We start from the raw sequence: 72,089 nt of genomic DNA, 5'->3' as shown, positions 1-72,089 counted from the left end.
GCCATTTATACCAGCAGAGTGAGACCTATACCAGCCATTTATACCAGCAGAGTGAGACCTATACCAGCCATCAATACCAGCAGAGTGAGTCCTATACCAGCCATCAATACCAGCAGAGTGAGACCTATACCAGCCATTTATACCAGCAGAGTGAGACCTATACCATCCATCAATACCAGCAGAGTGAGACCTATACCAGCCATCAATACCAGCAGAGTGAGACCTATACCATCCATCAATACCAGCAGAGTGTGATACCTATACCATCCATCAATACCAGCAGAGTGTGAGACCTATACCATCCATCAATACAAGCAGAGTGAGACATATACCATCCATCAATACCAGCAGAGTGTGAGACCTATACCATCCATCAATACCATCAGAGTGAAACCTATACCAGCCATCAATACCAGCAGAGTGTGAGACCTATACCATCCATCAATACCAGCAGAGTGAGACCTATACCAGCCATCAATACCATCAGAGTGAAACCTATACCATCCATCAATACCAGCAGAGTGAGACCTATACCAGCAGAGTGAGACCTATCCATCCATCAATACCAGCCATACCATCCATCAATACCAGCAGAGTGAGACCTATACCACCATACCAGCAGCCTATCCAGCCATACCAGCAGAGTGAGACCTATACCAGCCATCAATACCAACAGAGTGAGACCTATACCAGCCATCAATACCAGCAGAGTGAGACCTATACCAGCCATCAATACCAGCAGAGTGTGAGACGTGTACCATCCGTCAATACCAGCAGAGTGTGAGACCTATACCAAACATCAATACCAGCAGAGTGAGACCTATACCAGCCATCAATACCAGCAGAGTGTGACCTATACCATCCATCAATACCAGCAGAGTGAGACCTATACCAGCCATCAATACCAGCAGAGTGAGACCTATACCAGCCAATTATACAAGCAGAGTGAAACCTATACCAGCCATTTATACCAGCAGAGTGAGACCAATACCATCCATCAATACCAGCAGAGTGTGAGACCAATACCAGCCATAAATACCAGCAGAGTGAGACCTATACCATCCACCAATACCAGCAGAGTGTGAGACCTATACCTTCCATCAATACCAGCAGAGTGTGAGACCTATACCAGCCATCAATACCAGCAGAGTGTGAGACCTATACCATCCATCAATAGCAGCAGAGTGTGAGACCTATACCATCCATCAATACCAGCAGAGTGAGACCTATACCATCCATCAATACCAGCAGAGTGAGACCTATACCATCCATCAATACCAGCAGAGTGAGACCTATACCAGCCATCAATACCAGCAGAGTGAGACCTATACCAGCCATTTATACCAGCAGAGTGAGACCTATACCAGCCATCAATACCAGCAGAGTGAGACCTATACCAGCCATCAATACCAGCAGAGTGAGACCTATACCAGCCATCAATACCAGCAGAGTGAGACCTATACCAGCCATCAATACCAGCAGAGTGTGAGACCTACCATCCGTCACCTATACCAAAATCAATACCAGCAGAGTGAGACCTATACCATCCATCAATACCAGCAGAGTGAGACCTATACCAGCCATTTATACCAGCAGAGTGAGACCTATACCAGCCATCAATACCAGCAGAGTGAGACCTATACCAGCCATCAATACCAGCAGAGTGAGACCTATACCAGCCAATTATACCAGCAGAGTGAAACCTATACCAGCCATTTATACCAGCAGAGTGAGACCTATACCATCCATCAATACCAGCAGAGTGTGAGACCAATACCAGCCATAAATACCAGCAGAGTGAGACCTATACCATCCACCAATACCAGCAGAGTGTGAGACCTATACCTTCCATCAATACCAGCAGAGTGTGAGACCTATACCAGCCATCAATACCAGCAGAGTGTGAGACCTATACCAGCCATCAATACCAGCAGAGTGTGAGACCTCAATACCAGCAGAGTGAGACCTACCAGCCATCAATACCAGCAGAGTGAGACCTATACCAGCCATCAATACCAGCAGAGTGAGACCTATACCACCATCCAGCCATCAATACCAGCAGAGTGTGAGACCTACCAGCAGAGTGACCTACCAGCCATCCATCAATACCAGCAGAGTGTGAGACCTATACCAGCCATCAATACCAGCAGAGTGTGAGACCTAGCAGACCAGCAGAGTGAGACCTATACCATCCATCAATACCAGCAGAGTGAGACCTATACCAGCCATCAATACCAGCAGAGTGAGACCTATACCAGCCATCAATACCAGCAGAGTGAGACCTATACCATCCATCAATACCAGCAGAGTGTGAGACCAGCCATCAATACCAGCAGAGTGTGAGACCTATACCAGCCATCAATACCAGCAGAGTGAGACCTATACCAGCCATCAATACCAGCAGAGTGAGACCTATACCAGCCATCAATACCAGCAGAGTGAGACCTACACCAGCCATAGCTGGGAGGACCAGATGTGACAACAACAGTTTTGACGAGTGACTATTTTTTTATGTTGTTGTGTTTATTTTTTCATTGTTTTAGTTGTTGCCTTTTAACAAAAATACAATAGTGAGTTAGAAAATGTTTTTAAGCTCGAGGAATATGGTTACATAGCTCTTGATATATTTTTAGTTTGTAATTGTAGTTGTGAAAGTTCCTTGTCTTCCATTTGTAAGTGTATTGATATGTGTTAATGAAGCTGTATAAATATTGATTCAGATTAAGTAGATTTTATTTAATTGTTCTTTGTCTCCCCTTAAAGTCTCTGATTACAAGGTCATGGTTTTTGGTTTGACAAATGATCCAGCAAACCTTTCAGATGTATTTGAGGGTGTGGCTTAGATGTGAAGGGGTGTGGCTTAACTGCAAAGAGGGTGTGGCTTTAGAGGATGATCGAGATGCATAACCAGAGGTTGAAGGTTAAGGGGTGTGGTTTATAAGCTAAGTGTTATGTCTTCAAATCAAATCAAATCAAATGTTATTTGTCACATACACATGGTTAGCAGATGTTAATGCGAGTGTAACGAAATGCTTGTGCTTCTAGTTCCGACAATGCAGTAATAACGAACAAGTAATCTAACTAACAATTCCAAAAAAAACTACTGTCTTATACACAGTGTAAGGGGATAAAGAATATGTACATAAGGATATATGAATGAATGATGGTACAGAGCAGCATAGGCAAGATACAGTAGATGATATCGAGTACAGTACATACATATGAGATGAGTATGTAAACCAAGTGGCATAGTTAAAGTGGCTAGTGATACATGTATTACATAAGGATGCAGTCGATGATATAGAGTACAGTATATACGTATGCATATGAGATGAATAATGTAGGGTAGGTAACATTATATAAGGTAGCATTGTTTAAAGTGGCTAGTGATATATTTACATCATTTCCCATCAATTCCCATTATTAAAGTGGCTGGAGTTGAGTCAGTGTCATTGACAGTGTGTTGGCAGCAGCCACTCAATGTTAGTGGTGGCTGTTTAACAGTCTGATGGCCTTGAGATAGAAGCTGTTTTTCAGTCTCTCGGTCCCAGCTTTGATGCACCTGTACTGACCTCGCCTTCTGGATGACAGCGGGGTGAACAGGCAGTGGCTCGGGTGGTTGATGTCCTTGATGATCTTTATGGCCTTCCTGTAGCATCGGGTGGTGTAGGTGTCCTGGAGGGCAGGTAGTTTGCCCCGGTGATGCGTTGTGCAGACCTCACTACCCTCTGGAGAGCCTTACGGTTGAGGGCGGTGCAGTTGCCATACCAGGCGGTGATACAGCCCGCCAGGATGCTCTCGATTGTGCATCTGTAGAAGTTTGTGAGTGCTTTTGGTGACAAGCCGAATTTCTTCAGCCTCCTGAGGTTGAAGAGGCGCTGCTGCGCCTTCTTCACGATGCTGTCTGTGTGAGTGGACCAATTCAGTTTGTCTGTGATGTGTATGCCGAGGAACTTAAAACTTGCTACCCTCTCCACTACTGTTCCATCGATGTGGATGGGGGTGTTCCCTCTGCTGTTTTCTGAAGTCCACAATCATCTCCTTAGTTTTGTTGACGTTGAGTGTGAGGTTATTTTCCTGACACCACACTCCGAGGGCCCTCACCTCCTCCCTGTAGGCCGTCTCGTCGTTGTTGGTAATCAAGCCTACCACTGTTGTGTCGTCCGCAAACTTGATGATTGAGTTGGAGGCGTGCGTGGCCACGCAGTCGTGGGTGAACAGGGAGTACAGGAGAGGGCTCAGAACGCACCCTTGTGGGGCCCCAGTGTTGAGGATCAGCGGGGAGGAGATGTTGTTGCCTACCCTCACCACCTGGGGGCGGCCCGTCAGGAAGTCCAGTACCCAGTTGCACAGGGCGGGGTCGAGACCCAGGGTCTCGAGCTTGATGACGAGCTTGGAGGGTACTATGGTGTTGAATGCCGAGCTGTAGTCGATGAACAGCATTCTCACATAGGTATTCCTCTTGTCCAGATGGGTTAGGGCAGTGTGCAGTGTGGTTGAGATTGCATTGTCTGTGGACCTATTTGGGCGGTAAGCAAATTGGAGTGGGTCTAGGGTGTCAGGTAGGGTGGAGGTGATATGGTCCTTGACTAGTCTCTCAAAGCACTTCATGATGACGGATGTGAGTGCTACGGGGCGGTAGTCGTTTAGCTCAGTTACCTTAGCTTTCTTGGGAACAGGAACAATGGTGGCCTTCTTGAAGCATGTGGGAACAGCAGACTGGTATAGGGATTGATTGAATATGTCCGTAAACACACCGGCCAGCTGGTCTGCGCATGCTCTGAGGGCGCGGCTGGGGATGCCGTCTGGGCCTGCAGCCTTGCGAGGGTTAACACGTTTAAATGTCTTACTCACCTCGGCTGCAGTGAAGGAGAGACCGCATGTTTTCGTTGCAGGCCGTGTCAGTGGCACTGTATTGTCCTCAAAGCGGGCAAAAAAGTTATTTAGTCTGCCTGGGAGCAAGACATCCTGGTCCGTGACTGGGCTGGATTTCTTCCTGTAGTCCGTGATTGACTGTAGACCCTGCCACATGCCTCTTGTGTCTGAGCCGTTGAATTGAGATTCTACTTTGTCTCTGTACTGGCGCTTAGCTTGTTTGATAGCCTTGCGGAGGGAATAGCTGCACTGTTTATATTCAGTCATGTTACCAGACACCTTGCCCTGATTAAAAGTAGTGGTTCACGCTTTCAGTTTCACACGAATGCTGCCATCAATCCACGGTTTCTGGTTAGGGAATGTTTTAATCGTTGCTATGGGAACGACATCTTCAACGCACGTTCTAATGAACTCGCACACCGAATCAGCGTATTCGTCAATGTTGTTGTCTGACGCAATACGAAACATCTCCCAGTCCACGTGATGGAAGCAGTCTTGGAGTGTGGAGTCAGCTTGGTCGGACCAGCGTTGGACAGACCTCAGCGTGGGAGCCTCTTGTTTTAGTTTCTGTCTGTAGGCAGGGATCAACAAAATGGAGTCGTGGTCAGCTTTTCCGAAAAGGGGGCGGGGCAGGGCCCTATATGCGTCGCGGAAGTTAGAGTAACAATGATCCAGGGTCTTTCCACCCCTGGTTGCGCAATCGATATGCTGATAAAATTTAGGGAGTCTTGTTTTCAGATTAGCCTTGTTAAAATCCCCAGCTACAATGAATACAGCCTCTGGATAAATCGTTTCCAGTTTGCAGAGAGTTAAATAAAGTTCGTTCAGAGCCATCAATGTGTCTGCTAGCTGCATGGAATCCACTCCGTTGTCCTGGTTGTAAGGCAGAACACAGGATCCGCGTCGCGAAAAACATATTCTTGGTCGTACTGATGGTGAGTTGACGCTGATCTTATATTCAGTAGTTCTTCTCGACTGTATGTAATGAAACCTAAGATGACCTGGGGTACTAGTGGAAGAAATAACACGTAAAAAAACAAAAAACTGCATAGTTTCCTAGGAACGCGAAGCGAGGCGGCCATCTCTGTCGGCGCCGGAAGTACTTAGAAACTAAGGGGTGTGGTTTTAGAAGCTAAGTGTTATGTCTTAGAAACTAAGGGGTGTGGTTATAGAAGCTAAGGGGTGTGGTTTTAGGAACTAAGGGGTGTGATTTTAGAAGCTAAGGGGTGTGGTTTTAGAAACTAAGGGGTGTGGTTTATAAGCTAAGGGGTGTGGTTTTAGAAACTAAGGGGTGTGGTTGTTACGTTCCCCAGATTATGTGTTGTAGTTTGTGTATTTACATGTGTTTATTTCAGGAAATGGCTACCTGAAATCCCTCAAGCAGCTGATTGGTCGACTCCAGGGCTAATTGGAGAGCTGACCCCGCCCCCTCGTCAAGACGCAGCTGTCTCCAATTACCCATTCCTTCTGACACTATATAAAAGCCAGTGTTCTGTTCAGGGGGGAGATCTCTTCTTTTTGGAGGTAGAGATTTTGCTGGAGGTAGGGATTGCTGAGATTGATTGTGATAGAGGTTGATTTTGTTGGAAAGTGGTATGTTCTGTGAGTTTGTTGCTCAGATAGAGCTTATTTGACATCCTTTTGTTTCTTAGTTTGTTTAAAATTGTTTAATATTCTGTTTCATTTGTTCCCAGGGGGAAAGGGGAAGGCACCTAGGGAGTGTTTAGGCAAGAGGCCCGCGGGCATACATATACCCGTAGCATATTCGCTGTCTAGGCACACTAGAAATGCTTGTGCTTCTAGTTCCGACAATGCAGTAATAACGAGCAAGTAATCTAACTAACAATTCCAAAAAAACTACTGTCATACACAGTGTAAGGGGATAAAGAATATGTACATAAGGATATATGAATGAGTGATGGTACAGAGCAGCATAGGCAAGATACAGTAGATGATATCGAGTACAGTATATACATATGAGATAAGTATGTAAACCAAGTGGCATAGTTAAAGTGGCTAGTGATACATGTATTACATAAGGATGCAGTCGATGATATAGAGTACAGTATCTACGTATGCATATGAGATGAACAATGTAGGGTAAGTAACATTATATAAGGTAGCATTGTTTAAAGTGGCTAGCGATACATTTACATCACAGTGCCTTGCGAAAGTATTCGGCCCCCTTGAACTTTGCGACCTTTTGCCACATTTCAGGCTTCAAACATAAAGATATAAAACTGTATTTTTTTTGTGAAGAATCAACAAGTGGGACACAATCATGAAGTGGAACGACATTTATTGGATATTTCAAACTTTTTTAACAAATCAAAAACTGAAAAATTGGGCGTGCAAAATTATTCAGCCCCCTTAAGTTAATACTTTGTAGCGCCACCTTTTGCTGCGATTACAGCTGTAAGTCGCTTGGGGTATGTCTCTATCAGTTTTGCACATCGAGAGACTGAAATTTTTTCCCATTCCTCCTTGCAAAACAGCTCGAGCTCAGTGAGGTTGGATGGAGATCATTTGTGAACAGCAGTTTTCAGTTCTTTCCACAGATTCTCGATTGGATTCAGGTCTGGACTTTGACTTGGCCATTCTAACACCTGGATATGTTTATTTTTTAACCATTCCATTGTAGATTTTGCTTTATGTTTTGGATCATTGTCTTGTTGGAAGACAAATCTCCGTCCCAGTCTCAGGTCTTTTGCAGACTCCATCAGGTTTTCTTCCAGAATGGTCCTGTATTTGGCTCCATCCATCTTCCCATCAATTTTAACCATCTTCCCTGTTCCTGCTGAAGAAAAGCAGGCCCAAACCATGATGCTGCCACCACCATGTTTGACAGTGGGGATGGTGTGGTCAGGGTGATGAGCTGTGTTGCTTTCACGCCAAACATAACGTTTTGCATTGTTGCCAAAAAGTTCAATTTTGGTTTCATTTGACCAGAGCACCTTCTTCCACATGTTTGGTGTGTCTCCCAGGTGGCTTGTGGCAAACTTTAAACGACACTTTTTATGGATATCTTTAAGAAATGGCTTTCTTCTTGCCACTCTTCCATAAAGGCCAGATTTGTGCAATATACGACTGATTGTTGTCCTATGGACATAGTCTCCCACCTCAGCTGTAGATCTCTGCAGTTCATCCAGAGTGATCATGGGCCTCTTGGCTGCATCTCTGATCAGTCTTCTCCTTGTATGAGCTGAAAGTTTAGAGGGACGGCCAGGTCTTGGTAGATTTGCAGTGGTCTGATACTCCTTCCATTTCAATATTATCGCTTGCACAGTGCTCCTTGGGATGTTTAAAGCTTGGGAAATATTTTTGTATCCAAATCCGGCTTTAAACTTCTTCACAACAGTATCTCGGACCTGCCTGGTGTGTTCCTTGTTCTTCATGATTCTCTCTGCGCTTCTAACGGACCTCTGAGACTATCACAGTGCAGGTGCATTTATACGGAGACTTGATTACACACAGGTGGATTGTATTTATCATCGTTAGTCATTTAGGTCAACATTGGATCATTCAGAGATCCTCACTGAACTTCTGGAGAGAGTTTGCTGCACTGAAAGTAAAGGGGCTGAATAATTTTGCACGCCCAATTTTTTAGTTTTTGATTTGTTAAAAAAGTTTGAAATATCCAATAAATGTCGTTCCACTTCATGATTGTGTCCCACTTGTTGTTGATTCTTCACAAAAAAATACAGTTTTATATCTTTATGTTTGAAGCCTGAAATGTGGCAAAAGGTCGCACAGTTCAAGGGGGCCGAATATTTTCGCAAGGCACTGTAGGTCTCTGTCTAATGATAGGCCTGTCTCAAGATAGGCCTCTGTCTCAAGATAGGTCTCTGTCTCATGATAGGTCTCTGTCTCATGATAGGTCTCTGTCTCATGATAGGTCTCTGTCTCATGATAGGTCTCTGTCTCAAGATAGGTCTCTGTCTCAAGATAGGTCTCTGTCTCAAGATAGGTCTCTGTCTCAAGATAGGCCTCTGTCTCAAGATAGGTCTCTGTCTCAAGATAGGCCTCTGTCTCAAGATAGGCCTCTGTCTCAAGATAGGCCTCTGTCTCAAGATAGGCCTCTGTCTCAAGATAGGCCTCTGTCTCAAGATAGGCCTCTGTCTCAAGATAGGCCTCTGTCTCAAGATAGGTCTCTGTCTCAAGATAGGCCTCTGTCTCAAGATAGGCCTCTGTCTCAAGATAGGCCTCTGTCTCAAGATAGGCCTCTGTCTCAAGATAGGCCTCTGTCTCAAGATAGGTCTCTGTCTCAAGATAGGCCTCTGTCTCAAGATAGGCCTCTGTCTCAAGATAGGTATCTGTCTCAAGATAGGTCTCTGTCTCAAGATAGGTCTCTGTCTCATGATAGGTCTCTGTCTCAAGATAGGTCTCTGTCTCATGATAGGTCTCTGTCTCATGATAGGTCTCTGTCTCAAGATAGGTCTCTGTCTCAAGATAGGCCTCTGTCTCAAGATAGGCCTCTGTCTCAAGATAGGCCTCTGTCTCAAGATAGGCCTCTGTCTCAAGATAGGTCTCTGTCTCAAGATAGGCTGTCTCTGTCTCATGATAGGTCTCTGTCTAATGATAGGCCTGTCTCAAGATAGGCCTCTGTCTCAAGATAGGTCTCTGTCTCAAGATAGGTCTCTGTCTCATGATAGGTCTCTGTCTCAAGATAGGCCTGTCTCAAGATAGGTCTCTGTCTAAAGATAGGTCTCTGTCTCAAGTCTTCTCTGTCAAGGATCAAAGTGACATCAAAATTATTGTTTGGTTCTTCATGTTGTGTTTAATGATGTTGCAGTAGGTTGACTTTGACCATGTGCTGCAAGTTAGTCTGGTTGCTAGTCCAACGCTCTAACCACTAGGCTACCCTGCCGCCCCATGTGTTGCTATTTAGGTGTTGCTATCTACAACGACCACCTCAAAGAAGCTGAATATTTTCCAGTGACGTCATGTCGGTGTGAAACCTGTCCGATGCTCGACCCTCCTCTTCCTGTCACAATATGGGTTTCAGAGAAAAGGACCTCGAGCTGAAAACGTTCCACTCCATCGAACCAATCGCTGCTCGTATGTCCTTTCATGGTAAAGTACATCTAGTCATGAACACGGAAATACGCAGCAAAGACCCAGCTACTCTCTGACAATCACCATCAGACCATCAGACCACCAGATGGACTCGTATGGGGACAGTTAAAGAACCCTTTGAGGTTCTAGATTGCACCTTTTTTACGAAGAGTGTATGTGTACGTGCTTTTACTTTGCATCCTATCTTTGTCTATGGAGGATGATGGCATGCTATAGCTCTCTGTTGTTGCCACAGCTCTCTGTTGTTGCTACAGCTCTCTGTTGTTGGTACAGCTCTCTGTTGTTGCCATAGCTCTGTTGTTGCCACAGTTCTCTGTTGTTGCCATAGCTCTCTGTTGTTGCCACAGCTCTCTGTTGTTGCCATAGCTCTCTGTTGTTGCCATAGCTCTCTGTTGTTGCCACAGCTCTCTGTTGTTGCCATAGCTCTGTTGTTGCCATAGCTCTGTTGTTGCCACAGCTCTCTGTTGTTGCCATAGCTCTCTGCTGTTGCCATAGCTCTGTTGTTGCCACAGTTCTCTGTTGTTGCCACAGTTCTCTGTTGTTGCCATAGCTCTCTGTTGTTGCCATAGCTCTGTTGTTGCCATAGCTCTCTGTTGTTGCCATAGCTCTCTGGTGTTGCCATAGCTCTGTTGTTGCCATAGCTCTGTTGTTGCCATAGCTCTGTTGTTGCCATAGCTCTGTTGTTGCCATAGCTCTCTGTTGTTGCCATAGCTCTGTTGTTGCCACAGCTCTCTGTTGTTGCCATAGCTCTGTTGTTGCCATAGCTCTCTGTTGTTGCCATAGCTCTCTGTTGTTGCCATAGCTCTCTGCTGTTGCCATAGCTCTGTTGTTGCCACAGTTCTCTGTTGTTGCCACAGTTCTCTGTTGTTGCCATAGCTCTCTGTTGTTGCCATAGCTCTCTGTTGTTGCCATAGCTCTCTGTTGTTGCCATAGCTCTGTTGTTGCCATAGCTCTCTGTTGTTGCCATAGCTCTCTGTTGTTGCCATAGCTCTGTTGTTGCCATAGCTCTGTTGTTGCCATAGCTCTGTTGTTGCCATAGCTCTGTTGTTGCCATAGCTCTGTTGTTGCCATAGCTCTCTGTTGTTGCCATAGCTCTCTGTTGTTGCCATAGCTCTCTGTTGTTGCCAGCTCTCTGTTTTTGCCATAGCTCTCTGTTGTTGCCACAGCTCTCTGTTGTTGCCATAGCTCTCTGTTGTTGCCATAGCTCTCTGTTGTTGCCATAGCTCTCTGTTGTTGCCATAGCTCTGTTGTTGCCACAGCTCTCTGTTGTTGCCATAGCTCTCTGTTGTTGCCATAGCTCTCTGTTGTTGCCATAGCTCTCTGTTGTTGCCATAGCTCTGTTGTTGCCACAGCTCTCTGTTGTTGATACAGCTCTCTGTTGTTGCCACAGCTCTCTGTTGTTGCCATAGCTCTGTTGTTGCCACAGCTCTCTGTTGTTGCCACAGCTCTCTGTTGTTGCCACAGCTCTCTGTTGTTGCCATAGCTCTCTGTTGTTGCCATAGCTCTGTTGTTGCCACAGCTCTCTGTTGTTGCCACAGCTCTCTGTTGTTGCCATAGCTCTCTGTTGTTGCCATAGCTCTGTTGTTGCCACAGCTCTCTGTTGTTGCCATAGCTCTCTGTTTTTGCCATAGCTCTGTTGTTGCCATAGCTCTGTTGTTGCCACAGCTCTCTGTTGTTGCCATAGCTCTCTGCTGTTGCCATATCTCTGTTGTTGCCACAGTTCTCTGTTGTTGCCACAGTTCTCTGTTGTTGCCATAGCTCTCTGTTGTTGCCATAGCTCTCTGTTGCCATAGCTTGCCATAGCTCTCTGTTGTTGCCATAGCTCTCTGTTGTTGCCATAGCTCTCTGTTGTTGCCATAGCTCTGTTGTTGCCATAGCTCTCTGTTGTTGCCATAGCTCTGTTGTTGCCATAGCTCTGTTGTTGCCATAGCTCTGTTGTTGCCATAGCTCTCTGTTGTTGCCATAGCTCTCTGTTGTTGCCATAGCTCTCTGTTGTTGCCATAGCTCTCTGTTGTTGCCATAGCTCTCTGTTGTTGCCATAGCTCTCTGTTGTTGCCATAGCTCTGTTTGTTGCCATAGCTCTGTTGTTGCCATAGCTCTCTGTTGTTGCCATAGCTCTCCATAGCTCTGTTGTTGCCATAGCTCTCTGTTGTTGCCATAGCTCTGTTGTTGCCATAGCTCTCTGTTGTTGCCATAGCTCTCTGTTGTTGCCACAGCTCTCTGTTGTTGCCATAGCTCTCTGTTGTTGCCATAGCTCTCTGTTGTTGCCATAGCTCTCTGTTGTTGCCACAGCTCTCTGTTGTTGCCATAGCTCTGTTGTTGCCACAGCTCTGTTGTTGTTGTTGCCACAGCTCACTGTTGTTGCCACAGCTCTCTGTTGTTGCCATTGTTGCCATAGCTCTCTGTTGTTGCCAGCTCTCTGTTGTTGCCATAGCTCTGTTGTTGCCACAGCTCTCTGTTGCCACAGCTCTGCCACAGCTCTCTGTTGTTGCCATAGCTCTCTGTTGTTGCCACAGCTCTCTGTTGTTGCCACAGCTCTCTGTTGTTGCCACAGCTCTCTGTTGTTGCCACAGCTCTCTGTTGTTGCCACAGCTCTCTGTTGCCATAGCTCTCTGTTGTTGCCATAGCTCTCTGTTGTTGCCATAGCTCTCTGTTGTTGCCATAGCTCTGTTGTTGCCATAGCTCTGTTGTTGCCACAGCCATCTCTGTTGTTGCCACAGCTCTCTGTTGTTGCCACAGCTCTGTTGTTGCCACAGCTCTCTGTTGTTGCCACAGCTCTTGTTGCTGTTGTTGCCACAGCTCTCTGTTGTTGCCACAGCTCTCTGTTGTTGCCACAGCTCTCTGTTGTTGCCACAGTCTCTGTTGTTGCCATAGCTCTCTGTTGTTGCCATAGCTCTCTGTTGTTGCCATAGCTCTCTGTTGCTTGTTGTTGCCACAGCTCTCTGTTGTTGCCACAGCTCTCTGTTGTTGCCATAGCTCTCTGTTGTTGCCATAGCTCTCTGTTGTTGCCATAGCTCTGTTGTTGCCACAGCTCTCTGTTGTTGCCATAGCTCTCTGTTGTTCTGTTGTTGCCATAGCTCTCTGTTGTTGCCATAGCTCTGTTGTTGCCACAGCTCTCTGTTGTTGCCATAGCTCTTTTGTTGCCATAGCTCTTTGTTGCCATAGCTCTGTTGTTGCCATAGCTCTCTGTTGTTGCCATAGCTCTCTGTTGTTGCCATAGCTCTGTTGTTGCCACAGCTCTCTGTTGTTGCCACAGTTCTCTGTTGTTGCCATAGCTCTCTGTTGTTGCCATAGCTCTCTGTTGTTGCCACAGCTCTGTTGTTGCCATTGCTCCCTATTGTCCTCTGCTACCTGTAGGTGCTGTTTCCTCCAGTCAGTTCATCCTAACACTGTTCCTCTGCTACCTGTAGGTGCTGTTTCCTCCAGTCAGTTCATCCTAACACTGTTCCTCTGCTCTGTAGGTGCTGTTTCCTCAGTTCATCCTAACACTGTTTACCTGTAGGTGCAGTCAGTTCATCCTAACACTCTGTGCTGTTTCCTCCAGTCAGTTCCTGTGTTCCTCTGCTACCTGCTGTTTCCTCCAGTCAGTTCATCCTAACACTGTTCCTCTGCTACCTGTAGGTGCTGTTTCCTCCAGTCAGTTCATCCTAACACTGTTCCTCTGCTACCTGTAGGTGCTGTTTCCTCCAGTCAGTTCATCCTAACACTGTTCCTCTGCTACCTGTAGGTGCTGTTTCCTCCAGTCAGGATGGGATCTCTGCAGCAGAGGTAGAGCTGAGAGTCAGACCAGGAGACAACATCACTCTCTATAGTGACTGTAGAACAACAAGTGAAATGTACACAGTCTGGTTCAGGAATTGTTCACATGAGCACCAGCCTCCTCTTGTTATTACATATTATAACCGTTTGTCATCTCATTTCCTCAATCCTCTCCCTCGGTATACAATGTTCTGGAACCACTATAACATGTCCTATGATCTACTGATTGAGAACATCACTGAATCTGACCTGGGACTCTACTACTGTGGGACTATAGAGAGAAATATGGAGAATGAGCAACGTATTGAACAGACAAATGTCTACCACTATGGACATGTCATGAGAAGGCTTTCATTTGGTAAAATCAAAATAATTCTCTATTTACTTAATGGCTGTATATTTGATTGCGGTATAGCATGTCTGGTTTCCTTGAATGAAAGGAGAATGAGCTCTATGATCATAGTCCTCCATTTATTCCTGTGTGTTTTGTTCAGATGCCAGAACACCTGATGTAGACTGGTCTGTGTTGGATGTTGCTGTTCAGTCTGTGTCCTGTGTCTGCTCTCCTCTCCTCTCTCCTCTCCTCTGCCTGTGTCTACTCCTTCTGCAGAACAACAGGTAAACTCACTCCCTCAGTCAGGATTTGATTTGATTTGATTTGATTTGATTCACTTAATCACTCATTCATGTTTTAAGTCTGGGTAATACTAATCAGTCTAACATATTATTTAAATAATTACCTACGATTTTAACAACAATATGTAAACATCTTCTAACTTTTCACTGATGTGTCCTAGTTTGACCTCAAACTTGTTGTTTAATTGGTGATAACTCTTCCTCTGCAGCTCCAACTGAGACTCAGATTCCTCTGAACAGGACGACCACCAGGGAAGTGACAGCAGAGAGCAGACTACAGTCAGAGTGGGTGTTGTAGTTTTATTTTGGGTAGCCATCTTGATTTGAAGTCCATATGTTTGGTAACCCAGCCTGAGTCAAAGAGTATTTTCAATGGCAGATAGAATCATTTATAACAGAAGTTACAAAGAAACTACAAGTCATGTATAATCCTAACATATGATGATAAATCATTCATATTAAAATATGATTAATAGAATATCTCTCTCGTCCTTTTTCTCTCTCTGATTCAGAACCTTCGCACCCATCAATACCATCAGAGTGAGACCTATGCCAACCATCAATACCAGCAGAGTATGAGACCTATACCAGTCATCAATACCAGCAGAGTCAGACCTAACCATTCATCAATACCAGCAGTGTGAGACCTACACCAGCCATCAATACATCAGAGGGAGACCTATACCATCAGAGGAGACCTATACCAGCCATCAATACATCAGATGAGACCTACCATCAGCAGAGTGAGACCTATACCAGCCATCAATACCAGCAGAGTGAGAGACCATCCATCAATACCATCAGTGTGAGACCATACAATACCAGCAGAGTGTGAGACCTATACCACCCATCAATACCAGCAGAGTGAGACCTATACCATCCATCAATACCAGCAGAGTGTGAGACCTATACCACCCATCAATACCAGCAGAGTGAGACCTATACCATCCATCAATACCAGCAGAGTGTGAGACCTATACCATCCATCAATACCAGCAGAGTGTGAGACCTATACCAGCCATCAATACCAGCAGAGTGAGACCTACCAGCAGAGTGAGACCTGAGATCAATACCAGCAGAGTGAGACCTATACCAGCCATCAATACCAGCAGAGTGAGACCTATACCATCCATCAATACCAGCAGAGTGAGACCTATACCAGCCATCAATACCAGCAGAGTGAGACCTATACCATCCATCAATACCAGCAGAGTGAGACCTATACCATCCATCAATACCAGCAGAGTGAGACCTATACCATCCATCAATACCAGCAGAGTGAGACCTATACCATCCATCAATACCAGCAGAATACCAGCAGAGTGAGACCTATACCAGCCATCAATACCAGCAGAGTGAGACCTATACCAGTCCATCAATACCAGCAGAGTGAGACCTATACCATCCATCAATACCAGCAGAGACCTGCCATCAATACCAGCAGAGACCTATACCAGCCATCAATACCAGCAGAGTGAGACCTATAGCATCAATACCAGCAGTGAGAGACCTATACCATCCATCAATACCAGCAGAGTGAGACCTATACCAGCCATCAATACCAGCAGAGTGAGACCTATACCATCCATCAATACCAGCAGAGTGAGACCTATACCATCCATCAATACCAGCAGAGTGAGTCCTATACCAGCTATCAATACCAGCAGAGAGTGAGACCTATACCATCCATCAATACCAGCAGAGTGAGACCTATACCAGCCATCAATACCAGCAGAGTGAGACCTATACCATCCATCAATACCAGCAGAGTGAGACCTATACCAGCCATCAATACCAGCAGAGTGAGACCTATACCAGCCATCAATACCAGCAGAGTGAGACCTATACCAGCCATCAATACCAGCAGAGTGAGACCTATACCAGCCATCAATACCAGCAGAGTGAGACCTATACCAGCCATCAATACCAGCAGAGTGAGACCTATACCAGAGTGAGACCATCAATCAATACCAGCAGAGTGAGACCTATACCAGCCATCAATACCAGCAGAGTGAGACCTATACCAGCAGAGTGAGACCTATCCATCAATCAATACCAGCAGAGTGAGACCTCCATCAATACCATATACCATCCATCAATACCAGCAGAGTGAGACATGAGACCTATACCATACCAGCAGCAGAGTGAGACCTGAGACCTATACCAGCCATCAATACCAGCAGAGTGAGACAGAGTGAGAGTCCATCAATACCAGCAAAGTGAGACCTATACCATCCATCAATACCAGCAGAGTGAGACCTATACCAGTCATCAATACCAGCATCAATCACCAGCAGAGTGAGACCTATACCAGCCATCAATACCAGCAGAGTGAGACAACCATCCATCAATACCAGCAGAGTGAGACCTATACCATCCATCAATACCAGCAGAGTGAGACCTATACCAGTCATCAATACCAGCAGAGTGAGACCTATACCATCCATCAATACCAGCAGAGTGAGACCTATACCATCCATCAATACCAGCCATCAATACCAGCAGAGTGAGACCTATACCATCCATCAATACCAGCAGAGTGAGACCTATACCATCCATCAATACCAGCAGAGTGAGACCTATACCATCCATCAATACCAGCAGAGTGAGACCTATACCATCCATCAATACCAGCAGAGAGACCTATACCAGCCATCAATACCAGCAGAGTGAGACCTATACCATCCATCAATACCAGCAGAGTGAGACCTATACCATCATCAATACCAGCAGAGTGAGACCTATACCAGCATCAATAGCAAAGAGTGAGACCTATACCATCCATCAATACCAGCAGAGTGAGACCTATACCAGTCATCAATACCAGCAAAGAGTGAGACCTATACCATCCATCAATACCAGCAGAGTGAGACCTATACCAGCCATCAATACCAGCAGAGTGAGACCTATACCATCCATCAATACCAGCAGAGTGAGACCTATACCATCCATCAATACCAGCAGAGTGAGACCTATACCAGTCATCAATACCAGCAGAGTGAGACCTCCATCAATACCAGCAGAGTGAGACCTATACCAGTCATCAATACCAGCAGAGTGAGACCTATACCAGTCCAATCCATGAGACCTATACCATCCATCAATACCAGCAGAGTGAGACCTATACCAGTCATCAATACCAGCAAAGAGTGAGACCTATACCATCCATCAATACCAGCAGAGTGAGACCTATACCAGCCATCAATACCAGCAGAGTGAGACCTATACCATCCATCAATACCAGCAGAGTGAGACCTATACCATCCATCAATACCAGCAGAGTGAGACCTATACCAGTCATCAATACCAGCAGAGTGAGACCTATACCATCCATCAATACCAGCAGAGTGTGAGACCTATACCATCCATCAATATATATAAGCCAGATACTTATAAATACCAGATAGTGCCATTCTATGTGTCTAAACTCTGCCACTATTACCATCCATCAATACAGGCAACTATAATATATATAATAGTCTTTGTGGTTAGGCCCTCCACTGTTGTGAGAGTGGGCTTGCAGGCTGGGTCTGAGTCAGACAGAAACTAGATAAAGAGAAGTAACCACTGTCTGGTTTTGACATGTTGATATTGTGTGACAGTGGTCAATGCTAATGAATTCAGAGAAGCACTGTACCAGGTTACTTTATAAGGTAACCTCAGCTTATTGATACACACACACATTGACGTAGGTGATCATACCACCAGGTAGTGACCACATGTATATAATCAGCTGTGCCCTTAGGTGGGGTGCAGAACTTACTCTGAAACATAGATGATGTGTTCCCTTTGTCAACTTCTGTCTGCATCAATAAAGGTTTAATTGATTTACTTATAGAAGATATTGTCAGACTGCTGATTTCACCAATAAGCCAATGATTGACAAGGAACACAGTGAAATGCGTACATCCAAGACCATAGCCAACAATGCAGTGTAAAGAAAAATAATATTTAAATAAAAAAATAGATAGGTAAAAAATATATTTTTTAATGGGGATTGTTTTATAATGCAAATTCGATTTCCGCGGGGACGTGGACATCGACCTTAGGGGGCTAAAGGAGCCCTCCCTACACAACCTGTGCAAACAGAGTGACACCGCGTCATATATGGTCCATTCCAAGAATGTAGCCTCACAAAAGTATCTAGAACTCGCACCGTGGTTGCGTTTGCGTTGTGTGGAGCCGCCTAATTAACATTTACCGTCAGTCCTTTAGACGAACAAGCTCAAGTCAAAGGGTGTGAACATGAGAGGACATGGTAGAAGTGTTGCGTCTATTCTTGTATGGTTCTGTACCCAGTATACTAACTAATATCCGCATTACAGCTACATTCACCATCAGACTACGAGATGGACAGGCTGTGTGTCGATCTGATTGCATTCTTAAGTGGGTAAACTTTTGTTTCACTGGGCCTTATTCCTACAGTATAACTAATTTATTTGTGGTTTTACGGTTGACTAGATTTATTGTATTATTGTGATTAAAAATATGACGTTTAAATGTGAAGGGTTGCATTCAATCGAAAAAGCGAAATATCCATTTTAATTTTCTGGTCAATGATGAGTAGATTCTTATTGGCTGAGTGACAGGAGACTAAGATGTTTGCAGCCAGTAGCCTTGCATTGTTCCCCTTCGCTGAATCTTGACTCTCCTTTTCATGAGCTTGTTTACAGAGTTTCCTCTTTCGACCAACAGGAACATATGTCCCAGGCTCCAAACCAAGAGCTCAATACTGAGAGTCCGCATACATACTGTAGTTTCGGTTTGTTCCTAGCAGACTTCCGCAATGCGAAGTGAACGTCTGAGCTCGCATACTCCCTTAAAACACGAAAACAAAGCGGCGATGTTACTGTTTGTTCCTCTTGAGACCACTGAGGTAGGCTTGAGACGACAAAACGCAACAACTTCATCAAAGTAGCCAGAATCAATCGGAGATTAAACAGAAGTCTAAGTCGCGCAATTTGTATGTCTAACAAATATGTTTGGTGCAGTATTTCTCAGGTGAAAAAATGTAATCTGTCTAATGACGAGAACAAAACCATCACTACTGTTGACAATTTCCCTCCCAACGAAAGAGCGTAGACTTCGGCTACTTAAACTTCAGTTTGCCTCATAGAGAATGATAGAGTTCTGTAGTGGCCAAAAGGCCATTGTAGCGTGGTCATCGCCATTGAGGGCTTCCATCATTGTTCCACCATTTTAAAGTGGTCAACTGCTTCGGGATTTCAATGGGTTGTAGCCTCAATGGCGCTACCCGTGCTGTCACAGATATAAAGATGAGTCTTCTATCTATCTCTATGTCTTGCCTCAAGAAAAAAATGTGTTGCGAACTAATGCTGACTTCAAGTGCTCTTCGGGCGCATGCCACAAATAGTTGACTTCAAATCTTCCCTCATTGGTCGAGACGGGTGTCTGTCATCATGACATGGCACTTTGGGGTGGACCCACCTGTCTCCATCAATAAAAGAAGACTTGAAATTAACAAGATAGTACACATTGTTGGATTACTTCATGGAGCAAAACATGTATTTATTTGAATAAGGAAGCATCTTCTAAAATCGAACGGACCCCTTCACACTGGCATTTTATGAGACTAAACTAAACCATACTATTACATTTTGAGACTAAACTAGACTATTACATTTTATGAGACTAAACTAGACTAGACTATTACATTTTGAGACTAAACTAGACTATTACATTTTATGAGACTAAACTAAACCATACTATTACATTTTATGAGACTAAACTAAACCATACTATTACATTTTGAGACTAAACTAGACTTACATTTTATGAGACTAAACTAGACTAGACTATTACATTTTCTGAGACTAAACTAGACTAGACTATTACATTTTATGAGACTAAACTGGACTAGACTATTACATTTTATGAGACTAAACTAGACTAGACTATTACATTTTATGAGACTAAACTGGACTAGACTATTACATTTTATGAGACTAAACTAAACTAGACTATTACATTTTATGAGACTAAACTAGACTATTACATTTTATGAGACTAAACTAGACTAGACTATTACATTTTCTGAGACTAAACTAGACTAGACTATTACATTTTATGAGACTAAACTGGACTAGACTATTACATTTTATGAGACTAAACTAGACTAGACTATTACATTTTATGAGACTAAACTGGACTAGACTATTACAGAAGCTAAGAAGCTAACTAGCTACAAGCTATTTAGTCATTGTTAACTTTTTTTTCAACCTGGATAACACTCGCCAGTCCAGCTTCCCTGCCCCATCCACCGCTGCCCCCTGGACACTGATCTCTTGGCTACATAGCTGATGCACTCTGGACTGTCCATTAATCACAGTACTCCATTCTGCTTGTTTATGTTTTATCTGTCGGCCCCGTTGCCTAGTCAACGCCATTTTACCTGCTGTTGTTGTGCTAGCTGATTAGCTGTTGTCTCACCTACTGTTTAAGCTAGCTTTCCCAATTCAACACCTGTGATTACTGTATGCCTCGCTGTATGTCTCTCTCAAATGTCAATATGCCTTGTATACTGTTGCTCAGGTTAGTTATCATTGTTCTAGTTCACAATGGAGCCCCTAGTTCTACTCTTCATACCCCTGATAACTCCTTTGTCCCACCTCCCACACATGCGGTGACCTCACCCATTACAACCAGCATGTCCAGAGACACAACCTCTCTCATCATCACCCAGTGCCTGGGCTTACCCCCGCTGTACCCGCACCCCACCATACCCCTGTCTGCGCATTATGCCCTGAATATATTCTACCATGCCCAGAAACCTGCTCCTCTTATTCTCTGTCCCCAACGCTCTAGGCGACCAGTTTTGATAGCCTTTAGCCGCACCCTCATACTACTCCTTCTCTGTTCCGCGGGTGATGTGGAGGTAAACCCAGGCCCTGCATGTCCCCAGGCACCCTCATTTGTTGACTTCTGTGATCGAAAAAGCCTTGGTTTCATGCATGTCAACATCAGAAGCCTCCTCCCTAAGTTTGTTTTACTCACTGCTCTAGCACACTCTGCTAACCCTGATGTCCTTGCTGTGTCTGAATCCTGGCTCAGGAAGGCCACCAAAAATTCAGAGATTTCCATACCCAACTATAACATCTTCCGTCAAGATAGAACTGCTAAAGGGGGAGGAGTTGCAGTCTACTGCAGAGAGAGCCTGCAAAGTAATGTCATACTTTCCAGGTCCATACCCAAACAGTTCGAACTACTAATTTTGAAAATTACTCTCTCCAGAAATAAGTCTCTCACTGTTGCCGCCTGCTACCGACCCCCCCTCAGCCCCCAGCTGTGCCCTGGACACCATTTGTGAATTGATCGCCCCCCATCTAGCCTCAGAGTTTGTTCTGTTAGGTGACCTAAACTGGGATATGCTTAACACCCCGCCAGTCCTACAATCTAAGCTAGATGCCCTCAATCTCACACAAATCATCAAGGAACCCACCAGGTACAACCCTAACTCTGTAAACAAGGGCACCCTCATAGACGTCATCCTGACCAACTGGCCCTCCAAATACACCTCCGCTGTCTTCAACCAGGATCTCAGCGATCACTGCCTCATTGCCTGTATCCGCTACGGAGCCGCAGTCAAACGACCACCCCTCATCACTGTCAAACGCTCCCTAAAACACTTCTGTGAGCAGGCCTTTCTAATCGACCTGGCCCGGGTATCCTGGAAGGACATTGACCTCATCCCGTCAGTTGAGGATGCCTGGTCATTCTTTAAAAGTAACTTCCTCACCATTTTAGATAAGCATGCTCCGTTCAAAAAATGCAGAACTAAGAACAGATACAGTCCTTGGTTCACCCCAGACCTGACTGCCCTCGACCAGCACAAAAACATCCTGTGGCGGACTGCAATAGCATCAAATAGTCCCCGGGATATGCAACTGTTCAGGGAAGTCCGGAACCAATACACACAGTCGGTCAGGAAAGCTAAGGCCAGCTTCTTCAGGCAGAAGTTTGCATCCTGTAGCTCCAACTCCAAAAAGTTCTGGGACACTGTGAAGTCCATGGAGAACAAGAGCACCTCCTCCCAGCTGCCCACTGCACTGAGGCTAGGTAACACGGTCACCACCGATAAATCCATGATTATCGAAAACTTCAATAAGCATTTCTCAACGGCTGGCCATGCCTTCCGCCTGGCTACTCCAACCTCGGCCAACAGCTCTGCCCCCGGCAGCTCCTCGCCCAAGCCTCTCCAGGTTCTCCTTTACCCAAATCCAGATAGCAGATGTTCTGAAAGAGCTGCAAAACCTGGACCCGTACAAATCAGCTGGGCTTGACAATCTGGACCCCCTATTTCTGAAACTTTCCGCCGCCATTGTCGCAACCCCTATTACCAGCCTGTTCAACCTCTCTTTCATATCGTCTGAGATCCCCAAGGATTGGAAAGCTGCCGCAGTCATCCCCCTCTTCAAAGGGGGAGACACCCTGGACCCAAACTGTTACAGACCTATATCCATCCTGCCCTGCCTATCTAAGGTCTTCGAAAGCCAAGTCAACAAACAGGTCACTGACCATCTCGAATCCCACCGTACCTTCTCCGCTGTGCAATCTGGTTTCCGAGCCGGTCACGGGTGCACCTCAGCAACAATCAAGGTACTAAACGATATCATAACCGCCATCGATAAAAGACAGTACTGTGCAGCCGTCTTCATTGACCTTGCCAAGGCTTTCGACTCTGTCAATCACCATATTCTTATCGGCAGACTCAGTAGCCTCGGTTTTTCGGATGACTGCCTTGCCTGGTTCACCAATTACTTTGCAGACAGAGTTCAGTGTGTCAAATCGGAGGGCATGCTGTCCGGTCCTCTGGCAGTCTCTATGGGGGTGCCACAGGGTTCAATTCTCGGGCCGACTCTTTTCTCTGTATATATCAATGATGTTGCTCTTGCTGCGGGCGATTCCCTGATCCACCTCTACGCAGACGACACCATTCTATATACTTTCGGCCCGTCATTGGACACTGTGCTATCTAACCTCCAAACAAGCTTCAATGCCATACAACACTCCTTCCGTGGCCTCCAACTGCTCTTAAACGCTAGTAAAACCAAATGCATGCTTTTCAACCGATCGCTGCCTGCACCCGCATGCCCGACTAGCATCACCACCCTGGATGGTTCCGACCTTGAATATGTGGACATCTATAAGTACCTAGGTGTCTGGCTAGACTGCAAAATCTCCTTCCAGACTCATATCAAACATCTCCAATCGAAAATCAAATCAAGAGTCGGCTTTCTATTCGGCAACAAAGCCTCCTTCACTCACGCCTCCAAGCTTACCCTAGTAAAACTGACTATCCTTCCGATCCTCGACTTCGGCGATGTCATCTACAAAATGGCTTCCAACACTCTACTCAGCAAACTGGATGCAGTCTATCACAGTGCCATCCGTTTTGTCACTAAAGCACCTTATACCACCCACCACTGCGACCTGTATGCTCTAGTCGGCTGGCCCTCATTACATATTCGTCGCCAGACCCACTGGCTCCAGGTCATCTACAAGTCCATGCTAGGTAAAGCTCCGCCTTATCTCAGTTCACTGGTCACGATGGCAACACCCATCCGTAGCACGTGCTCCAGCAGGTGTATCTCACTGATCATCCCTAAAGCCAACACCTCATTTGGCCGCCTTTCGTTCCAGTACTCTGCTGCCTGTGACTGGAACGAATTGCAAAATCGCTGAAGTTGGAGACTTTTATCTCCCTCACCAACTTCAAACATCAGCTATCTGAGCAGCTAACCGATCGCTGCTGCTGTACATAGTCTATTGGTAAATAGCCCACCCATTTTCACCTACCTCATCCCCATACTGTTTTTATTTATTTACTTGCTCTTTTGCACACCAATATCTCTACCTGTACATGACCATCTGATCATTTATCACTCCAGTGTTAATCTGCAAAATTGTAATTATTCGCCTACCTCCTCATGCCTTTTGCACACATTGTATATAGACTCCCCCTTTGTTTTCTACTGTGTTATTGACTTGTTAATTGTTTATTCCATGTGTAACTCTGTGTTGTCTGCTCACACTGCTATGCTTTATCTTGGCCAGGTCGCAGTTGCAAATGAGAACTTGTTCTCAACTGGCCTACCTGGTTAAATAAAGGTGAAATAAAAAAATAAAAAATAACATTTTATGAGACTAAACTGGACTAGACTAGTACATTTTATGAGACTAAACTAGACTATTACATTTTATGAGACTAAACTAGACTAGACTATTACATTTTATGAGACTAAACTGGACTAGACTAGTACATTTTATGAGACTAAACTGGACTAGACTATTACATTTTATGAGACTAAACTGGACTAGACTAGTACATTTTATGAGACTAAACTAGACTAGACTATTACATTTTATGAGACTAAACTGGACTAGACTATTACATTTTATGAGACTAAACTGGACTAGACTATTACATTTTATGAGACTAAACTAGACTAGACTATTACATTTTATGAGACTAAACTAGACTAGACTATTACATTTTGAGACTAAACTAGACTATTACATTTTATGAGACTAAACGAGACTAGACTATTACATTTTATGAGACTAAACTAGACTAGACTATTACATTTTATGAGACTAAACTAGACTAGACTATTACATTTTATGAGACTAAACTGGACTAGACTATTACATTTTATGAGACTAAACTGGACTAGACTATTACATTTTATGAGACTAAACTGGACTAGACTATTACATTTTATGAGACTAAACTGGACTAGACTATTACATTTTATGAGACTAAACTGGACTAGACTATTACATTTTATGAGACTAAACTAGACTAGACTATTACATTTTATGAGACTAAACTGGACTAGACTATTACATTTTGAGACTAAACTAGACTATTACATTTTATGAGACTAAACTGGACTAGACTATTACATTTTGAGACTAGACTAGACTATTACATTTTGAGACTAGACTAGACTATTACATTTTATGAGACTAAACAAGACTAGACTATTACATTTTATGACACTACACAAATTGAGGACAAAGACAGTATCACTAAGTCTGGTTGATAATTCTCTGTGTTAAACCAAACCGTACCTCTCCTGTAACTCACAGTAATGGATACCAAACATCTGGTTAAATCACATTATCTGTTTCCAAACACCCAAACTTGTGCTCTAAATAGTAGGCATTTTGACTCTGTGAACAAAACTACATTTTATATAGTAGCACATGTCAAATTAAAACAAATTAAATACGCTTTAAAGGCCACGATGTCGCCACAGGATTTCATCTAGTAGAATTCACTGCACACTATTGAGGAAGAGAATCATCTTTCTTGACCCATGTGACTGACAGCTGTTAATAATGAGCTGAAGGGAAACAATATACCATAATGAACTAGTGGTGGGGATACCACTGCATTCTCAGGATGAGCGTAGTACGCTGCTGTACCATAATGAACTAGTGGTGGGGATACCACTGCATTCTCAGGATGAGGGAAGTATGCTGCTGTACCATAATGCTGTTCCCTCCAGTCAGTTCATCCTAACACTGTTCCTCTGCTACCTGTAGGTGCTGTTTCCTCCAGTCAGTTCATCCTAACACTGTTCCTCTGCTACCTGTAGGTGCTGTTTCCTCCAGTCAGTTCATCCTAACACTGTTCCTCTGCTACCTGTAGGTGCTGTTTCCTCCAGTCAGTTCATCCTAACACTGTTCCTCTGCTCCTTGTAGGTGCTGTGTCCTCCAGGCAGTTCATCCTAACACTGTTCCTCTGCTACCTGTAGGTGCTGTGTCCTCCAGTCAGTTCATCCTAACACTGTTCCTCTGCTACCTGTAGGTGCTGTGTCCTCCAGTCAGTTCATCCTAACACTGTTCCTCTGCTACCTGAAGGTGCTGTGTCCTCCAGTCAGTTCATCCTAACACTGTTCCTCTGCTACCTGTAGGTGCTGTGTCCTCCAGTCAGTTCATCCTAACACTGTTCCTCTGCTACCTGTAGGTGCTGTTTCCTCAGGATGGGATCTCTGCAGCAGAGGTGGAGCTGAGAGTCAGACCAGGAGACAATGTTGTTCTTCATTGTGACATCAAAGACAATATGTTAACAGATTGGTACAGAAACAGCTCCGTTGGGAACAGGAGTCATTTCAGAATGTCCAAATCCAATCCTGTCCGTCGATTCTATTTCCTGTTGCGTTCTCAACAGTTCTATGATCTACTGATAACTAACGTCTCTGAATCTGACCTGGGACTCTACTACTGTGGGAGCTGGCAGAGACCTGTGGTGAACAAGGAAGGGATTCTCAGTGACACAGAAGAAGAGGTTTACTACCATGGAAATGTCATCACCAGACTTTCATTTGGTAAGAAAATACTGTTTCTTGTTTCTTTCTTTAGGTTGCCGTACAAAATACATTTACATATGTTGTTATGCCAGAGAATCAGAATCTCAATGAGAGGCAAGTTTCTTATTTTATGCTTGTGTTTATGTCCAGAAACCCGTCCAACTGAGCCCTCCTCCTCCTCCCCTGATGTAGACTGTGGGGTTAACTCAACTTTTTGTGGCTTCTTTTACCATGTCATTTGTATTTACCATTTGAAAATGTCTACATTTTATTGGTATGGATTTACTATGTTGGATTGAGCTAGTGTTAATGTCTGATTTATAGTTGGTGAATATACCTGTAATAAATATCTTTTTGGAATAAAATTAACTTTTTCAGAGATTATACTGTTCTGTGGCATAATTCACCTGATCACTGATTGATAATGTGGTATAATTAACCTGATTTCACTATGTAACTCTGTTGATAATGTGGTATGTAAATCTATTGATAATGTGGTATAATTAACCTGATTTCACTATGTAACTCTGTTGGGAATGTGGTTGAATGCTTTACTGAGCTACTTTTAGTCAACTTTAACAGAAGGCAAGGTGTTTGTAACTATGGAAACTGCTGTGATTCTGTTCAGCATATGTCTTCCTCTAAAGCCACATCCTTTAGTATCTAAGCCACACACCTCTTAGCATTTAAGCCACACCCTCTTAGCCTATAAACCACACCCTTGTCTAGTCTAAGCCACACCCTCTTAGTATATGAGCCTCTCCTACTAACCTATAAGCCACACCCTTGTCTAGTCTAAGCCACACCCTTTAGTATATGAGCCCCTACTAACCTATAAACCACACCCTTATCTAGTCTAAGCCATCTTAGTATGAGCCTCTCCTACTCTAATGATAATGTGGTAACCTATAAGCCACACCCTTGTCTAGTCTAAGCCAACCCTCTTAGTATATGAGCCTCTCCTACTAACCTATAAACCACACCTACTAAGACTATAAGCCACACCCTCAAACAGAAACCTATCTGAAAGGTTGCTGGAGCCTTTTCAAACAGAATGACCTGACCTGTAACATGGAGGAGACTGTAGTTAACATGGAGGAGACTGTAGTTAACATGGAGGAGACTGTAGTTAACATTACTGTATGGAGGAGACTGTAGTTAACATGGAGAGACTGTAGTTAACATGGAGGAGACTGTAGTTAACATGGAGGAGACTGTAGTTAACATGGAGGAGACTGTAGTTAACATGGAGGAGACTGTAGTTAACATGGAGGAGACTGTAGTTAACATGGAGGAGACTGTAGTTAACATGGAGGAGACTGTAGTGGAGGAGACTAAACATGGAGGAGACTGTAGTTAACATGGAGGAGACTGTAGTTAACATGGAGGAGACTGTAGTTAACATGGAGGAGACTGTAGAGGAGACTGTAGTTAACATGGAGGAGACTGTAGTTAACATGGAGGAGACTTTAACATGGAGGAGACTGTAGTTAACATGGAGGAGACTGTGTTAACATGGAGGAGACTGTAGGGACTGGAAACTTGGTCCTGGGGACCCCAAGACTGTGCCACCATGGAGGAGACTGTAGTTAACATGGAGGAGACTGTAGTTAACATGGAGGAGACTGTAGTTAACATGGAGGAGACTGTTCTAACATGTGTAGTTAACATGGAGGAGACTCTAACATGGAGGAGACTGTAGTTAACATGGAGGAGACTGTAGTTAACATGGAGACCTATGTAGTTAACATGGAGGAGACTGTAGGGCATCATTTCAAACAGAATGGACTGACCTTGACATTGAGGAGACTGTAGGGTATTATTTCCCAAACTTGGTCCTGGGGACCCCAAGAAGTGCCTGTGCCACCTACTTAGCCTATAAAATGTTGAGTGTTCGAACAGCCATCAAAACCCTAACCCAAATTTAAAATGCAACTTAAATATTTTGTTTGTCATAATATGTCCACAAACTCTTCTGAACTGTTTCCTCTGGGAAGCATGCGGACACCTTTGGCCTCCTACTAAGCCTATAAACCACACCTACTAACCTATAAGCCACACCCACTAACCTATAAGCCACACCTACTAACCTATAAGCCACACCCCCAAACACAGACCTTCCTGAGAGGTTGCTGGAGCCTCGTCAGACTGAATGACATGACATTGAACTGGAAGAGACCATAGTGTCCTCAACTCTGGTCCTCCCAGCCAGTTCCACTGTGTTGTTTCACTGTTTCCTTCTTTCTAATCAGGGATTGGTTAAGACCTGTGATACCAGGTGGGTGGAATTAATGATCAGGTAGAACAGAGAACCAGCAGGCTAAGAACCTCATAGGGTCAGAGTTCAATACCCCTGACATAGTGGGAGAGAATTAAATAATGAAATAAAATCTAATGAAACTGAATCAATATTTATTGAGAATTACTTTTAACACACATCAATAAACTTCACACATGAATTACAATGATAAACCAACAATGAAACTTCCAAACTGAAACTATATCAAAAGATATTGAAATATATTCCCTGAGCTTAAAAACAACATTTTAAAATAACTATTGTTATTATATTAAAAGGTAAATTGCGTGAATGAAAGAATACAGACGACAGTAAAAAATATACGAGTACAAAAACATAATAACTGATACAATCACAGCTGTAATACCTTGTCCTCCCTGATCAATAATGGTATTGGTTTCACTCTGTTGGTATTGATGACTGTTATTGGTTTCACTCTGTTGGTATTGATGACTGTTATTGGTTTCACTCTGTTGGTATTGATGACTGTTATAGGTTTCACTCTGTTGGTATTGATGACTGTTATAGGTTTCACTCTGCTGGTATTGATGACTGTTATTGGTTTCACTCTGCTGGTATTGATGACTGTTATTGGTTTCACTCTGTTGGTATTGATGGATGGTATAGGTCTCACTCTGCTGGTATTGATGGATGGTATAGGTCTCACTCTGCTGGTATTGATGGATGGTATAGGTCTCACTCTGCTGGTATCTGATGGTCTCATTGATGGATGGTATAGGTCTCACTCTGCTGGTATTGATGGATGGTATAGGTCTCACTCTGCTGGTATTGGTCTCATGGTATGGTATAGGTCTCACTCTGCTGGTATTGATGGATGGTATAGGTCTCACTCTGCTGGTATTGATGACTGGTATAGGTCTCACTCTGCTGGTATTGATGGATGGTATAGGTCTCACTCTGCTGGTATTGATGACTGGTATAGGTCTCACTCTGCTGGTATTGATAGCTGGTATTGGTCTTAATAGCTGGTATAGGTCTCACACTGCTGGTATTGATAGCTTGTATATGTCTCACACTCTGCTGGTATTGATGGCTGAGTAGGTACTGAAGTCAGAGTTCTTGATTGTCTTCTTCTTCTTTGGTCTCCTCTGTCCCTGACGGATATCCAACGAGGCGTAACACAGGTCTCCTTCCTCCTGAGAGAGAGAGAGAGAGAGAGACAGAAAATGAAGCAGAGAGAGAGAGATTATTTAAATATTCTGTTAATATTATTGAAATATAAACATTAATATTATACAATATGTTTTGTTGCTATCTATCTTCTGTTTTTAATTATTATAAATGCCATTGAAAACATAGTATGTGAATAGGGTTACGTTTCCAAACACGTGGACTCCAAATCAAGATGGCCACCCAAAATAAAACTACAACACCCACTCTGACTGTAGTCTGCTCTCTGCTGTCACTTCCCCTGGTGGTCGTCCTGTTCAGAGGAACCTGAGTCTCAGTTGGAGCTGCAGAGGAAGAGTTATCAACATTAAAACACCAAGTTGGAGGTGAAAATAGGACATATCAGTTAAAAGTTAGTAGATGTTTACACATTGTTGTTAAAATCGTAGGTAATTATTTAAATAATATGTTAGACTGATGAGTATTACCCAGACTTAAAACATGAATGTTTGAATAAGTGAATCCTGACTGAGGGAGTGAGTTTACCTGTTGTTCTGCAGAAGGAGTAGACACAGGCAGAGGAGAGGAGAGAGGAGAGGAGAGCAGACACAGGACACAGACTGAACAGCAACATCCAACACAGACCACAGTCTACAGGAGGAGGGGAGGAGGAGGAGGACTCAGGAGGACTGACGTCTGGACACAACATTAAACAGAAACAGAACTGCACTATTAGAAACAATCAGACCTTCTCAATAATATATTGTTAATCATGACTCTTGGTTGTTTAAACATGAATTTGAGGAGACATTTGATGAGTTTAGATTAGTCTCAGAGGGTTCATTCAAAATAAGTTGCATTCTTTGGCGTTCCTTCCAACTCAACCTCTCGTTAAAAAGGAACCCAGACACACCAATACTAATACAATATGAATAACACCAAAGATACAGACAGAAGATAAAGACAGAATTATAACTGTTCTTACCAAGTGAAATCCTAGTGGTGATGTTTCCATAGTGGTTCAACTCTTTCTGTTCAATTCCTCCTTTACCTCCATCATCCACTACCTGGTTCTCCTTAGTCCCACAGTAGTAGAGTCCCAGGTCAGATTCAGTGATGTTCTCAATCAGTAGATCATAGGAGTTGTTAGAGGGGTTCCATACCACATTATATCCAGGGGGAGAGATGTAACTAAACAACTTAGTTGAAATAACTAGAGGAGGCTGGTACTTGTGAGAACAGTTCCTATACCAGATAATGTGAACTCCAGTAGTTATGTTACAGTCACAGTAGAGAGTGATGTTGTCTCCTGGTCTGACTCTCAGCTCCTCCTCTGCTGCAGAGATCCCATCCTGACTGGAGGAAACAGCACCTACAGGTAGCAGAGGAACAGTGTTAGGATGAACTGACTGGAGGAAACAGCACCTACAGGTAGCAGAGGAACAGTGTTAGGATGAACTGACTGGAGGAAACAGCACCTACAGGTAGCAGAGGAACAGTGTTAGGATGAACTGACTGGAGGAAACAGCACCTACAGGGAGCAGAGGAGCAGTGTTCGGATGAATCACAGAATGTCACTTTGACATCATAAACTTCTCATCATGAAAATATTAACGTCATGTCTTTACCACAGTCATCACAACATCACAATAATAACATAACAAATCTGTTCAACCATAAAACCACATCTTGTAATCATCTATCATCCAGCTATAAGGCCCAGTAAAAAAGTTACTCACATAAGAATGTAATCAGAGCGACACACAGCCTGTCCATCTCGTGGTCTGATGGTCTGATGGTGACTGTCAGAGAGTCGCTGGGTCTTTGAGTAACAAGGTCTTTGCTGCGTATTTCCGTGTTCATGACTAGATGTACTTTACCATGAAAGGACATACGAGCAGCGATTGGTTCGAAAGTTTTCAGCTCGAGTGGAAACCCATATTGTTTTCAGCTCGAGGTCCTTTTCTTGAGCAACACTGAAACCCATCTTTTTATTGTGACAGGAAGAGGAGGGCCTAAAGTTGGCCAATCAGCTTTAGTCAGAATGCATCAAACCTGTAGTTTACTGCATTAGAATAACAGTAGAAATCCCGAGCCAGTCGATATGAACTAGTTATGATGTCATCTAGTTTAGGGGGTGTGACTTTTAGAGACTGACGTCTCGGTCCCTCTTTAAACAGGAACAGACCGTTGTTGTGGTCCTGTGGTTCACACCACAACACTGTTGTCATGGAGACCCACGAGGTCACAGGACACAACATGACTAGAGATTCTGAATCTATGTAACTTTTCATGATGGATCTTTGAATTTAAAACACTTAACTACGGTGGAGATAATAGTTAACTACAATACCCAAGATGCATTGGAGTATGTGCTATATACCCAGTGTTAAACAGTACTTTTCACTCCATCTGATGAATGATCTCTGTGTTTATCAATGAACAGTGGCCCATAGGTTAACATCCACACTCTGGTCAGTATGTGTGAAGGGGAGAGATTTATGTGACAGATTAACTTGTAATAACAATGTTTGGACTCTCTTCCTCAGGCTGAATGACATCACCATGGCAACAACAACAGGAAGTCAGTGTGTGTTTCCTGTGTACTGAGTGTGTCTTCTCAGCCAATCAGTGACTAGCTCTTATATGAGTACTGTAATGCCAACATCATAATATCAGACTGAGGGGTTAAGGGGGGCCTGTGTTTCAGGTCTGTAGGGGAGGACTGAGGGGTTAAGGGGGAACTGGGTTTCAGGTCTGAGGGGTTTAGAGGGGCCTGGTTTCAGGTCTGAGGGGAGGACTGAGGGGTTTAGGGGGGCCTGGGATTCAGGTCTGAGGGGAGGACTGAGGGGTTTAGGGGGCCTGGGTTTCAGGTCTGAGGGGAGGACGGAGGGGTTTAGGGGGAACTGGGTTTCAGGTCTGAGGGGTTTAGAGGGGCCTGGTTTCAGGTCTGAGGGGAGGACTGAGGGGTTTAGGGGGCCTGGGTTTCAGGTCTGAGGGGTTATGGGGGGGTTGGGTTTCAGGTCTGAGGGGAGGACTGAGGGGTTAGGGGGGGTTATGGTTTTCAGGTCTGAGGGGAGGACTGAGGGGTTAAACTTTTTCAGGTCTGGGGGAGGACTGGGGGTTATTGGTTTCAGGTCTGAGGGGAGGACTGAGGGGTTAAATGGTTTCAGGTCTGAGGGGAGGACTGAGGGGTTAAATGGTGTCTGATATCTTCTTGTCACGTGTTAACTGGTTTCCAGGTCTGAGGGGAGGACTGTGGCCCTGGTTTCCAGGTCTGTGGGTGTGTGTGGGTTTAGGGTGTTGGTCTGAGTGTGAGTGACTGAGTGTGTGTGTGTGTGTGTGGGATTCAGGTGTGAGGGTGTGTGTGGTGTTGCATGTATTACCTCTGCCTGGTCTGTCCTCTGGAGGACTGAGGGGTGGGTGCTTTGCTATTCAGACCTGCAGAAACCACTATTGTTTTCCATCACAGTCACACGTCACTTGGTCACCTACTGTGGCTTAATGCTGGTGTGTGTGTGTGTGTGTGAGGGGAGACCAGACAGAGAGAGAGATGGGGGCTATTCAGAGAGAGGGAGGGAGGGGTTAGGTGGAGTAAGAGAGAGTGATGGAGCAGGAGTCAGAGAGAGAGAGAGGGCTACTGTGATTACACTGGTACTGACAGACCCAGCTATGATCTGAGGGGACTGACAGACCCACTGACAGAGAGCTACTGACAGGGCCCAGCTACTCTGATACTGTTACTGACAGACCCAGCTACTCTGATACTGTTACTGACAGACCCAGCTACTCTGATACTGTTACTGACAGACCCAGCTACTCTGATACTGTTACTGACAGACCCAGCTACTCTGATACTGTTACTGACAGACCCAGCTACTCTGATACTGTTACTGACAGACCCAGCTACTCTGATACTGTTACTGACAGACCCAGCTACTCTGATAGTGTGTTACTGACAGACCCAGCTACTCTGATACTGTTACTGACAGACAGACCCAGCTACTCTGATACTGTTACTGACAGACCCAGCTACTCTGATACTGTTACTGACAGACCCAGCTACTCTGATACTGTTACTGATACTGTTACAGACCCAGCTACTCTGATACTGTTACTGACAGACCCAGCTACTCTGATACTGTTACTGACAGACCCAGCTACTCTGATACTGTTACTGACAGACCCAGCTACTCTGATACTGTTACTGACAGACCCAGCTACTCTGATACTGTTACTGACAGACCCAGCTACTCTGATACTGTTACTGACAGACCCAGCTACTCTGATACTGTTACTGACAGACCCAGCTACTCTGATACTGTTACTGACAGACCCAGCTACTCTGATACTGTTACTGACAGACCCAGCTACTCTGATACTGTTACTGACAGACCCAGCTACTCTGATACTGTTACTGACAGACCCAGCTACTCTGATACTGTTACTGTTACTGACAGACCCAGCTACTCTGATACTGTTACAGACCCAGCTACTCTGACAGACCCAGCTACTCTGATACTGTACTCTGATACTGACAGACCCAGCTAGCTCTGATACTGTTACTGACAGACCCAGCTACTCTGATACTGTTACTGACAGACCCAGCTACTCTGATACTGTTACTGACAGACCCAGCTACTCTGATACTGTTACTGACAGACCCAGCTACTCTGATACTGTTACTGACAGACCCAGCTACTCTGATACTGTTACTGACAGACCCAGCTACTCTGATACTGTTACTGACAGACCCAGCTACTCTGATACTGTTACTGACAGACCCCAGCTACTCTGATACTGTTACTGACAGACCCAGCTACTCTGATACTGTTACTGACAGACCCAGCTACTCTGATACTGTTACTGACAGACCCAGCTACTCTGATACTGTTACTGACAGACCCAGCTACTCTGATACTGTTACTGACAGACCCAGCTACTCTGGTACTGTTACTGACAGACCCAGCTACTCTGGTACTGACAGACCCAGCTACTGACAGACCCAGCTACTCTGATACTGTTACTGACAGACCCAGCTACTCTGATACTGTTACTGACAGACCCAGCTACTCTGATACTGTTACTGACAGACCCAGCTACTCTGATACTGTTACTGACAGACCCAGCTACTCTGATACTGTTACTGACAGACCCAGCTACTCTGATACTGTTACTGACAGACCCAGCTACTCTGATACTGTTACTGACAGACCCAGCTACTCTGATACTGTTACTGACAGACCCAGCTACTCTGATACTGTTGATACTGACAGACCCAGCTACTCTGATACTGTTACTGACAGACCCAGCTACTCTGATACTGTTACTGACAGACCCAGCTACTCTGATACTGTTACTGACAGACCCAGCTACTCTGATACTGTTACTGACAGACCCAGCTACTCTGATACTGTTACTGACAGACCCAGCTACTCTGATACTGTTACTGACAGACCCAGCTACTCTGATACTGTTACTGACAGACCCTCTGCCCCTCAGACCTGAAACCCAGGCCCCACCTTAACCCCTCAGTCCCCCCCTCAGACCTGAAACCCAGGCCCACCCTTAACCCCTCAGACCTGAAACCCAGGCCCCCCTTAACCCCTCAGTCCTCCCCTCAGACCTGAAACCCAGGCCCCACCTTAACCCCTCAGACCTGAAACCCAGGCCCCCCCTTAACCCCTCCCTACAGAGCAGCAGCACTAGCTGAGTAAACCACAGCTACACAAAAAGGACTCGGCATACATATGCAATCATCATATGCACACCCTCACACAGTACACAGGAAACCCACACTGACTTCCTGTTGCCGTTGCCATGGTGTTGCTAAACTTTCACACTGAGTGAATTTCTCACTCTGTCTCGGTCCTATTTGTTGTCCTACTACTCCTGAATAAAAAGAGATTGTTTGATACAGAAATACATCCACAAAGACAAAGAACTACATTTGGTTTAGCTGTTAAAATACATCTGGCTTGGATGTACCGTCTCATCCAGAGCATCATGGTCATTGTAGTTTCTGGTTGTAGTTTCTGGCTACCTGGTTGTTTCAAGTGGAGATGAAGTGGGTGTCTCACTGAGGGAGGTCTGAATACCTAGAAATTAAGTTTCTGGTTAACATGACAGTGTCAACACAGCTGCTGGTCTTAAATCCTCTATCACATGGTTATTGTAGTTTCTGGTCATTTATATCCCCTCTAGCTTGAGAATCACGACAAGGAGGTTCCTGTTTCAGTCACGTCTGTCACCACGTTCCAATAGGTCAAACAAAAACAGCCCAATGATTGGTTGAGAAATAGTCCCTCCCACAATGCAGGGTTATGGTTTCATGGTCCAGTTGGTTTCTGAAGCAACTGACAGCGACTTCAAACATCTGCATGGTGTTTGACCACATGGTTTTAGTCAAGTCACATGATAGGCATCTGTCTCATGATAGGCCTCTGTCTCAAGATAGGTCTCTGTCTCAAGATAGGTCTCTGTCTCAAGATAGGTCTCTGTCTCAAGATAGGCCTCTGTCTCAAGATAGGCCTCTGTCTCAAGATAGGCCTCTGTCTCAAGATAGGTCTCTGTCGTCTCAAGATACAAAACAGCCCAATGATTGGTTGAGAAATAGTCCTCTGTCTCAAGATAGGCCTCTGTCTCAAGATAGGGCTCTGTCTCAAGATAGCAACTGCAGCGACTTCATCAACATCTGCATGACCTTTGACCACATGGTTTTAGTCAAGTCACATGATAGGCCTCTGTCTCATGATAGGCCTCTGTCTCAAGATAGGTCTCTGTCTCATGATAGGCCTCTGTCTCAAGATAGGTCTCTGTCTCAAGATAGGCCTCTGTCTCAAGATAGGTCTCTGTCTCAAGATAGGTCTCTGTCTCAAGATAGGTCTCTGTCTCATGATAGGTCTCTGTCTCAAGATAGGTCTCTGTCTCAAGATAGGCCTCTGTCTCAAGATAGGCCTCTGTCTCAAGATAGGTCTCTGTCTCAAGATAGGTCTCTATCTCAAGATAGGTCTCTGTCTCATGATAGGCCTCTGTCTCAAGACAGGTCTTTGTCTCAAGATAGTCCTCTGTCTCAAGATAGGCCTCTGTCTCAAGACAGGTCTCTGTGTCAAGATAGGCATCTGTCTCATGATAGGCCTCTGTCTCAAGATAGGTCTCTTTCTCAAGATAGGCCTCTGTCTCATGATAGGTCTCTGTCTCATGATATGTCTCTGTCTCAAGATAGGTCTCTGTCTCATGATAGGCCTCTGTCTCATGATAGGCCTATGTCTCAAGGTAGGTCTCTGTCTCATGATAGGCCTCTGTCTCAAGACAGGTCTCTTTCTCAAGATAGGTCTCTGTCTCATGATAGGCCTCTTCTCAACATCTGCATGATACCACATGGTTTTAGTCTCATGATAGGCCTCTGTCTCATGATCAGTAGGTCTCTGTCTCAAGATAGGTCTCTGTCTCATGATAGGCCTCTGTCTCAAGATAGGTCTCTGTCTCAAGATAGGTCTCTGTCTCAAGATAGGTCTCTGTCTCAAGATGGTCTCTGTCTCAGGGTCTCTGTCTCAAGATAGGTCTCTGTCTCAAGATAGGTCTCTGTCTCAAGATAGGTCTCTGTCTCAAGATAGGAAATCTCTGTCTCAAGATAGGTCTCTCAAGATAGGTCTCTGTCTCATGATAGGTCAATAGGTCAAGATAGGTCTCTGTCTCAAGATAGGTCTCTGTCTCAAGATAGGCCTCTGTCTCAAGATAGGTCTCTGTCTCAAGATAGGTCTCTGTCTCAAGATAGGCCTCTGTCTCAAGATTAGGTCTCTGTCTCATGATAGGCCTCTGTCTCAAGATAGGCCTCTGTCTCAAGATAGGTCTCTGTCTCAAGATAGGTCTCTGTCTCAAGATAGGTCTCTGTCTCAAGATAGGCCTCTGTCTCAAGATAGGTCTCTGTCTCAAGATAGGTCTCTTTCTCAAGATAGGTCTCTGTCTCATGATAGGCCTCTGTCTCAAGATAGTCTCTGTCTCTGTCTCTGTCTCATGATAGGCCTCTGTCTCATGATAGTCTCAAGATAGACCTCTGTCTCAAGATAGGTCTCTGTCTCAAGATAGGCCTCTGTCTCAAGTCTTCTCTGTCAAGGATCAAAGTGACATCAAAATTATTGTTTGGTTCTTCATGTTGTGTTTAATGATGTTGCAGTAGGTTGACTTTGACCATGTGCTGCTAGTTAGTCTGGTTACTAGTCCAACGCTCTAACCACTAGGCTACCCTGCCGCCCCATGTGCTGCTATTTAGGTGTTGCTATCTACAACGACCACCTCAAAGAAGCTGAATATTATCCTGTGACGTCATGTCGGTGTGAAACCTGTCCGATGCTAAACCCTCCCCTTCATGTCACACAGAAAGTGGACCACGAGCTGAAAACGTTCCACTCGATCGAACCAATCGCTGCTCGTATGTCCTTTCATGGTAAAGTACATCTAGTCATGAACACGGAAATACACAGCAAAGACCCAGCTACTCTCTGACAGTCACCATCACACCATCAGACCACCAGATGGACGGGCTGTGTGTTTCTCTCATCACTCTCTTGTGTAAGTAGCCTTTAGAATGAGTTTTACTGGGCCTCATAGCTGCACGATAGATCATCGTCTGATGTGGTTTTATACTTGTCTACATTTGTTAACCTAAACTCTTACAAAGAAGGGTTCCAAAGTGTTCTCCGTGTGTCCCCATAGGAGAACTCGTTTTGGTTCCATTTCCTCTTTGGAAGTGGCTCAATCTTGACCCCAAGGGGTATCTACCTAGAACCAAAAAGGTTTATTTGAAAGGTTCTCGTATGGGGACAGTTAAAGAACCCTTTGAGGTTCTAGATTGCACCTTTTTTACTTAGAGTGTAGTGTGTACGTGCTTTTTTTTTGCATCCTATCTTTGTCTATGGAGGATGATGGCATGCTATAGCTCTCTGTTGTTGCTACAGCTCTCTGTTGTTGCTACAGCTCTCTGTTGTTGCTACGGCTCTCTGTTGTTGCCATAGCTCTCTGCTGTTGCCATAGCTCTGTTGTTGCCACAGCTCTCTGTTGTTGCCATAGCTCTCTGTTGTTGCCACAGCTCTCTGTTGTTGCCACAGCTCTCTGTTGTTGCCATAGCTCTCTGTTGTTGCCATAGCTCTCTGTTGTTGCCATAGCTCTCTGTTGTTTCCATAGCTCTCTGTTGTTGCCATAGCTCTCTGTTGTTGCCATAGCTCTCTGTTGTGTTGTTGCCACAGCTCTCTGTTGTTGCCATAGCTCTCTGTTGTTGCCATAGCTCTCTGTTGTTGCCATAGCTCTCTGTTGTTGCCATAGCTCTCTGTTGTTGCCATAGCTCTCTGTTGTTGCCATCTCTGTTGCTCTCTGTTGTTGCCATAGCTCTCTGCCATAGTTGTTTGCCATAGCTCTCTGTTGTTGCCATAGCTCTCTGTTGTTGCCACAGCTCTGTTGTTGCCATAGCTCTGTTGTTGCCATAGCTCTCTGTTGTTGCCATAGCTCTCTGTTGTTGCCATAGCTCTCTGTTGTTGCTACGGCTCTCTGTTGTTGCCATAGCTCTGTTGTTGCCACAGCTCTCTGTTGTTGCTACAGCTCTCTGTTGTTGCTACAGCTCTCTGTTGTTGCTACGGCTCTCTGTTGTTGCCATAGCTCTCTGCTGTTGCCATAGCTCTGTTGTTGCCACAGCTCTCTGTTGTTGCCACACCTCTCTGTTGTTGCCATAGCTCTCTGTTGTTGCCACAGCTCTCTGTTGTTGCTAGGCTCTCTGTTGTTGCCATAGCTCTCTGTTGTTGCCATAGCTCTGTTGTTGCCATAGCTCTCTGTTGTTGCCATAGCTCTCTGTTGTTGCCATAGCTCTCTGTTGTTGCCATAGCTCTCTGTTGTTGCCACAGCTCTCTGTTGTTGCCACAGCTCTCTGTTGTTGCCATAGCTCTCTGTTGTTGCCATAGCTCTGTTGTTGCCATAGCTCTCTGTTGTTGCCATAGCTCTCTGTTGTTGCCATAGCTCTCTGTTGTTGCCATAGCTCTCTGCCATAGCTCTTGTTGCCATAGCTCTCTGTTGTTGCCATAGCTCTCTGTTGTTGCCATAGCTCTCTGTTGTTGCCATAGCTCTGTTGTTGCCATAGCTCTCTGTTGTTGCCATAGCTCTCTGTTGTTGCCATAGCTCTCTGTTGTTGCCATAGCTCTCTGTTGTTGCCATAGCTCTCTGTTGTTGCCATAGCTCTGCTCTCTGTTGTTGCCATAGCTCTGTTGTTGCCATAGCTCTCTGTTGTTGCCATAGCTCTCTGTTGTTGCCATAGCTCTCTGTTGTTGCCATAGCTCTCTGTTGTTGCCATAGCTCTCTGTTGTTGCCATAGCTCTCTGTTGTTGCCATAGCTCTCTGTTGTTGCCATAGCTCTCTGTTGTTGCCATAGCTCTCTGTTGTTGCCATAGCTCTCTGTTGTTGCCATAGCTCTCTGTTGTTGCCATAGCTCTCTGTTGTTGCCATAGCTCTCTGTTGTTGCCATAGCTCTCTGTTGTTGCCATAGCTCTCTGTTGTTGCCATAGCTTTGTTGTTGCCATAGCTTTGTTGTTGCCACAGCTCTCTGTTGTTGCCATAGCTCCCTATTGTCCTCTGATAGCTGTAGGTGCTGTTTCCTCTAGTCAGTTCATCCTAACACTGTTCCTCTGCTACCTGTAGGTGCTGTTTCCTCCAGTCAGTTCATCCTAACACTGTTCCTCTGCTACCTGTAGGTGCTGTTTCCTCCAGTCAGTTCATCCTAACACTGTTCCTCTGCTACCTGTAGGTGCTGTTTCCTCCAGTCAGTTCATCCTAACACTGTTCCTCTGCTACCTGTAGGTGCTGTTTCCTCCAGTCAGTTCATCCTAACACTGTTCCTCTGCTACCTGTAGGTGCTGTTTCCTCCAGTCAGTTCATCCTAACACTGTTCCTCTGCTACCTGTAGGTGCTGTTTCCTCCAGTCAGGATGGGATCTCTGCAGCAGAGGTAGAGCTGAGAGTCAGACCAGGAGACAACATCACTCTCTATAGTAACTGTAGAACAACAAGTGAAATGTACACAGTCTGGTTCAGGAATTGTTCTCATGAGCACCAGCCTCCTCTTGTTATTACATATTATAACCGTTTGTCATCTCATTTCCTCAATCCTCTCCCTCGGTATACAATGTTCTGGAACCACTATAACATGTCCTATGATCTACTGATTGAGAACATCACTGAATCTGACCTGGGACTCTACTACTGTGGGACTATAGAGAGAAATATGGAGAATGAGCAACGTATTGAACAGACAAATGTCTACCACTATGGACATGTCATGAGAAGGCTTTCATTTGGTAAAATCAAAATAGTTCTCTATTTATTTAATGGCTGTATATTTGGTTGCGGTATAGCATGTCTGGTTTCCTTGAATGAAAGGAGAATGAGCTCTATGATCATAGTCCTCCATTTATTCCTGTGTGTTTTGTTCAGATGCCAGAACACCTGATGTAGACTGTGGTCTGTGTTGGATGTTGCTGTTCAGTCTGTGTCCTGTGTCTGCTCTCCTCTCCTGTCTACTCTCCTTTGCCTGTTTCTACTCCTTCTGCAGAACAACAGGTAAACTGATCTCTGTCAGGATTCACTCTCTTTCAGTCTGGGTTTTCATAATCCAATTTATCTATTACTTAACTGTTTTATTAAACATTTTGACTACAGTATGTAAACATCTACTATATTTTAACTGATGTGTCCTAGTTTAACCTCCAACTTGTTGTTTTAATGGTGATAACTCTTCCTCTGCAGCTCCAACTGAGACTCAGGTTCCTCTGAACAGGACGACCACCAGGGGAAGTGACAGCAGAGAGCAGACTACAGTCAGAGTGGGTGTTGTAGTTTTATTCTGGGTAGCCATCTTGATTTGTAGTCCATGTGTTTGTCAACCCATCGAAAAAGCATTTTAATCGCATATAAAATAACGTAAAAAAAACATAAAATCATCAAAACATTTTTTATAATCTAAATGTATGTTGATATGTCAATAATATTAACCGATTATTAATAAAAGCCTGTCTATCTTTCCCATCTCTCTCTTTCTCTCTCAGGAGGACAGTGATGTGTGTTACGCCACAGTGGATATCCTTCAGGGACAGAGAAGAACAACGAAGATGAAGAAAGCCCAGAACTCTGACTTCAGTACCTACTCAGCCATCAATACCAGCAGAGAGTGAAACATATACCATCCATCAATACGAGCAGAGTGAGACCTATACCATCCATCAATACCAGCAGAGTGAGACCTATACCATCCATCAATACCAGCAGAGTGAGACCTATACCAGCCATCAATACCAGCAGAGTGAGACCTATACCATCCATCAATACCAGCAGAGTGAGACCTATACCATCCATCAATACCAGCAGAGTGAGACCTATACCATCCATCAATACCAGCAGAGTGTGAGACCTATACCAGCGATCAATACCAGCAGAGTGAGACCTATACCAGCCATCAATACCAACAGAGTGAGACCTATACCAGTCATCAATACCAGCAGAGTGAGACCTATACCAGTCATCAATACCAGCAGAGTGAGACCTATACCAGCCATCAATACCAACAGAGTGAGACCTATACCATCCATCAAAACCAGCAGAGTGAGACCTATACCAGCCATCAATACCAGCAGAGTGAGACCTATACCAGCCATCAATACCAACAGAGTGAGACCTATACCAGTTATCAATACCAGCAGTGTGAGACCTATACCAGCTATCAATACCAGAAGAGTGTGAGACCTATACCATCTATCAATACCAGAAGAGTGTGAGACCTATACCAGCTATCAATACCAGCAGAGTGTGAGACCTATACCATCAGTCAATGAGAGGACAAGATGTGACAACAACAGTTTTAATATTTTTATGAGTTACTGAATATTTTTTATAATTTTCAAACAAGTGTTTATTTTTTAACTTTCGTCTCTAACCTTTTCATAATAATAACAATAGTGAACTAGATAATGTTTTTATGCTCAGGGAATATGGTTAAATAGTTCTTGTTTTTGTTTTAGTTTGTAATTGTAGTTGAGAAAGTTCATTGTATTTCATTTGTAAGTGTATTGGTATGTGTTAATGTAGCTGAATAAATACTGATTAATTTTAATTAGATTTTATTTAATTATTTATTTCTCTCCCCTTAAGGTCTCTTTGTGTACAAGGTCATGCTATTTGGTTTGACAAATGCTCCAGGAAACCAATCAGATGTTTTTGAGGGTGTGGCTTAGATGTGAATGGGTGTGGCTTAAAGAGGCTTTGTAGAGGCTTTAGAGGATGATCAAGATGCATAACCAGAGGTTGAAGGTTAAGGGGTGTGGTTTTAGAAACTAAGGGGTGTGGTTTTAGAAACTAATGGGTGTGGTTTTAGAAACTAAGGAGTGTGGTTTTAGAAACTAAGGGGTGTGGTTTTAGAAACTAAGGGGTGTGGTTTTAGAAGCTAAGGTGTTTTATATGTAGAATAACTATCTTCAAAGTGCTGACTCGGGACGTCGGTTATAAGATTAAAGATTATGTTTGTATTAATACCTGTTCACTTGACATTTGACCACTTTAGATTCTACAAAACAATAAAGAAACAGTTGCTAGAGAAAGCCACGCTAAACACTTGTGCTAATGACTCTGGATTGGTCAACGACTGGATCTCTGTCACTCTGTTTGGAGACAAACTGTTTCCACTTCTGAGCTGAGCTGCAAATCCAATGCAGCAAGATCTTCGAGTCTCTCCACATTTTGATCTGTTTTTGTTCAATGTTGAGGGTGGTAATCAGATTGTTTTCTAGTCTGCCTCCACAAAACCATCCGTAGTCAATATCTGCCCTTATAAACACAAGCTTGCTCCACTATTGTCAAGGCAGTTACTGTGGTCGTAATCATTATTAAGTTCATTCAACGAAACGGAAGGTGATATACAGTTGAAGTCAGAAGTTTACATCCACTTTGGCCAAGTACATTTAAACTCAATTTTTTTGCTTCCCACAATAAATTGGGTGAATTTTGACCCATTCCTCCTGAGCTGGTGTAATTGAGTCAGGTTTGTAGGCCTCCTTGCTCGCACATGCTTTTTCAGTTCTGCCCACACATTTTCTATAGGATTGAGGTCAGGGCTTTGTGATGGCCACTCCAATACCTTGACTTTGTTTTCCGTTTGCCATTTAGCCACAACTTTGGAAGTATGCTTGGGGTCATTGTGGTCATCAAGAATGCTTGGGGTCATTGTCCATTTGGAAGACCCATTTGCGACCAAGCTTTAACTTCCTGACTAATGTCTTGAGATGTTGCTTCAATATATCCACATAATTTTTCTCCCTCATGATGCCATCTATTTTGTGAAGTGCATCAGTCCCTCCTTGTCATGTACTTCTAGAAGTAGTGGGAAGAGGAGTCAGGCGCAGAGAGCAGGGTAGTAGATACGTGGATAGTTTATTCCCAAAGCAACAGTGTCGGTCAACGCCACACACACGGGCGCTAAAAGACCCAGTCCAAAACAGGACGAAACGGTTCGGGAAAATATAACATCCACAGAAATCACACACATCAAATAACAGAAAACAAGCCCGCACAAAAGCCGGCGGGCCTACCGGGTTTAAATAGCACAAAACCAAAACCTAAACAAGAAACAGGTGCAACTAATCAGACAACACTAAATGAAACAGAAAGGGGATCTGTGGCAGCTAGTAGGCCGGCGACGATGACCACCGAGTGCCGCCCGAACAGGGAGAGGCACCATCTTTGGCGGAATTCGTGACACTCCTGCAGCAAAGCACCTCCACAACATGATGCTGCCACCCCCTGCTTCACGGTTGGGATGGTTTTCTTTGGCTTGCAAGCCCCCCCCTTTTTTCCTCCAAACATAATGATGGTCATTATGGCCAAGCAGTTCTACTTTTGTCTCATCAGACCAGAGGACATTTCTCCAAAAAGTACGATCTTTGTCCCCATGTGCAGTTTCAAACCATAGTCTGGCTTTTTTATGGTGGTTTTGGAGCCGTGGCTTCTTCCTTGCTGAGCGGCCATTCAGGTTATGTCGGTAAAGGACTTGTTTTACTGTGGATATAGATACTTTTGTACCTGTTTCCTCCAGCATCGTCACAAGGTCCTTTGCTGTTGTTTTGGGATTGATTTATACCAGCCATCAATACCAGCAGTGTGAGACCTATACAGTCCATCAATACCATCAGAGTGAGACCTATACCATCCATCAATACCAGCAGAGTGAGACCTATACCAGCCCCCTGCTTAAGCCAGTACATGTCCAGGCCCGTCTGAAGTTTGCTAGAGAGCATTTGGATGATCCAGAAGAAGATTGGGAGAATGTCATATGGTCAGATGAAACCAAAATATAACTTTTTGGTATGAACTCAACTCGTCGTGTTTGGAAGACAAAGAATGCTGAGTTGCATCCAAAGAACACCATATCTACAGTGAAGCATGGGGGTGGAAACATCATGCTTTGGGGCTGTTTTTCTGCAAAGGGACCAGGACGACTGATCTGTGTAAAGGAAAGAATGAATGGGGCCATGTATCGTGAGATTTTCAGTGAAAACCTCCTTCCATCAGCAAGGGCATTGAAGATGAAACGTGGCTGGATCTTTCAGCATGACAATGATCCCAAACACACCGCCCGGGCAACGAAGGAGTTGCTTCGTAAGAAGCATTTCAAGGTCCTGGAGTGGCCTAGCCAGTCTCCAGATCTCAACCCTATGGAAAATCTTTGGAGGGAGAAAGTCCGTGTTGCCCAGCAACAGCCCCAAAACATCACTGCTCTAGAGGAGATCTGCATGGAGGAATGGGCCAAAATACCAGCAACAGTGTGTGAAAACCTTGTAAAGACTTACAGAAAACGTTTGACCTCTGTCATTGCCAACAAAGGGTATATAACAAAGTATTGAGATAAACTTTTGTTATTGACTAAGTACTTATTTTCCACCAAAATGTGCAAATAAATTCATTAAAATTCCTACAATGTGATTTTCTCGATTTTTTTTCTCATTTTGTCTGTCATAGTTGAAGTGTACCTATGATGAAAATTACAGGCCTCTCTCATCTTTTTAAGTGGGAGAACTTGCACAATTGGTGGCAGACTAAATACTTTTTTTGCCCCACTGTATAGCAGCCATCAATACCAGCAGAGTGAGACCTATACCATCCATCAATACCAGCAGAGAGTGAGACCTATATTTACCTTTTAATAATAATCACAATAGTTATTTTAAAATGTTGTTTTTAAGCTCAGGGAATATATTTAAATATCTTTTGATATAGTTTCAGTTTGGAAGTTTCATTGTTGGTTTATCATTGTATTGCAGTTTATTGATGTGTTTTAAAAGTAATCCTCAATAAATATTGATTCAGTTTCATTAGATTTTATTTCATTATTTAATTCTCTCCCTCTATGTCAGGGGTATTGAACTCTGACCCTACGAGGTTCTTATCCTGCTGGTTCTCTGTTCTACCTGATTATTAATTACATTAATTAATTATGACCCAAAAACATGTAAGTTGCATTTTAAATTTCGGTTAAGGTTTTGATGGCTGTTCGAACACACATTTTATAGGCTAAGTAGGTGGCACGGGCACTTCTTGGGGTCCCCAGGACCAAGTTTGGGAAATAATGCCCTACAGTTCCTCAATGTCAAGGTCAGTCCATTCTGTTTGAAATGATGCCCTACATTCTCCTCCATGTTGACTACATTCTCCTCCATGTTGACTACAGTCTCCTCCATGTTAACTACAGTCTCCTCCTTGTTAACTACAGTCTCCTCCATGTTAACTACATTCTCCTCCATGTTAACTACAGTCTCCTCCATGTTAACTATGGTCTCCTCCATGTTAACTACAGTCTCCTCCATGTTAACTACAGTCTCCTCCATGTTAACTACAGTCTCCTCCATGTTAACTACAGTCTCCTCCATGTTAACTACAGTCTCCTCCATGTTAACTACAGTCTCCTCCATGTTAACTACAGTCTCCTCCATGTTAACTACAGTCTCCTCCATGTTAACTACATTCTCCTCCATGTTAACTACAGTCTCCTCCATGTTACTACAGTCTCCTCCATGTTAACTACAGTCTCCTCCATGTTAACTACAGTCTCCTCCATGTTAACTACAGTCTCCTCCATGTTAACTACAGTCTCCTCCATGTTAACTACAGTCTCCTCCATGTTAACTACAGTCTCCTCCATGTTAACTACAGTCTCCTCCATGTTAACTACAGTCTCCTCCATGTTAACTACAGTCTCCTCCATGTTAACTACAGTCTCCTCCATGTTAACTACAGTCTCCTCCATGTTAACTACAGTCTCCTCCATGGTAACTACAGTCTCCTCCATGTTAACTACAGTCTCCTCCATGTTAACTACAGTCTCCTCCATGTTAACTACAGTCTCCTCCATGTTAACTACAGTCTCCTCCATGTTAACTACAGTCTCCTCCATGTTAACTACAGTCTCCTCCATGTTAACTACAGTCTCCTCCATGTTAACTACAGTCTCCTCCATGTTAACTACAGTCTCCTCCATGTTAACTACAGTCTCCTCCATGTTAACTACAGTCTCCTCCATGTTAACTACAGTCTCCTCCATGTTAACTACAGTCTCCTCCATGTTAACTACAGTCTCCTCCATGTTAACTACAGTCTCCTCCATGTTAACTACAGTCTCCTCCATGTTAACTACAGTCTCCTCCATGTTAACTACAGTCTCCTCCATGTTAACTACAGTCTCCTCCATGTTAACTACAGTCTCCTCCATGTTAACTACAGTCTCCTCCATGTTAACTACAGTCTCCTCCATGTTAACTACAGTCTCCTCCATGTTAACTACAGTCTCCTCCATGTTAACTACAGTCTCCTCCATGTTAACTACAGTCTCCTCCATGTTAAGGTCAGGTCATTCTGTTTGAAAAGGCTCCTGCAACCTTTCAGATAGGTTTCTGTTTGAGGGTGTGGCTTATAGTCTTAGTAGGTGTGGTTTATAGGTTAGTAGGAGAGGCTCATATACTAAGAGGGTTGTCTTAGAATAGACAAGGGTGCGTCTTATAGTCTTAGTATGTGTGGTTTATAGGTTAGTAGGAGGGGCTCATATACTAAGAGGGTTGGCTTAGACTAGATAAGGGTGTGGTTTATAGGTTAGTAGGAGGGGCTCATATACTAAGAGGGTTGGCTTAGACTAGACAAGGGTGTGGTTTATAGTCTTACTATGAGAGGCTCATATACTAAGAGGGTTGTCTAAGACTAGACAAGGGTGTGACTTATAGTCTTAGTATGAGAGGCTCATATACTAAGAGGGTTGTCTTAGACTAGACAAGGGTGTGGTTTATAGGCTAAGAGGGAGTGGCTTAAATGCGAAGGGGGTGTGGCTTAGTTAGATACTAAAGGGTGTGGCTTTAGAGGAAGACATCTGCTGAACAGAATCACAGCAGTTTCCATAGTTACAAACACCTTGCCTTCTGTTAAAGTTGACTAAAAGTAGCTCAGTAAAGCATTCAACCACATTCCCAATAGAGTTACATAGTGAAATCAGGTTCATTATACCACATTATCAACAGAGTTACATACTGAAATCAGGTTAATTATACCACATTATCAACAGAGTTACATAGTGAAATCAGGTTAATTATACCACATTATCAATAGATTTACATCGTGAAATCAGGTTAATTATACCACATTATCAACAGAGTTACATAGTGAAATCAGGTTAATTATACCACAGAACATTATAATCTCTAAAAAACATAATTTTATTCCAAAAGATATTCATTACCGGTATATTCACCAACTATAAATCAGACATTATCATGATCTCAATTTAAATTATGAATCAGACATTATCATGATCTCAATCTAAATTATAAATCAGACAATAACATTAGCTCACTTTACAAAACAATAAAATTGTTGCAGACATTTTCAAATGTTCATTTTTTTTAACATTATAAAAGAAACAACAACAAAGCTAAAAGTAGAAACGTTTAAAAAGAAACAAACGCCTTGAAGAGAGAAAGAATGAGCCCATTGAATGATGATCTGGTGAAACCAAATGACGACAGTTTCATGCTGATCTCAAAGGACACATTCTACGTACATATATAAAAATAAAAAAAATTCATTTTCACAAAAATATATATTCCTGAAGTTTTAGAAAACATAGCTTTGCTGTGATGTATTTTCACCCTCTTGCTGGTATTGACCGATGGTATAGGTCTCACTCTGCTGGTATTGATGGTTGGTATAGGTCTCACTCTGCTGGTATTGACCGCTGGTATAGGTCTCACTCTGCTGGTATTGATGGATGGTATAGGTCTCACTCTGCTGGTATTGATGGATGGTATAGGTCTCACTCTGCTGGTATTGATGGATGGTATAGGTCTCACTCTGCTGGTATTGATGGATGGTATAGGTCTCACTCTGCTGGTATTGATGGATGGTATAGGTCTCACTCTGCTGGTATTGATGGATGGTATAGGTCTCACTCTGCTGGTATAGGTTTCACTCTGATGGTATTGATGGATGGTATAGGTCTCACTCTACTGGTATTGATGGATGGTATAGGTCTCACTCTGATGGTATTGATGGATGGTATAGGTCTCACTCTGCTGGTATTGATGGCTGGTATAGGTCTCACTCTGCTGGTATTGATGGCTGGTATAGGTCTCACTCTGCTGGTATTGATGGATGGTATAGGTCTCACTCTGCTGGTATTGATGGATGGTATAGGTCTCACTCTGCTGGTATTGATGGATGGTATAGGTCTCACTCTGCTGGTATTGATGGCTGGTATAGGTCTCACTCTGCTGGTATTGATGGATGGTATAGGTCTCACTCTGCTGGTATTGATGGATGGTATAGGTCTCACTCTGCTGGTATTGATGGATGGTATAGGTCTCACTCTGCTGGTATTGATGGATGGTATAGGTCTCACACTCTGCTGGTATTACAGTTTTTCTCAATTGCTAAAACACTAAAACCCATTGGCTGAACAAAGTTCTCAGTTGCCTGGACTCATTTAGCTAATTATGCAGTCTGTTGTCAATACCTTAAACCATTTCACATGGTAAAACACAATTTGCAGATCTCACTTAGACTTTTCAGCAAAACTCTTAGAACACATTCTCATTCTCAAAACACATTCTGCACTCTAATGCACATGTCATCCATACTGGTAAACACAAGTGGCAACAATCAAATACAAATAGAGAAGACATGTCATTGATTGAACACACCACTCAAAATTGATTCAACCTGTTTCAAATGGTGCGACAACCAATATAAGCCAGTTCAGAGTGCAAACAGGTTGTTGAAGGTGGGAAGGAGAAAGTCTGAGAATGGATACTGTAGTACAGTGCATTGTAGGCTGTATACTGTACAATGGATGAATTGTATAACCCTGATCATTGTGCTTTCCCATTTATTAACAGTACTGACTGCTCAATAGATTTTGACTGGTTGCAGGTTCATATGAACAAAGAACAAGAATTACAGTATCACAGAGACAAAGGACAAGTTTGTGAGATGCAGGGTACAGTACTGTAAACATAGGGGTACAAGGAGGAGGAAGAACAAAAAACAAAATTGCAAAGAGCAAAGCAGAGTAGTAATTTCAGATCCATTTTTGAGCTACTATGATAGAACATGTTTTCATTCATCAAAAGACAATGACGGAAAAATATGAACATTTTTTTTTTTTTTAGATTAAAAATCTCCCTGAGAATTGTATGTTTTGAACAATGTGTTTTCTATTTTTCGGGGTGTATTGTTCACTGACTGCTTGAGAGTGTATATCATTTTGAGCACTTTGTTTATGATTTGAGAGCCGTGTTTGATTTGGAACAACAGGTAAAACTGTTTTGAGGCGAATTGTTTCATTTTGCGAGAGGAGTCAGAGGTTATGTAAATAGTGCTTGAAGATGAGGTTTTGTGTTTAATGTTTTCAGGAAATGGAACAATGAGAAAAACTGTAATGGCTGGTATAGGTCTCACACTCTGCTGGTATAGGTCTCACACTCTGCTGGTATAGGTCTCACTCTGCTGGTATAGGTCTCACACTCTGCTGGTATAGGTCTCACATTCTGCTGGTATAGGTCTCACTCTCTGCTGGTATAGGTCTCACTCTGCTGGTATAGGTCTCACTCTGCTGGTATAGGTCTCACTCTGCTGGTATAGGTCTCACTCTGCTGGTATAGGTCTCACACTCTGCTGGTATAGGTCTCACACTCTGCTGGTATAGGTCTCACTCTGCTGGTATAGGTCTCACTCTGCTGGTATAGGTCTCACTCTGCTGGTATAGGTCTCACACTCTGCTGGTATAGGTCTCACACTCTGCTGGTATAGGTCTCACTCTCTGCTGGTATAGGTCTCACACTTTGCAGGATGGTATAGGTCTCACACTCTGCTGGTATAGGTCTCACTCTCTGCTGGTATAGGTCTCACTCTGCTAGTATAGGTCTCACACTGCTGGTATAGGTCTCACTCTGCTAGTATAGGTCTCACACTCTGCTGGTATAGGTCTCACACTCTGCTGGTATAGGTCTCACTCTGCTGGTATAGGTCTCACTCTGCTAGTATAGGTCTCACTCTGCTGGTATAGGTCTCACAATTTGCAGGATCGTATAGGTCTCACACTCTGCTGGTATAGGTCTCACACTCTGCTGGTATAGGTCTCACTCTGCTAGTATAGGTCTCACTCTGCTGGTATAGGTCTCACAATTTGCAGGATCGTATAGGTCTCACACTCTGCTGGTATAGGTCTCACTCTGCTGGTATTGATGGCTGGTATAGGTCTCACACTCTGCTGGTATTGATGGGTGGTATAGGTCTCACTCTGCTGGTATTGATGGATGGTATAGGTCTCACTCTGCTGGTATTGATGGCTGGTATAGGTCTCACTCTGCTGGTATTGATGGATGGTATAGGTCTCACTCTGCTGGTATTGATGGATGGTATAGCTCTCACACTATACTGGTATTGATGGCTGGTATAGATCTCACACTCTGCTGGTATTGATGGATGGTATAGGTCTCACACTCTGCTGGTATTGATGGGTGGTATAGGTCTCACTCTGCTGGTATTGATGGATGGTATAGGTCTCACACTCTGCTGGTATTGATGGATGGTATAGGTCTCACTCTGCTGGTATTGATGGATGGTATAGGTCTCACTCTGCTGGTATTGATGGATGGTATAGGTCTTACTCTGCTGGTATTGATGGGTGGTATAGGTCTCACTCTGCTGGTATTGATGGATGGTATAGGTCTCACTCTGCTGGTATTGATGGATGGTATAGGTCTCTCACTCTGCTGGTATTGATGGATGGTATAGGTCTCACTCTCTGCTGGTATTGATGGATGGTATAGGTCTCACTCTGCTGGTATTGATGGATGGTATAGGTCTCACTCTGCTGGTATTGATGGATGGTATAGGTCTCACTCTGCTGGTATTGATGGATGGTATAGGTCTCACTCTGCTGGTATTGATGGATGGTATAGGTCTCACTCTGCTGGTATTGATGGCTGGTATAGGTCTCACACTCCACTGGTATTGATGGGTGGTATAGGTCTCAAACTCTACTGGTATTGATGGATGGTATAGGTCTCAAACTCTACTGGTATTGATGGATGGTATAGGTCTCAAACTCTACTGGTATTGATGAATGGTTTAGGTCTCACTCTGCTGGTATTGATGGATGGTATAGGTCTCAAACTCTACTGGTATTGATGGATGGTATAGGTCTCAAACTCTACTGGTATTGATGAATGGTTTATGTCTCACACTCTGCTGGTATTGATGGGTGGTATAGGTCTCACTCTGCTGGTATTGATGGATGGTATAGGTCTCACACTCTGCTGGTATTGATGGATGGTATAGGTCTCACTCTGCTGGTATTGATGGATGGTATAGGTCTCACTCTGCTGGTATTGATGGATGGTATAGGTCTCACTCTGCTGGTATTGATGGATGGTATAGGTCTCACACTCTGCTGGTATTGATGGATGGTATAGGTCTCACACTCTGCTGGTATTGATGGATGGTATAGGTCTCACTCTGCTGGTATTGATGGATGGTATAGGTCTCACTCTGCTGGTATTGATGGATGGTATAGGTCTCACTCTGCTGGTATTGATGGATGGTATAGGTCTCACTCTGCTGGTATTGATGGATGGTATAGGTCTCACTCTGCTGGTATTGATGGATGGTATAGGTCTCACTCTGCTGGTATTGATGGATGGTATATAGGTCTCACTCTGCTGGTATTGATGGATGGTATAGGTCTCACTCTGCTGGTATTGATGGATGGTATAGGTCTCGCTCTACTGGTATTGATGGATGGTATAGGTCTCACTCTGCTGGTATTGATGGATGGTATAGGTCTCACTCTGCTGGTATTGATGGATGGTATAGGTCTCACACTCTGCTGGTATTACAGTTTTTCTAAATTGCTAAAACACTAAAACCCATTGGCTGAACAACGTTCTCAGTTGCCTGGACTCATTTAGCTAATTATGCAGTCTGTTGTCAATACCTTAAACCATTTCACATGGTAAAACACAATTTGCAGATATCACTTAGACTTTTCAGCAAAACTCTAAACACATTCTAATTCTCAAAACACATTCTGCACTCTAATGCACATGTCATCCATACTGGTAAACACAAGTGGCAACAATCAAATACAAATAGAGAAGACATATAATTGATTGAACACAACCACTCAAAATTGATTCAACCTGTCAAATGGTGCGACAACCAATATAAGCCAGTTCAGAGTGCAAACAGGTTGTTGAAGGTGGGAAGGAGAAAGTCTGAGAATGGATACTGTAGTACAATGCATTGTAGGCTGTATACTGTACAATGGATGAATTGTATAACCCTGATCATTGTGCTTTCCCATTTATTAACAGTACTGACTGCTCAATAGATTTTGACTGGTTGCAGGTTCATATCAACAAAGAACAAGAATTACAGTATCACAGAGACAAAGGACAAGTTTGTGAGATGCAGGGTACAGTACTGTAAACATAGGGGTACAAGGAGGAGGAAGAACAAAAAACAAAATTGCAAAGAGCAAAGCAGAGTAGTAATTTCAGATCCATTTTTGAGCTACTATGATAGAACATGTTTTCATTCATCAAAAGACAATGACGGAAAAATATGAACATTTTTTTTTAGATTAAAAATCTCCCTGAGAATTGTATGTTTTGAACAATGTGTTTTCTATTTTTCGGGGTGTATTGTTCACTGACTGCTTGAGAGTGTATATCATTTTGAGCACTTTGTTTATGATTTGAGAGCCGTGTTTGATTTGGAACAACAGGTAAAACTGTTTTGAAGCGAATTGTTTCATTTTGCGAGAGGAGTCAGAGGTTATGTAAATAGTGCTTGAAGATGAGGTTTTGTGTTTAATGTTTTCAGGAAATGGAACAATGAGAAAAACTGTAATGGCTGGTATAGGTCTCACTCTGCTGGTATAGGTCTCACTCTGCTGGTATAGGTCTCACTCTGCTGGTATAGGTCTCACACTCTGCTGGTATAGGTCTCACACTCTGCTGGTATAGGTCTCACTCTCTGCTGGTATAGGTCTCACTCTGCTGGTATAGGTCTCACTCTGCTGGTATAGGTCTCACTCTGCTGGTATAGGTCTCACTCTGCTGGTATAGGTCTCACACTCTGCTGGTATAGGTCTCACACTCTGCTGGTATAGGTCTCACTCTGCTGGTATAGGTCTCACTCTGCTGGTATAGGTCTCACTCTGCTGGTATAGGTCTCACACTCTGCTGGTATAGGTCTCACACTCTGCTGGTATAGGTCTCACTCTCTGCTGGTATAGGTCTCACACTTTGCAGGATGGTATAGGTCTCACACTCTGCTGGTATAGGTCTCACTCTCTGCTGGTATAGGTCTCACTCTGCTAGTATAGGTCTCACACTGCTGGTATAGGTCTCACTCTGCTAGTATAGGTCTCACACTCTGCTGGTATAGGTCTCACACTCTGCTGGTATAGGTCTCACTCTGCTGGTATAGGTCTCACTCTGCTAGTATAGGTCTCACTCTGCTGGTATAGGTCTCACAATTTGCAGGATCGTATAGGTCTCACACTCTGCTGGTATAGGTCTCACACTCTGCTGGTATAGGTCTCACTCTGCTAGTATAGGTCTCACTCTGCTGGTATAGGTCTCACAATTTGCAGGATCGTATAGGTCTCACACTCTGCTGGTATAGGTCTCACTCTGCTGGTATTGATGGCTGGTATAGGTCTCACACTCTGCTGGTATTGATGGGTGGTATAGGTCTCACTCTGCTGGTATTGATGGATGGTATAGGTCTCACTCTGCTGGTATTGATGGCTGGTATAGGTCTCACTCTGCTGGTATTGATGGATGGTATAGGTCTCACTCTGCTGGTATTGATGGATGGTATAGCTCTCACACTATACTGGTATTGATGGCTGGTATAGATCTCACACTCTGCTGGTATTGATGGATGGTATAGGTCTCACACTCTGCTGGTATTGATGGGTGGTATAGGTCTCACTCTGCTGGTATTGATGGATGGTATAGGTCTCACACTCTGCTGGTATTGATGGATGGTATAGGTCTCACTCTGCTGGTATTGATGGATGGTATAGGTCTCACTCTGCTGGTATTGATGGATGGTATAGGTCTTACTCTGCTGGTATTGATGGGTGGTATAGGTCTCACTCTGCTGGTATTGATGGATGGTATAGGTCTCACTCTGCTGGTATTGATGGATGGTATAGGTCTCACACTCTGCTGGTATTGATGGATGGTATAGGTCTCACTCTCTGCTGGTATTGATGGATGGTATAGGTCTCACTCTGCTGGTATTGATGGATGGTATAGGTCTCACTCTGCTGGTATTGATGGATGGTATAGGTCTCACTCTGCTGGTATTGATGGATGGTATAGGTCTCACTCTGCTGGTATTGATGGACGGTATAGGTCTCACTCTGCTGGTATTGATGGCTGGTATAGGTCTCACACTCTGCTGGTATTGATGGGTGGTATAGGTCTCACTCTGCTGGTATTGATGGATGGTATAGGTCTCACTCTGCTGGTATTGATGGCTGGTACAGGTCTCACACTCTGCTGGTATTGATGGATGGTATAGGTCTCACTCTGCTGGTATTGATGGATGGTATAGCTCTCACACTATACTGGTATTGATGGCTGGTATAGGTCTCACACTCTGCTGGTATTGATGGATGGTATAGGTCTCACACTCTGCTGGTATTGATGGATGGTATAGGTCTCACTCTGCTGGTATTGATGGATGGTATAGGTCTCACTCTCTGCTGGTATTGATGGATGGTATTGGTCTCACTCTACTGGTATTGATGGATGGTATAGGTCTCACTCTGCTGGTATTGATGGATGGTATAGGTCTCACTCTGCTGGTATTGATGGATGGTATAGGTCTCACACTCTGCTGGTATTGATGGATGGTATAGGTCTCACACTCTGCTGGTATTGATGGATGGTATAGGTCTCACTCTCTGCTGGTATTGATGGATGGTATAGGTCTCACTCTGCTGGTATTGATGGATGGTATAGGTCTCACTCTGCTGGTATTGATGGATGGTATAGGTCTCACTCTGCTGGTATTGATGGATGGTATAGGTCTCACTCTGCTGGTGTTGATGGATGGTATAGGTCTCACTCTGCTGGTATTGATGGATGGTATAGGTCTCACTCTGCTGGTATTGATGGATGGTATAGGTCTCGCTCTACTGGTATTGATGGATGGTATAGGTCTCACTCTGCTGGTATTGATGGATGGTATAGGTCTCACTCTGCTGGTATTGATGGATGGTATAGGTCCCACACTCTGCTGGTATTACAGTTTTTCTCAATTGCTAAAACACTAAATCCCATTGGCTGAACAAAGTTCTCAGTTGCCTGGACTCATTTAGCTAATTATGCAGTCTGTTGTCAATACCTTAAACCATTTCACATGGTAAAACACAATTTGCAGATCTCACTTAGACCTTTCAGCAAAACTCTAAACACATTCTCATTCTCAAAACACATTCTGCACTCTAATGCACATGTCATCCATACTGGTAAACACAAGTGGCAACAATCAAATACAAATAGAGAAGACATGTCATTGATTGAACACAACCACTCAAAATTGATTCGACCTGTTTCAAATGGTGTGACAACCAATATAAGCCAGTTCAGAGTGCAAACAGGTTGTTGAAGGTGGGAAGGAGAAAGTCTGAGAATGGATACTGTAGTACAATGCATTGTAGGCTGTATACTGTACAATGGATGAATTGTATAACCCTGATCATTGTGCTTTCCCATTTATTAACAGTACTGACTGCTCAATAGATTTTGACTGGTTGCAGGTTCATATCAACAAAGAACAAGAATTACAGTATCACAGAGACAAAGGACAAGTTTGTGAGATGCAGGGTACAGTACTGTAAACATAGGGGTACAAGGAGGAGGAAGAACAAAAAACAAAATTGCAAAGAGCAAAGCAGAGTAGTAATTTCAGATCCATTTTTGAGCTACTATGATAGAACATGTTTTCATTCATCAAAAGACAATGACGGAAAAATATGAAATTTTTTTTTAGATTAAAAATCTCCCTGAGAATTGTATGTTTTGAACAATGTGTTTTCTATTTTTCGGGGTGTATTGTTCACTGACTGCTTGAGAGTGTATATCATTTTGAGCACTTTGTTTATGATTTGAGAGCCGTGTTTGATTTGGAACAACAGGTAAAACTGTTTTGAAGCGAATTGTTTCATTTTGCGAGAGGAGTCAGAGGTTATGTAAATAGTGCTTGAAGATGAGGTTTTGTGTTTAATGTTTTCAGGAAATGGAACAATGAGAAAAACTGTAATGGCTGGTATAGGTCTCACTCTGCTGGTATAGGTCTCACTCTGCTGGTATAGGTCTCACTCTGCTGGTATAGGTCTCACACTCTGCTGGTATAGGTCTCACACTCTGCTGGTATAGGTCTCACTCTCTGCTGGTATAGGTCTCACTCTGCTGGTATAGGTCTCACACTCTGCTGGTATAGGTCTCACATTCTGCTGGTATAGGTCTCACTCTGCTGGTATAGGTCTCACTCTGCTGGTATAGGTCTCACTCTGCTGGTATAGGTCTCACACTCTGCTGGTATAGGTCTCACACTCTGCTGGTATAGGTCTCACACTCTGCTGGTATAGGTCTCACTCTGCTGGTATAGGTCTCACTCTGCTAGTATAGGTCTCACACTGCTGGTATAGGTCTCACTCTGCTAGTATAGGTCTCACACTCTGCTGGTATAGGTCTCACACTCTGCTGGTATAGGTCTCACTCTGCTGGTATAAGTCTCACTCTGCTAGTATAGGTCTCACTCTGCTGGTATAGGTCTCACAATTTGCAGGATGGTATAGGTCTCACACTCTGCTGGTATAGGTCTCACTCTCTGCTGGTATAGGTCTCACTCTGCTAGTATAGGTCTCACACTGCTGGTATAGGTCTCACTCTGCTAGTATAGGTCTCACACTCTGCTGGTATAGGTCTCACAATCTGCTGGTATAGGTCTCACTCTGCTAGTATAGGTCTCACTCTGCTAGTATAGTTCTCACTCTGCTGGTATAGGTCTCACACTCTGCTGGTATAGGTCTCACAATCTGCTGGTATAGGTCTCACACTCTGCTGGTATAGGTCTCACTCTGCTAGTATAGTTCTCACTCTGCTGGTATAGGTCTCACTCTGCTAGTATAGGTCTCACACGCTGCTGGTATAGGTCTCACAATCTGCTGGTATATGTCTCACTCTGCTGGTATAGGTCTCACTCTGCTAGTATAGGTCTCACTCTGCTAGTATAGTTCTCACTCTGCTGGTATAGGTCTCACACTCTGCTGGTATAGGTCTCACACTCTGCTGGTATAGGTCTCACTCTGCTGGTATAGGTCTCACTCTGCTAGTATAGGTCTCACACTGCTGGTATAGGTCTCACTCTGCTAGTATAGGTCTCACACTCTGCTGGTATAGGTCTCACAATCTGCTGGTATAGGTCTCACTCTGCTGGTATAGGTCTCACTCTGCTAGTATAGGTCTCACTCTGCAAGTATAGTTCTCACTCTGCTGGTATAGGTCTCACACTCTGCTGGTATAGGTCTCACTCTGCTGGTATAGGTCTCACACTCTGCTTGTATAGGTCTCACACTCTGCTGGTATAGGTCTCACTCTGCTGGTATAGGTCTCACACTCTGCTGGTATAGGTCTCACACTCTGCTGGTATAGGTCTCACACTCTGCTGGTATAGGTCTCACTCTGCTGGTATAGGTCTCACACTCTGCTGGTATAGATCTCACACTCTGCTTGTATAGGTCTCACACTCTGCTGGTATAGGTCTCACACTCTGCTGGTATAGGTCTCACACTCTGCTGGTATAGGTCTCACACTCTGCTGGCTGGTATAGGTCTCACACTCTGCTGGTATAGGTCTCACACTCTGCTGGTATAGGTCTCACACTCTGCTGGTATAGGTCTCACACTCTGCAGGATGGTATAGGTCTCACACTCTGCTGGTATAGGTCTGACACTCTGCTGGTATAGGTCTCACACTCTGCTGGTATAGGTCTCACACTCTGCTGGCTGGTATAGGTCTCACTCTGCTGGTATAGGTCTCACACTCTGCTGGCTGGTATAGGTCTCACTCTGCTGGTATAGGTCTCACACTCTGCTGGATGGTATAGGTCTCACTCTGCTGGTATAGGTCTCACACTCTGCTGGTATAGGTCTCACTCTGCTGGTATAAGTCTCACTCTGCTAGTATAGGTCTCACTCTGCTGGTATAGGTCTCACAATTTGCAGGATGGTATAGGTCTCACACTCTGCTGGTATAGGTCTCACTCTCTGCTGGTATAGGTCTCACTCTGCTAGTATAGGTCTCACACTGCTGGTATAGGTCTCACTCTGCTAGTATAGGTCTCACACTCTGCTGGTATAGGTCTCACAATCTGCTGGTATAGGTCTCACTCTGCTAGTATAGGTCTCACTCTGCTAGTATAGTTCTCACTCTGCTGGTATAGGTCTCACACTCTGCTGGTATAGGTCTCACACTCTGCTGGTATAGGTCTCACACTCTGCTGGTATAGGTCTCACTCTGCTAGTATTGGTCTCACACTGCTGGTATAGGTCTCACTCTGCTAGTATAGGTCTCACACGCTGCTGGTATAGGTCTCACAATCTGCTGGTATATGTCTCACTCTGCTGGTATAGGTCTCACTCTGCTAGTATAGGTCTCACACTCTGCTAGTATAGTTCTCACTCTGCTGGTATAGGTCTCACACTCTGCTGGTATAGGTCTCACACTCTGCTGGTATAGGTCTCACACTCTGCTGGTATAGGTCTCACTCTGCTAGTATAGGTCTCACACTGCTGGTATAGGTCTCACTCTGCTAGTATAGGTCTCACACTCTGCTGGTATAGGTCTCACAATCTGCTGGTATAGGTCTCACTCTGCTGGTATAGGTCTCACTCTGCTAGTATAGGTCTCACTCTGCAAGTATAGTTCTCACTCTGCTGGTATAGGTCTCACACTCTGCTGGTATAGGTCTCACACTCTGCTGGTATAGGTCTCACACTCTGCTGGTATAGGTCTCACTCTGCTAGTATAGGTCTCACACTCTGCTGGTATAGGTCTCTCACTCTGCTCATATAGATCTCACACTCTGCTGGTATAGGTCTCACACTCTGCTGGTATAGGTCTCACTCTGCTGGTATAGGTCTCACACTCTGCTTGTATAGGTCTCACACTCTGCTGGTATAGGTCTCACTCTGCTGGTATAGGTCTCACACTCTGCTGGTATAGGTCTCACACTCTGCTGGTATAGGTCTCACACTCTGCTGGTATAGGTCTCACTCTGCTGGTATAGGTCTCACACTCTGCTGGTATAGATCTCACACTCTGCTTGTATAGGTCTCACACTCTGCTGGTATAGGTCTCACACTCTGCTGGTATAGGTCTCACACTCTGCTGGTATAGGTCTCACACTCTGCTGGCTGGTATAGGTCTCACACTCTGCTGGTATAGGTCTCACACTCTGCTGGTATAGGTCTCACACTCTGCTGGTATAGGTCTCACACTCTGCAGGATGGTATAGGTCTCACACTCTGCTGGTATAGGTCTGACACTCTGCTGGTATAGGTCTCACACTCTGCTGGTATAGGTCTCACACTCTGCTGGCTGGTATAGGTCTCACTCTGCTGGTATAGGTCTCACACTCTGCTGGCTGGTATAGGTCTCACTCTGCTGGTATAGGTCTCACACTCTGCTGGATGGTATAGGTCTCACTCTGCTGGTATAGGTCTCACACTCTGCTGGTATAGGTCTCACACTCTGCTGGTATAGGTCTCACACTCTGCTGGTATAGGTCTCACACTCTGCTGGTATAGGTCTCACACTCTGCTGGATGGTATAGGTCTCACTCTGCTGGTATAGGTCTCACTCTGCTGGTATAGGTCTCACTCTGCTGGTATAGGTCTCACACTCTGCTGGTATAGGTCTCACACTCTGCTGGATGGTATAGGTCTCACTCTGCTGGTATAGGTCTCACTCTGCTGGTATAGGTCTCACTCTGCTGGTATAGGTCTCACTCTGCTGGTATAGGTCTCACACTCTGCTGGTATAGGTCTCACACTCTGCTGGATGGTATAGGTCTCACTCTGCTGATATTGATGTCCAAGTAGGTACTGAAGTCAGAGTTCTGGACTGTCTTCTTCTTTGGTGTCCCCGGTCCCTGACGTAAAACAGGTCTCCTTCCTCCTGAGAGAGAGAGAGAGAGAGAGAGAGAGAGAGAGATAGAGATAGAGAGAGAGAGAGAGATAGAGATAGAGAGAGAGAGAGAGAGAGAGAGAGAGAGAGAGAGAGAGAGACAGAGAGAGAGAGAGAATACCCCTTTCCCCAATGACATGATCAAGGTCAGTGCTCCTGTGTTCTCTGTGTTGTCATCTCTGACCATGGCTGTTTCTCTCAATCACCACTAGATGGCAGTGTGTCTGTTAATTTCAATCACCACTAGATGGCAGTGTGTCTGTTCATTTCAATCACCACTAGATGGCAGTGTGTCTTTTCAGTTCAATCACCACTAGATGGCAGTGTGTCTGTTCATTTCAATCACCATTAGATGCAGTGTGTCTTGTTCTCTCAATCACCACTAGATGGCAGTGTGTCTGTTCATTTCAATCACCATTAGATGCAGTGTGTCTTGTTCTCTCAATCACCACTAGATGGCAGTGTGTCTGTGTGTTCAGCTGTGTTTCACACAGGCCACGGTGGCTGAGTAGTGATGGTAGGTCAGCAGCTGTACAGATTCCAGTGTGTGTGTGTGTGTGTGTGTGTGTGTGTGTGTGTGTGTGTGTGTGTGTGTGTGTGTGTGTGTGTGTGTGTGTGTATATATATAGACTGGTACGTAATGACCTACTGATGACCAGACACATTCAACTTCAGACTAATGTTATTGTTTGGTCGAATTGGTCATTAATGAAAACTGTTTGGGTTGAAGATTAGTACAAGGAATTATGACAGAAATTATGCATATTCTGAATCTGCATGTCATTATTAGGAGATGATTGGAACTACATAATCAGTTATGATGATGCACACACACACACACACACACACACACACACACACACACACACACACACACACACACACACACACACACACACACACACACACAACTAACCTTCTGGATACACACAATTGATTCCCATTCAAAATCCTACTTTCCCTAAACCCTAACCCTAGCATTAACCTTTGACCCCTAATCCTAACCCTCATTTTAAACCTTAACCCTAATCCCCCTAGAAATAGCCTTTTTCCTTGTGGGGGCCAACAGAATGTCCCCAGTTAGTACATTATTTCTTAGTTTACTATTCTTGTGGGGAATTCAGGTCCCCACGAGTATAGTTAAACACACACTCACACAAACACAATGCCAAGACTAGGATCACATCTGTCCATGGTCCAGCCAAAAAGAGCAGAGAAGCAGATGAGGAGGGGAGGAGAGCCTATGTTTGGCTAGCTAGACCAGCTGCTCTCTGTCTGTCTGTCTGTCTGTCTGTCTGTCTGTCTGTCTGTCTGTCTGTCTGTCTGTCTGTCTGTCTGTCTGTCTGTCTGTCTGTCTGTCTGTCTGTCTGTCTGTCTGTCTGTCCACCTTATCTTCCCTTTAACCATGTCTGTCCTCATCTTCCTCCCTCCCTTTAACTTCACTAGGGTAGGTGGCACTATTTTCACCTCCAGATGAAAGCGTGTCCAAAGTTAACTCCCTTCTACTGCCTGCAGGCCCAGAAGCTAAGATGCATAGAATTGGTAGATTTGGATAGAAAACACTCTAAAGTCTCAAAAACTGTTAAAATAATGTCTGTGAGTATAACTGAACTGATATGGCAGGCAAAAACCTGAGAAAAATCCATCCAGGAAGTGGGATAGTTTTATTTTGTAGTTTTCTATTGAATGCCATTACAGTATCCATAGACTTAGGACTCAAATTGCACTTCTCATGGCTTCCACTAGATGTCAACTGTCTTTAGAAATAGTTTCAGGCTTGTATTCTGAAAAATGAGGGAGTAAGACCACTCTGAATGAGTGGACCCTACAGTGTCCCAGAGGTTTTTCATTCTTAAAAAAAAATATTCATATTCATGAAATCACAAGTGAAATATATTCAAACACAGCTTAGCTTTTTGTTGCAACCATATGAAGATCATCAAAGGTAAGTGATACATTTTATTTCTATTTCTGACTTGTGTAACTCTTCTACTTGGCTGGTAACTGTTTGTAATGATTTGTTTGCTGTTCTCAGATAATCGCATGGTTTGCTTTCGCCGTAAAGCCTTTTTGAAATCTGACACCGCGGTTGGATTAACAAGAAGTTTATCTTTAAACCGATGTATAACACTTGTATGTTGTTAATTTTTATAATGAGTATTTCTGTTTTTGAATTTGGCGCTCTGCAATTTCAAAGGATGTTGGCCAGGTTGGACAGTAGCATCCCATATACCCTAGAGAGGTTAACCCTGTCTGTCCTCATCTTCCTCCCTACCTCCCATCTTCCTCCGTCCGTCCGTCCGTCTGTCTGTCTGTCACCCTCTCCCCTATCTTCACTCCCTTTAACCCTGTCTGCCTGTCTGTCCCCCTCTTCTTCCTGTCTCTGTCTCTCCCTCAGTGTGTCTGTGTAAACCGCTGATGTTTCTCACCCGTTAGTCCTCTATGTATATTATCAGAAGAGTGTGCACAGTCGTTAGCGAGGAGGTTAGCTGCGTGGAGCCCCTATTGGGATTTCTATTAAACAAGTTAGCGATGAGTTTAGCTGTAGCATCGGCGCTATTGGACAGTCTCAGGATTTGTTGACTCACTGACCAATCACACACACACACACACACACACACACACACACACACACACACACACACAAACACACACACACACACACGCACACAGACACAGTGCAGAAGTAGAGCAGGTGTAAGGAGACAGGGGAGGAGACAGGGGTGGAGACAGAGGAGGAGACAGGGGAGGAAGCAGGGGAGGAGACAGGGGAGGAGACAGGGGAGGAGACAGGGGGGAGGGACAGGGGAGGAGACAGGGGAGGGACAAGGGGAGGAGACAGGGGAGGAGACAGAGGTGGAGACAGGAGAGGAGACAGAGTAGGAGACAGGGGAGGAGACAGGGGAGGGACAAGGGGAGGAGACAGGGGAGGAGACAGGTGGATGAGTTAAATTAAGGAGAGAATAAAAGCTTTCCTCTCCTCCTTTCTTCCTCCTCCCCCTCTCCTCATAATGTATAGATCTATAATGTATAGGTCCATAATGTCTAGTTGTAGAATCTATAGATCCATAGTGTCTAGATCCATAATGATTAGATCCATAATCTAGTCTGTCACTGATCAGATGTTTATAAAACCAAGAGACACACACACAAACACACACACATACTGTATTTGAACAAACATCCACACACACTCTCTGACTTGCATGTATCCACAAACAAACAGACACACTCACACACACACACTCTAATACCTCGACGACTAAGACAAAATAAACTCTTATTAGTATAACTCAGAAATACTCTTCTACTCAGTAATCTGTATGAAGTTAAATAGAAGCTGGAGCAGAGAGATTGACTGTAACGACGTCCCGGAACAGAACTGTTTTGAACATATCTTCCATTAGAGATTGGAAATGAAAAGATGAAAGAGAGGACTAGGTGAGGACTAGGAGAGGACTAGGAGAGGACTAGGAGAGGACTAGGAGAGGACTAGGAGAGGACTAGGACTAGAGGACTAGGGTGAGGGACTAGGAGAGGACTAGGAGAGGACTAGGAGAGGACTAATGAGGACTAGGAGAGGACTAGGAGAGGACTAGGAGAGGACTAGGAGAGGACTAGGAGAGGACTAGGAGAGGACTAGGAGAGGACTAGGAGAGGACTAGGAGAGGACTAGGAGAGGACTAGGAGAGGACTAGGAGAGGACTAGGAGAGGACTAGGAGAGGACTAGGAGAGGACTAGGAGAGGACTAGGAGAGGACTAGGAGAGGACTAGGAGAGGACTAGGAGAGGACTAGGAGAGGACTAGGAGAGGACTAGGTGAGGGGAGAGGACTAGGAGAGGACTAGGAGAGGACTAGGTAGGAGAGGACTAGGAGAGGACTAGGAGAGGACTAGGAGAGGACTAGGAGAGACTAGGAGAGGACTAGGAGAGGACTAGGTGAGGACTAGGAGAGGACTAGGAGAGGACTAGGAGAGGACCAGGAGAGGACTAGGAGAGGACTAGGTGAGGGACTAGGAGAGGACTAGGAGAGGACTAGGTGAGGACTAGGTGAGGACTAGGAGAGGACTAGGAGAGGACTAGGTGAGGACTAGGAGAGGACTAGGTGAGGACTAGGAGAGGACTAGGAGAGGACTAGGAGAGGACTAGGAGAGGACTAGGAGAGGACTAGGAGAGGACTAGGAGGACTAGGAGAGGACTAGGAGAGTACTAGGTGAGGACTAGGAGAGGACTAGGAGAGGACTAGGTGAGGACTAGGAGAGGACTAGGTGAGGACTAGGAGAGGACTAGGAGAGGACTAGGAGAGGACTAGGAGAGGACTAGGAGAGGACTAGGTGAGGACTAGGAGAGGACTAGGAGAGGACTAGGAGAGGACTAGGAGAGGACTAGGTGAGGACTAGGAGAGGACTAGGAGAGGACTAGGAGAGGACTAGGTGAAGAGAGGGCATTGACAGAGATAAAGGAGAGAGGGAATAAAAGACAGAAAGAGGGAAAGGAGTGAGGGAATAAAAGACAGGAAGGAGAGAGGGAATAAAAGACAGGAAGGAGAGAGTGAATAAAAGACAGGAAGGAGAGAGGGAATAAAATACAGGAAGAGGGAAAGGAGAGAGGGAATAAAGACAGGAAGGAGAGAGGGAATAAAAGACAGGAAGGAGAGAGGGAATAAAAGACAGAAAGAGGGAAAGGCGAGAGGGAATAAAAGACAGAAAGACAGGAAGGAGAGAGGGAATAAAAGACAGAAAGAGGGAAAGGAGATATGGAATAAAAGACAGGAAGGATAGAGGGAATAAAAGACAGGAAAGAGAGAAAGGGGAGATGGAATAAAAGACAGAAAGAGGGAAAGGAGAGAGGGAATAAAAGACAGGAAGGAGAAAGGAGAGAGGGAATAAAAGACAGGAAGATGGGAAGGAGAGAGGGAATAAAAGACAGGAAGGAGAGAGGGAATAAAAGAAAAACAGGGAGAGAGGGAATAAAAGACAGGAAGGAGAGAGGGAATAAAAGACAGGAAAGAGAGAAAGGAGAGAGGGAATAAAAGACAGGAAGGAGAGAGGGAATAAAATACAGGAAGGAGAGAGGAATACAAGACAGGAAGGAGAGAGGGAATAAAAGACAGGAAGAAGGAAAGGAGAGAGGGAATAAAAGACAGGAAGGAGAGAGGGAATAAAAGACAGGAAGAGGGAAAGGAGAGAGGGAATAAAAGACAGGAAGAGGGAAAGGAGAGAGGGAATAGAAGACAGGAAGGAGAGAGGGAATAAAAGACAGGAAGAGGGAAAGGAGAGAGGGAATAAAAGACAGGAAGGAGAGAGGGAATAAAAGACAGGAAGGAGAGAGGGAATAAAAGACAGGAAGGAGAGAGGGAATAAAAGACAGGAAGGAGAGAGGGAATAAAAGACAGGAAGAGGGAAAGGAGAGAGGGAATACAAGACAGGAAGAGGGAAAGGAGAGAGGGAATAAAAGACAGGAGAGGAGGAAGGAGAGAGGGAATAAAAGACAGGAAGAAGGAAAGGAGAGAGGGAATAAAAGACAGGAAGGAGAGAGGGAATAAAAGACAGGAAGAGGGAAAGGAGAGAGGGAATAAAATACAGAAAGAGGGAAAGGAGAGAGGGAATAAAAGACAGGAAGAGGAGAGGGAATAAAAGACAGGAAGAGGGAAAGAGAGAGTGAATAAAAGACAGGAAGGAGAGAGGGAATAAAAGACAGGAAGAGGGAAAGGAGAGAGGGAATAAAAGACAGGAAGGAGAGAGGGAATAAAAGACAGGAAGGAGAGAGGGAATAAAAGACAGGAAGGAGAGAGGGAATAAAAGACAGGAAGAGGGAAAGGAGAGAGGGAATAAAAGACAGGAGGGAGAGAGGGAATAAAAGACAGGAAGGAGAGAGGGAATAAAAGACAGAAAGAGGGAAAGGAGAGAGGGAATAAAAGACAGAAAGAGGGTAGGAGAGAGGGAATAAAAGACAGGAAGGAGAGAGGGAATAAAAGACAGGAGGAGAAAAGGAGAGAGGGAATCAAAGACAGGAAGGAGAGAGGGAATAAAAGACAGGACGAGGGAAAAGAGAGAGGGAATAAAAGACAGAAAGAGAGAAAGGAGAGAGGGAATAAAAGACAGGAAGGGGGAAAGGAGAGAGGGAATAAAAGACAGGAAGAGGGAAAGGAGAGAGGGAATAAAAGACAGAAAGAGGGAAAGGAGAGAGGGAATAAAAGACAGGAAGGAGAGAGGGATTAAAAGACAGGAAGGAGAGAGGGAATAAAAGACAGGAAGGAGAGAGGGAATAAAAGACAGGAGGGAGAGAGGGAATAAAAGACAGAAAGAGGGAAAGGAGAGAGGGAATAAAGACAGGAAGGAGAGAGGGAATAAAAGACAGGAAGGAGAGAGGGAATAAAAGACAGAAAGAGGGAAAGGAGAGAGGGAATAAAAGACAGAAAGACAGGAAGGAGAGAGGGAATAAAAGACAGAAAGAGGGAAAGGAGATATGGAATAAAAGACAGGAAGGATAGAGGGAATAAAAGACAGGAAAGAGAGAAAGGGAGAGGGAATAAAAGACAGAAAGAGGGAAAGGAGAGAGGGAATAAAAGACAGGAAGGAGAAAGGAGAGAGGGAATAAAAGACAGGAAGATGGGAAGGAGAGAGGGAATAAAAGACAGGAAGGAGAGAGGGAATAAAATACAGGAAGGAGAGAGGGAATAAAAGACAGGAAGGAGAGAGGGAATAAAAGACAGGAAAGAGAGAAAGGAGAGAGGGAATAAAAGACAGGAAGGAGAGAGGAATAAAATACAGGAAGGAGAGAGGGAATACAAGACAGGAAGGAGAGAGGGAATAAAAGACAGGAAGAAGGAAAGGAGAGAGGGAATAAAAGACAGGAAGGAGAGAGGGAATAAAAGACAGGAAGAGGGAAAGGAGAGAGGGAATAAAATACAGAAAGAGGGAAAGGAGAGAGGGAATAAAAGACAGGAAGGAGAGAGGGAATAAAAGACAGGAAGAGGGGAAGGAGAGAGTGAATAAAAGACAGGAAGGAGAGAGGGAATAAAAGACAGGAAGAGGGAAAGGAGAGAGGGAATAAAAGACAGGAAGGAGAGAGGGAATAAAAGACAGGAAGGAGAGAGGGAATAAAAGACAGGAAGGAGAGAGGGAATAAAAGACAGGAAGAGGGAAAGGAGAGAGGGAATACAAGACAGGAAGGAGAGAGGGAATAAAAGACAGGAAGAAGGAAAGGAGAGAGGGAATAAAAGACAGGAAGGAGAGAGGGAATAAAAGACAGGAAGAGGGAAAGGAGAGAGGGAATAAAATACAGAAAGAGGGAAAGGAGAGAGGGAATAAAAGACAGGAAGGAGTGAGGGAATAAAAGACAGGAAGAGGGGAAGGAGAGAGGAATAAAAGACAGGAAGGAGAGAGGGAATAAAAGACAGGAAGAGGGAAAGGAGAGAGGGAATAAAAGACAGGAAGGAGAGAGGGAATAAAAGACAGGAAGGAGAGAGGGAATAAAAGACAGGAAGGAGAGAGGGAATAAAAGACAGGAAGAGGGAAAAGGAGAGAGGGAATAAAAGACAGGAAGGAGAGAGGGAATAAAAGACAGGAAGGAGAGAGGAATAAAAGACAAAGAGGGAAAGGAGAGGGGAATAAAAGACAGAAAGAGGGAGGAGAGAGGGAATAAAAGACAGGAAGGAGAGAGGGAATAAAAGACAGAAAGAGAGAAAGGAGAGGGAATAAAGACAGAGGAGAGGGGAATAAAAGACAGGAAGGAGAGAGGGAATAAAAGACAGGAAGGGAAAAGAGAGGGGAATAAAAGACAGAAAGAGAGGGAAAAAAGACAGAGAGGAAAAGGGAATAAAAGACAGGAAGGAGAGGGAATAAAAGGAGGGGGAGGGGGAATAAAAGACAGGAAGAGGGAAAGGAGAGAGGGAATAAAAGACAGAAAGAGGGAAAGGAGAGAGGGAATAAAAGACAGGAAGGAGAGAGGGATTAAAAGACAGGAAGGAGAGAGGGAATAAAAGACAGGAAGGAGAGAGGGAATAAAAGACAGGAGGGAGAGAGGGAATAAAAGACAGAAAGAGGGAAAGGAGAGAGGGAATAAAGACAGGAAGGAGAGAGGGAATAGAAGACACGAAGGAGAGAGGGAATAAAAGACAGGAAGGAGAGAGGGAATAAAAGACAGAAAGGAGAGAGGGAATAAAAGACAGGAAGGAGAGAGGGAATAAAAAACAGAAAGAGGGAAAGGAGAGAGGGAATAAAAGACAGGAAGGAGAGGGAATAAAAGACAGAAAGAGGGAAAGGAGAGAGGGAATAAAAGACAGGAAGGAGAGGGAATAAAAAACAGAAAGAGGGAAAGGAGAGAGGGAATAAAAGACAGAAATATACTGTTTCTTTTCATCTGTGTCTATTTCCTGTCTGTGGAGCGGTTCTGACCCGGTGGCTAAGTTTCTGCCTTCAATCAAGGTTTCCGTGGAGATGGAAATTAGAACGTTCCTAGGTCTCTGTCTCTGTACACCTTTGCCTTACGGCATCTATACACACACACACATTCACTCACACACACACACACACACACACACACACACACACACACACACACACACACACACACACACACACACACACACACACACACACTCATTCACTCACACACACACACACACTCATTCACTCACACACACACAAACACACACACATCTCAATGGCCCCCCATGGTTCTCCCCCAAGCACTAAACACGTATCTCAGCTCTGATTCACACACACACACACACACACACACACACACACACACACACACACACACACACACACACACACACACACACACACACACACACACACACACACAGACACACAACCCTCCACCAACACACACACATCTCAACCGTCGCCCAAACTGTTCTCCCCTGAGCTCTAAAAACGTATATCAGCTCTGATTATGATTCTCCTTCATAAAAACACAGATCGTCCGCTCTGGGCCCAGTTTGACATGAATCCGGTCTGATAGATCCTTTAGCACCCAGATCATTCAATTAAGGGGAAACAACGCAGAATGTTCCGGTCACCGGTTCTGTCTACACCCCAGGGCATAGAGGAGGAGGTGCTATACGATACCTCCCCATAGAGGAGGAGGTGCTACATGATTACACCCCAGGGCATAGAGGAGGAGGTGCTATACGATACCTCCCCATAGAGGAGGAGGTGCTACATGATTACACACCAGGGCATAGAGGAGGTGCTATATGATACCTCCCCATAGAGGAGGAGGTGCTACATGATACCTCCCCATAGAGGAGGAGGTGCTACATGATACACCCCATAGAGGAGGAGGTGCTATATGATACCTCCCCATAGAGGAGGAGGTGCTATATGATACCTCCCCATAGAGGAGGTGTGCTATATGATACCTCCCCATAGAGGAGGAGGTGCTACATGATTACACTCCCATAGAGGAGGAGGTGCTACATGATTACACCCCATAGAGAGGAGGTGCGCTACATGATTACACCCATAGAGGAGGAGGTGCTACATGATTACACCCCGTAGAGGAGGAGAGGTGCAGATGATTACACCCGAGAGGAGGAGGTGCTACATGATTACACCCCATAGAGGAGGAGGTGCTACATGATTACACCCACCCCGTAGAGGAGGAGGTGCTACATGATTACACCCCATAGAGAAGGAGGCGCTACATGATTACACCCCATAGAGGAGGTGGGTGCTACATGATTACACCCCATAGAGGAGGAGGTGCTACATGATTACACCCCATAGAGGAGGAGGTGCTACATGATTACACCCCGTAGAGGAGGAGGTGCTACATGATTACACCCCGAGGAGGAGGTGCTACATGATTACACCCCATAGAGGAGGAGGTGCTACATGATTACACCCCGTAGAGGAGGAGGTGCTACATGATTACATAGAGGAGGAGGTGCTACATGATTACACCCCGTAGAGGAGGAGGTGCTACATGATTACACCCCGTAGGAGGGTGGAGGAGGTGGTGCACATGATTACACCCCATAGAGGAGGAGGTGCAGATTAACCTGTAACCACAGAGGTGGTGATGCTAGCATGATTACACCCCATGCAACATGATTACACCCCGTTTAAGGAGGAGGTGCTACATGATTACACCCCATAGATTTGGTTTAGGTGCTACATGATTA

General features: G+C 44.3%; 2 protein-coding genes across 3 annotated transcripts; one reads left to right on the top strand and one right to left on the bottom strand.

The window, feature by feature from the left end:
* Window positions 1–13,527: 13,527 nt before the first annotated feature.
* Window positions 13,528–42,363, top strand: LOC112240942. Of its 2 annotated transcripts, XM_042314343.1 has the most exons (5): window positions 18,471–18,732; window positions 41,060–41,449; window positions 41,586–41,711; window positions 41,898–41,974; window positions 42,197–42,363. In XM_042314343.1, exons 1-5 carry the CDS (start codon window positions 18,696–18,698, stop codon window positions 42,320–42,322), a joined length of 756 nt encoding a protein of 251 aa, XP_042170277.1. In that variant the 5' UTR covers window positions 18,471–18,695; the 3' UTR covers window positions 42,323–42,363. The 2 variants fall into 2 exon arrangements, with proteins under 2 accessions (XP_042170278.1, XP_042170277.1); XM_042314344.1 differs by lacking the exons at window positions 18,471–18,732; window positions 41,060–41,449; window positions 41,586–41,711 and adding exons at window positions 13,528–14,068; window positions 14,205–14,328.
* Window positions 29,846–31,978, bottom strand: LOC121844337. Its single transcript, XM_042314342.1, has 5 exons — window positions 31,854–31,978; window positions 31,100–31,486; window positions 30,661–30,810; window positions 30,382–30,458; window positions 29,846–30,140 (listed from the first exon to the last, which is right to left on the bottom strand). The coding sequence occupies exons 1-5, from the start codon at window positions 31,975–31,977 to the stop codon at window positions 30,015–30,017; spliced, it is 864 nt and encodes a 287-aa protein (XP_042170276.1). The 5' UTR covers window position 31,978; the 3' UTR covers window positions 29,846–30,014.
* Window positions 42,364–72,089: the final 29,726 nt, after the last annotated feature.

The sequence above is a fragment of the Oncorhynchus tshawytscha genome, unplaced genomic scaffold, assembly GCF_018296145.1.
Source record: "Oncorhynchus tshawytscha isolate Ot180627B unplaced genomic scaffold, Otsh_v2.0 Un_contig_2847_pilon_pilon, whole genome shotgun sequence".
NCBI lineage: Eukaryota > Metazoa > Chordata > Actinopteri > Salmoniformes > Salmonidae > Oncorhynchus > Oncorhynchus tshawytscha.
Note: the sequence above shows the minus strand (reverse complement) of the source record. Positions and strands in the feature narration are given on the sequence as shown.

Bases quoted from the DNA above. Each gene is read 5' to 3' on its own strand.
- LOC112240942 (XM_042314343.1), top strand. From the start codon at position 18,696: ATGGACAGGCTGTGTGTCGATCTGATTGCATTCTTAA. The intron at 18,733-41,059 runs GTGGGTAAACTT...TGCTACCTGTAG, and splicing joins CGATCTGATTGCATTCTTAA to GTGCTGTTTCCTCCAGTCAG. The intron at 41,450-41,585 runs GTAAAATCAAAA...TGTTTTGTTCAG, and splicing joins CATGAGAAGGCTTTCATTTG to ATGCCAGAACACCTGATGTA.
- LOC121844337 (XM_042314342.1), bottom strand. From the start codon at position 31,977: ATGAACACGGAAATACGCAGCAAAGACCTTGTTACTCAAAGACCCAGC. The intron at 30,811-31,099 runs GTAAGAACAGTT...TGTTGTGTCCAG, and splicing joins CACCACTAGGATTTCACTTG to ACGTCAGTCCTCCTGAGTCC. The intron at 30,141-30,381 runs GTGGGTGTTGTA...TCTCTCTCTCAG, and splicing joins GAGAGCAGACTACAGTCAGA to GAGGAAGGAGACCTGTGTTA.